The sequence below is a fragment of the Lycium barbarum genome, chromosome 11, assembly GCF_019175385.1.
Source record: "Lycium barbarum isolate Lr01 chromosome 11, ASM1917538v2, whole genome shotgun sequence".
Classification (NCBI taxonomy): Eukaryota; Viridiplantae; Streptophyta; class Magnoliopsida; order Solanales; family Solanaceae; genus Lycium; species Lycium barbarum.
In genome coordinates, this window is record NC_083347.1 from 37,577,382 (window position 1) to 37,640,770 (window position 63,389).

The following is a 63,389-nucleotide window of genomic DNA, read 5'->3' on the forward strand; positions in this document are numbered from 1 at the left end:
TAAGGCCAAGTTAAAACTAAACCTTAATTAATAGTCTGCTTAACCAATGTGATTCTAGGTAAGGGCTCTATATTATCCTAAAGGGAAGGGGTTAGGCATTCTTTAGAATCCGTTAACTTACGGTTATCCGACCAAACTTAGGTTAGTTAATTGAGATTAAATATGAGGTTTAAAATTTAGAAAATGACTTTAAGATATTGCTGGAGTTTTTTAAAAGAAAATGATGTTAGTTGAAATAATATTTACAGAAAATATATAATAATTTGTATAAAGAAACTTTAAATGCCTTTTTAGAATAAGACTTATAAAGGTTATTAAGACTTAATACGAGAGACTATTGAAAACAAGATTAATATTTGTATAAAGGGGAATCTTAGGATGCTGTTTTTGAATAAAATTTATAATCGTTAATAATAGTTTCAAAGGAAGTGGCATTAAGATGAAGTTTGCAAAATATGATGATTTACCTAAAAATAGAAGAAGATGCGAACTTACACGATAAATATTTGAACGAACTAAACAATGGAGTATTAATTGACTTTGCATTTGAAGTGTATAAATGAGATTATGTTTTATTAACTACATTCGGCTAAAGGCTAAAGGTGTGCATAATTCGAACAAAACTTAAAGACATATTTGTGAAATATCCTTTAATTTTCTATTTTTTGCGTGTTAATAGCGTTTAAAACGCCTAGTATAATAAAGTATGATTTGTTGATTCAAAATATATGGTCAGGCTATTTTGAAAAATCAATTATTCTTAAAATAAATATTATGAGTATTTAGATAGTCTTGACGTAAAGACGAATAAAACAAAAGAAACGAGCACGAAACCTACGAAATTAATAGTTAGTTTTCCTAAAGTTAACTACTCATTATATTGAACTAACCCACTAAGGTTCATCTAAGTCGACAGGATAAAAACAAAATAAAAGGTTAGTCGCATGATACATTTTAAACACATAAAAAAAAAGAGCAAATTATATCAAATGGGCCCAGCCCATTTTTTGAGACTGCTGTTGCTGTGGGCTTCGGCCCAGTTCTTTTTTTTTCTTCTTCTGCAGGCCACGGATTGGGCTGACACGGAGAGGGGATTTCGTTGGGCTTTAGCCCAACATCGAATGCGGAAGTGGACGAGTCTCTCGGACTCGTATGCGATGATCATGCAACAAATGAAAAGGAAAAGGATTAGTGCACGATCATCACACATGGGAAACTTAAAGACAAAGTATTCATGTACAAATGAAACATTCAACCCAAAAAAAAAACAGAGAGCTGGCCATCGAACTGATAACACTTGAAACGAATGAAATGGGCAGTGAAACCGAGATACCGAACAAAACAGTCAAATAAATAGATGCAATCCCAATTAAAATGACAGCAGTCCAGAATTAAGGCACACTTAGGCTAACCAATTAAGCATCAGGTCCTCAAGCACTACCAGTTTGCATAACAATACACAGGAATGTTCAATTAAACATATCGACTATTTCATAACAATGATAGAGAGAGATATTATATTCATACGGAGAACCAAATATAAGAAAGACAAACAAGAAGGGCCATGTGCAGGGGTTCACCATGTCAACACAAACAAGATGCGAAAGTGTAAAGCTTGCAATTTAAGCAGAAAAATACAACACCAGCAAGAAGGGATGCAAATGAACTTAAATATTCAGTGATAATTCATAACTGATCCTTAATCTTAGACAAGCTTTGTAGCATAAGACCAGTATACAAGAGACATGCAGGACATATTTGTATTATAATTCAGATGAATGAAGGGGAACGAAGGAAACAATTATGACATGCAGTTTCAGCCACAATTTGAGGAAGGGGGTAATACGAGGTCTTTAAACAAAGCCAGTGATTTAGATTTGGCACCTTCCTGAGATAAACTCACTATCCAGACCTCAACTTAGGCCCAATGTTAGTGTGAAACTTAATACACAGGGAATTAAATAGCACAGTTGACCAAATGTGTATTAGACTGAATCATGACTCATTCATTTTTTAACTCAGATAAGCAACCAGATAAAAAGTTGGTTGATTGCACTATCATGTTTAACCAAGCAGAATCGCATCATGTTTAAACCTTAATATTATCATGTGAAACTATTACTAACTCGTTTGACCCAACAACATGTGAATCTTCCTAACTAATCAGTTCCAACGAGACAACATATAAATCATGACTAACTAGAGCAAACCAATATATGACACGCATTTGGCATAGACAGACTGATTTCATGAAAAAAAAAAAAAAAAAACTAACAGATTGACCAACTACTTCAATAAATGGCAAATGACCAAACTAATCATGATTGAGTAGATATTGTTAGTAATTAGCGATTTCCAGGGGTTCCAAACTTATATCTATTTGCCAAAATTAGCTAGGCATACTCGTGTGAACCAACATCAACATCAAATAAACTAATTAATCCGCATATGGTCAACAACCAACGACTTAACAATAATAATTAAACCTAAATCAAACTTATTAAGACCAATTCTAGACTAATCTTGAATAAACGCAATCAAATATTAAACGTACAGATATAAACCGCAACTTGAAGGAATTATACTAAAAAGAGGGAAAGTTTACCTTCTTCGGGTGCAACGAAATGGGTGCAAAGCCTCAGATCTACACTCGAAGACTATTGAAACAAAGCCGTTTGAATTCACAACAACAGGCACAAGCAGATCGAAACAGGAAAAACAAACATCCGAATATTTGGACTCGGTGTTTTTGAATGATTTAAACCACTATAAAACTCGATATTTTGGAAATTTTAAGGGTGACTCAGAACTCTTATTTCAGAGGGGGGCGGGGGTGTCAGATTTCGTATCTTGAACGGAATAGGGTAGGGGTTTTCGACAGAACTAACTGTTCTTCGAGAATGTTTTCGATCCAAAAAATAGGGGTTCAAGAACTCATTTTTGCGAGTGGATTCTTGCCGATCCCCCCTCTAGACGACTAAAGATGGGATTATTTATAAGATGGATTAGGGTTTTGTGTTTGAGAGGAGCGGACAAAGGAACGTGGGGACAGGGTGTGGTGGAGGCGTGGTGTGTCAGAGGTATGGGTGGGAGTGACAGTAGCGAGTGGAGATGATGATGGTGGAGACAGGTGTGGTGCGGCGTGGGGTGTGTCAGAGGTGTCGGTGATGGGGATCACGTGGTGAAGATGGAGGTATGGGTGTAGGTGAGGTAACGTGGGGTATGGGGCGTCGGAGTGATGGAGGAGATGGAGGTGTGAAGGAGGCGGAGCAGAGGAGGTGATGAGGCGGAAGAAGAAAATGAGGGGAAACCTAAAAGGGTTCCCCTTATTTTGAGTAAAACGAGTCGGACCCAGTCCATTTGCGGACTGGGTCAATTTTTAGACCAGGTATTAAAAGAATAGCTAGCGAATTAAACACGGACTGGTCTACAAATTAGGGTAAAAAAAATATAGGCTGGTCAAAAAATATTTATGAATTGATTGGACTTTGATTTGAAATCCGAATAATCAAAATACGGACTGAGTGCAAAAAATAGTTTGGCTTCTAAATTTGGACAAAATTGGGTGTCAACACACGTATGCACTTCAATTTTAATTCTCCGACACATTTATTTCCTCCGTGCACTTTTACTTGTTCACTTTTGACTTTTCAAGTTCTTTAAGAATTAATAAATGAAGTACTCACTCCGTCCCATATTACTTAGCCACATTACTAAACTTTTTTTTTTATCACACGTGGACATATGTCATAGTACTGAACATTTATTCTTTTCTCATGTATAAACGTAAGTACTTCATTGTTAATTCTGCGACACATATTTATTTCCTCCGTGCATTTTTACTTGTTCACTTTTGACTTTTAACGCTCTTTAAGAATTAATAAATGGAGTACTCCCTCCGCCCACATTCTTTAAGAATTAATAAATGAAGTACTCCCTCCGTCCAATGGCGGAGCCAGGAATTTTATTAAGGGGTGTCAAAATATAAAGAAGTAAACACGCGAAAAAGCCAACAAAATAAATTATGTTAATGAAAGCAGAATGTAATTGCATTATCGCAACTGTACTCAACGAGGTTTCATCTCTTGAAATGTTTTTACAATAGCATCATTAGAAATATTAATAAATACATCTTTTTCTACATAAGGAACTAAGCAGCCGCTCAAAAGTCCGTCATTCATCTTATTCCGCAGGTCAGTCTTAATAAACTTCATTGCCGAAAACGCTCTTTCAACGGATGCAGTGGCAACTGGTAGAAGCAAAGAAAATTTCACTAAGCGGAATACAAGAGGAAAGTTTAAGTGCTTCTTCGTTTGAACTAGTTTTCTTGAGAGATCACAAAGACCATTTAGATTGGCGAACCTTTCATCAATATCACGGACATCAATAATGTATGTCGCAAGCTGATTCTCAAGAGCACCCCTACTAAATTCATCAAAATCATCAGGATATAATTCAGCCATCCTCATTATGTTCTTGATGTTAAAACTAGAAAATGAGTCAACCGGATTCAAACAAGCAACTCCATGAAGCAAATCAGTAGTCACCTCGTTAAAACGATCATTGAGTTCTTGAAGTTGCCAATCAATAATTTTATAGAACACAACATAACGATAATGATGTAAGATCGTATGATCAGCAAGTTTACGCCGTGATCTTCCAGAGTTAACATAAGGCTCATCAAAATTAGGTATCAAAATGTTATACCTAATACAAAATGTCGATACCTTATCAATAAGCTCATCCCAGGCATCCTCCCTAAACGATTGCAACCTTCTCTTTGCTACTTCAACGAGCAGCATAGCATTTGCAATATCCTGTTCTTTCTTTTGTAATGATTTATTAAGCTCATCTGTGATTCCTAAGATATCTCTCATCAAATGCAACATAAAAGCAATCTTAAATGTTTGACAAGCTTCAAGATATCTTGTTGCCTTAGCACTTTCATCTAGAGAATGCATCAACAACAAGTGCATCAATAACATCAATAATACAGCCAAACATAAGAATAAAATTACAAAAGGATTTGTAGTGAGACCCCCAACGAGTATCACCAGCTTTTATAAGACCAAGTTCTTGATGCAAGCCTCTACCTATTGTAAGTTCACCCATATCTAATGCCTCTTGAATTCTTTCTTTTTGAGATTCTCGAAATTTATCCATACGCTTAAAAGAAGCTCCCAACACATTCAAAACATTTGAAACTAATAATACAAGTTCCCCCACTTGAATACATTTTTTAGAAACCGCAACAAGAGTTAGTTGAAGTTGATGAGAAAAACAATGAATAGAATGTGCTGAGAAACTTTCTTGCCTAATCAACTTTTTAAGGCCTTTTATCTCACCTTGCATATTGTTTGCCCCATCGTAACATTGCCCGCGCACATAAGATAGACTCAATGAATGTTGAGAAAGTAAATTGACAGTTGCACTCTTTAGAGATAAAGCACTAGTATCTTGAACATGTACAATATCAATCAATCGCTCCATCACAAATCCCTTTCGATCAACATGTCGTAAAACAACAGCCATTTGCTCCTTACGTGACACATCAAAAGATTCATCAACTAATAAGGCACAGTAGTCACCATTTAATTCCTCAATGATAGCTTTGATGGTCTTTATCTTACATGCAGTCACAATATCTTTTTGAATCATCGGAGAGGTCATTCGGTCATTCTGAGGAGCATGTTCCAATACATAATCATGAATTTTATCACAGTGTTTCGCATACCATGAGAGAATTTCAAGAAAATTACCCTTATTAAGTGATGATTTAGACTCATCATAACCCCGAAATGCAAATCCTTGATTTACAGGAAGTCTTACTACATCAATTGAAGCAGTTAAGCGAAGCTAGTACTCATGCTTAAATTAATCAGATTGCCCCCTCCCAAATGCAGATATAATAGACTGTTGTTGTCGACTTAGATCTTCACATCTTTTTTTTGCCTGGTTATGAATGTTATTTGGCTTACCAACGTGTATCCACAAACTTTTCTTTTTATTCCAACTCTTAAACCCAATGGTCGAAAATACTTCACCTCCACCTTGATGAATGTTACTATCTTTAAATAAATAACAATACAAACAATATGTTGCATCGTTACTTACGCTATACTCCAACCAATCAGGATATTCCTGAAACCATTTAGGATTAAAACGGCGCATATCTCCATAAAAATTTGTTGGAGGAAAGATATGATTCTCAGGTTGACAAGGACCTTGTCGAATGTATGCTCTCCTAATTACATCACAAACGTTTGGATGATAGTCCAAGATTTGAGTTCTTTTCACCGGATCGTACTCTAAAGATTCTAAATCAATTTCTTGTCTTTGAGATGAATGCAATGGTACTTCCGATTGATTGGCATTCTCTAAATCAGTTTCTTGTCTTTGAGAAGAATGCAATGGTACTTCCGATTGATTGACATTTTCTTCCTGATTAGGTTGATTATGAGAGGCCAAATTTGATTTTGGTACTTTGGAAAAATACTTCTTCAGCGAGTTTTGAGACTGAATTATAGAATAAAAATTAGTTAGAAGTAGAAAAGTAGCAATATAGCAATAATCAGCTAAAACAGCCACACCCTTCAGGCTTCATCACTCAAAAGGTAATATCAAATAGCACCACAATACTTTCAGAGAAATAAACCAAACCAAATAGGATATTGCACAAGATTGAATAAAACCACAATGCCGATTAACACCTATGGCACAAATCAAATGCGTTCAAATCAAAATAAACTGACCACAAAACTAGTCAATGCTGGGCCTATAAATTTGGATGGCAATTGGCAAGAAAATCCAAATCTAAACCAAACAACAGTAAGAAACTAAGATTGAATGAATGTTTTTTTTTTTTTTTTTTTGGGTTTCATATTAAACAAAAGAGAAACGGAAATCCACTTTTTAGTACACTAGTACAACACATTAAATTAAGCTTTTTTAACCCATTACAACATCACTCACCATGGAAATTAATTAGTGCAAAACAAAAATAACGTCAAAAAGAAAAGGAAAATTTGAAGAGAGGAGAAATAAAAAGACAACAAGAAATAAAGGGTGAAGACTAACTTACCGTTTCCATGATGACGACGAGCGATTGACGGAAGAGAGGTATAAGCACGAGCAGAAATTGGGGATTTGTTTAATCCCTAATTCAATCCACGTTTCTTTTCTAGAATTGGGGATTTGTTTAATCCCTTACTGACTCTTAGTAGTCACGTTTTTTATTTTAAAAATATATTCTACGTCGTCGTTTCAGCTCAGTTATTTTTTTTTTTTTAAAAAAAGGCCAATGACTGAAGTCAAAAAAATTAAGCATGTCGCGAACTGGGATCGAACACGCAACCTTGTTAGCCTGAACCTTTAACACCCCTTAACCACTTGGCTAAGCTCTCAACTTATTACAAGAAGTGTCAATAGTAGTACATATATGTATAAAACCAGAATTTCACATACCTATACAACGTAATTTTTCAGCGAAGGGGTGTCGCTTGACACCCCTCGGGACCAGGTAGCTCCGCCCCTTCCTCCGTCCCATATTACTTGGCCACATTACTAAAAGTATATGTCCAAATTACTTGTTCATTTACAAAATCAAGATAAAAGTAATTAAATCTTTCCCATCTTACCCTTCGAAATAAATGTTCTTGAAAATAGTCAATTTTGATTAGAATGTATTTTCAGTGAAGAGATAGGGGTAAGTTAGTAAAATACATCTTTTATTTATGATTTCTTAAGGGGCGTGCAAAAGGAAAAGTGGCAAGTAATATGGGATGGACGGAGTATATATTTTACCATAATATCCATATTTATTGGTGTAACTCTCAAAGCCTTGGAAAATGATTTGAAAATGAGTAATTAATGTGAAGGGTAAAATTAATAATAAGAACAAAAATTTATTTCTCTCGATATGTTAACATGGACAAGTAAAAGTGAACGGAGAGAGTGCCTTTTATTCCTGTTTTCCTCCTTTGTCATCAATACTTTAAACATGAAGACAGGACGAACAATAGTAATGCAAATTTGTACCAAAAGTTATATATATTGTACACTTGAACCAACTATTTTTTTATCCCACTTGGACATATGTCATAGTGCTGAGTATTTATTCTCTTCTCACATATGCCCTTCAATTTTAATTCTCCTACACATATTTATTCCCTCTGTGCACTTTTACTGTCCACTTTTGACTTTTCACGTTCTTTAAGAATTAATAAATGAAGTATATATTTTATTATAATATCCATATTTATTAGTGTATAGTCTCAATAGCCTTAGAAAATGATTTGAAAATGAGTAATTAATGTGAAGGGTAAAATAAGAAGAAGAAAAATTTCTTTCTCCTGAATTGTCAACGTGGACAAGTAAAAGTGAAGGGAGGGGCTGACTTTCATCCCCGTTTTCCTTTTTTATCAATACTTTACTTATTTTACTCTCCTTTGCATTCTCTGATTATTGTTTCTTTACATTTATAAAATGTATTACTTTATATTTTCATTTCGGAATTAAAATTTGGTGATTTACGATATAACATATAATCTTTCTAATTTTAATTTCTTTGTAACAATTCTTTTTATCTATAATTGTTAATATAAAAAATTATAATATATTTTTAATTAATTTAATAAAAATATTTTATTAGTTTTGCTTTTAAAAAATCCAATATATACAACAATAGTTCTTATGTTTGGATTTGAACAGTTAGTTAATTGAGATGGATATCAACCTGTCGGTATACATATAAGATATTAAAGAATTTAAAAGAAAAAATCTAGAATCATAATATTAATTTTCCCCCATATTTTTACTAATTTTCTTTTTCACATCGATGAACAACTTTCATTGTCATGACAATTGAAAAAAAGTCCCGACTCTTTCCATCTCAAAGACTTAATTCCATCATATGCTTTTAATTTTTAAACTCCATTTTCTAATTATAACTAAAGTGATGGTACATAAAATACATTTTGTATATGTTGCAATATAATAACAATTAGAATGTTTTTAAAACTTATTTTCAAAATACAAACCTTAAAGACCGGCTAATTAAAGTGAATAAATATGTTCGGCTCGTGCATCGCACGGACATATATTGCTAGTATATATATATATATATATATATATATATATATATATATATATATATATATATATATATATATATATATATATATATATATATATATATAATAAGTGCCAAGGAGGGACGAACACAGCAGTCCCTTCTTGTACCCACCGCTTTTCAAATTATACCCGCAGTGAATATTTATACAAAAAGCTATATAACTTGTACACTTTATTCAACTATTTTTATATCCCACATAGACATATGTCATAATACTTAATATTTATTCCCTTCTCATGTATAGACATATGCACTTCAAATTTAATTCTCCATCATATTTATTTCCTCCGTGCACTTTTACTTGTTCACTTTTGACTTTTCGTGTTCTAGCTGGATATTTATTCTCTTCTCATATATAGACATATGCAGTTCAATTTTAATTCTCGTACACAAATTTATTTCCTCCATGCACTTTTACTTGTTCACTTTTGGCTTTTTACATTCTTATAGAAAAAGTACCAAAAGCTATATAACTTGTACACTTTATTCAATTATTTTTATATCCCACGTAGACATATTTCATAATACTTAATATTTATTCCCTCCTCATGTATAGACGTATGCACTTCAAATTTAATTCTCCGACATATTTATTTCCTCCGTGCACTTTTACTTGTTCACTTTTAACTTTTCATGTTCTAGCCGAATATTTATTCTCTTCTCATATATAGACATATGTAGTTCAATTTTAATTCACCTACACAAATTTATTTCCTCTATGCACTTTTACTTGTTCACTTTTGGCTTTTTACATTTTTCTATTATATATAAGTCCCTTAAAGGGACAAACACAACTTTAAACAGTTGTACCAAAAGCTTCACAGATTGTACCCGCAATGAATGCTTATACCATAAGCTATATAACTTGTATACTTTACCCAACTATTTTCCTATCTCACGTGGACATTTCTAATATGTCATAATACTTAATATTTATTCATTTCTCAAGTATAGAAGTATGCACTTTAATTTGAATTCTCCGACACATTTATTTCCTCCGTGTACTTTTACTTGTTCACTTTTGACTTTTCACTTTCTTGCCGAGTATTTATTCTCTTTTCATGTATAGGCATATGCAATTCAATTTTAATTCTCTTGCACAAATTTATTTCCTCCGTGCACTTTTACTTGTTCACTTTTGACTTTTCACGTTCTTTAAGAATTAGTAAATCCCACGTGGATGTATGCTATAGTACTGAATATTTATTTTCTTCTCATGTATACACGCATGCACTTCAATTTTAATTCTCCGACACATATTTATTTCCTCCGTGCACTTTTACTTGTTCACTTTTGACTTTTCACGTTCTTGCTGAATATTTATTTTCTTCTCATGTATACATATATGCACTTCAATTTTAAAGGGACGAACACAGCTTTAAACAGTTGTACCAAAAACTTCACTTGTTCCCACAATGAATGCTTATACCATAAGCTATATAACTTGTACACTTTACCCAACTATTTTCCTATCTCACGTGGACATTTCTAATATGTCATAGTACTTAATATTTATTCCATAGACGTATGCACTTCAATTTTACTTCTTTATCCCACGTGGACATATGTCATAGTACTGAATATGTATTCTCTTCTCATGTATACAAAAATTGTACCATAAGCATTACAAATTGTACACTTAAACACAACAATGAATACTTGTACCAAAAGTTACATAAATTGTACACTTTAATCAATTATTTCTTTATCCCACGTGGACATATATCATAGTACTGAATATGTATTTTCTTCTCATGTATACACGTATGCACTTAATTTTAATTCTCCGACACATTTATTTCCTCCGTGCACTTTTACTTGTTCACTCTTGACTTTTCGCGTTCTTGAAAAATATAATGTGTGTGTCCTAATTACTTGTTCATTTATAAAACCAAAATAAAATTAACCCTTTCTAATAAATATTCTTGAAAATAGTCTATTCGAGAGAGACTATGACAAAAATTATTTACAAAATACAAACCTTAAATACATGCTAATTAAAGTGAATAAACATGTTCGGCCCATGCATCGCACGAGCATATATATATATATATATATATATATATATATATATATGACATACGTACATACATTTGACATACATATGACATACAACTGACATACATTGGCATATCAGTGATATACACTTTACATACCACGTATATATCACTGTATGTATAACGACCCGTTGGTCGTTATTGAAATCCTCCACGAACACCTTACAAAAGTCAAGCTTCACGTTATAAAAGGCTAGGCTTATTAAAAAGTTCTGCATAAAATTAAAATTGGGATCAAATTCGTAGAAGTAAAATATTATGAGCCTAGGGTCAAGACCCTTCGCCGCCGCGGTCCATAGACCGCCGCAGCGGGAAGCCCACTGTTGCAGCAAAGGAGCGTGGACCAGACTGTTATAAATGCCCTATTTCGGGATTTTGTCCCACTTTTCCCCAAAACCTTATTCTAAGCCAACTTTGTGAGGTTTCTTGAATATAGCACCCGAGAACTTCGCCAAGGTAAGCCTCCAAACATTGTTCTTGTTTACAATTCGTAAAAAGAGATTCTTCCCGTTGATAAAACTTGTTCCTCAAAGTTAGTAAAAGAGAAAGACGTGATGCATGTATGATTGTTGCGTAACCCTTGTCCTCGTGTTCGTAAAATTCCTAGAGTTCTCGGTCAAAGCTTTGGTTCAACAACGCGGTAAGGAAAAGGTTGCAAGCATGTTCGTGGTAGCTGCTCCGCATCAAGGTAGGTTATGGTTTACCTAAGTTAGACTTTGATTAGTGAAACACAGAATTGACGGGAGAAGGCATGATTAGGTCTTCGATAAGAAGTTCGGTTGGACATACAATAGGTTGACATTGTTAGCATTAAAAAAAGGGCTTGTAAGTAGTGAAAAACTTAGCTAATTGTTCTGAGAGGGACATTAGTGTTGCATGTGTAATCATGGAAGGTCTAGAAGGGTTGGGCGTGATGCGGTTGTAAATTGGTCTCAGTATAGGTTGGATTACGATCTGTTAGGTGACGCGGATTTTACTATAGAATTTTTGTCGTGGGTATGCATGAATAATATCGAGTTCTAGTATGACGTGTGGTAATTCGATTGGTACATCACTGATTCTGGCATCACTTCGTGTTTATGACTTGATTATGTTCAACTAAGACATTACGGATAATAGCTCGTAATGGAAATTGATAATAATATACTGTGATGGACAGGGGCGGAGATACCTGGTTGCTTGACACCCCTTCGCTGGAAAATTACGTTGTATAGGTATGTGAAATTCTGGTTTTATAGATATATGTACTACTATTGACACCTCTTGTAATAAGTTGAGGGCTTAGCCGAGTGGTTAAGGGGTGTCAAAGGTTCAGGCTAACAAGGTTGCGTGTTCGATCCCAGTTCGCGACATGGTTATTTTTTTTTACTTCAGTCATTGGCCTTTTAAAAAATAAAAAAAACTGAGCTGAAACGACGATGTAGACTATATTTTTAAAATAAAAAATGTGACTACTAAGAGTCAGTAAGGGATTAAACAAATCCCCAATTCTAGAAAAGAAACGTGGATTGAATTAGGGATTAAACAAATCCCCAATTTCTGCTCGTGCTTATACCTCTCTTCCGTCAATCGCTCGTCGTCGTCATGGCAACGGTAAGTTAGTCTTCACCCTTTATTTCTTGTTGACTTTTTCTTTCTCCTCTCTTCAAATTTTCCTTTTCTTTTTGACGTTATTTTTGTTTTGCACTAATTAATTTCCATGGTGAGTGATGTTGTAATGGGTTAAAAAAGCTTAATTTAATGTGTTGTACTACTGTACTACAAAGTGGATTTCCGTTTCTCTTTTGTTTAATCTGAAACCCAAAAAAAAAAAACATTCATTCAATCTTAGTTTCTTACTCTTGTTTGGTTTAGATTTGGATTTTCTTGCCAATTGCCATCCAAATTTATAGGCCCAACATTGACTAGTTTTGTGGTCAGTTTATTTTGATTTGAACGCATTTGATTTGTGCCATAGGTGTTAATCGGCATTGTGGTTTTATTCAATCTTGTGCAATATCCTATTTGGTTTGGTTTATTTCTCTGAAAGTATTGTGGTGCTATTTGATATTACCTTTTGAGTGATGAAGCCTGAAGGGTGTGGCTGTTTTAGCTGATTATTGCTATATTGCTACTTTTCTACTTCTAACTAATTTTTATTCTATAATTCAGTCTCAAAACTCGCTGAAGAAGTATTTTTCCAAAGTACCAAAATCAAATTTGGCCTCTCATAATCAACCTAATCAGGAAGAAAATGTCAATCAATCGGAAGTACCATTGCATTCTTCTCAAAGACAAGAAACTGATTTAGAGAATGCCAATCAATCGGAAGTACCATTGCATTCGTCTCAAAGACAAGAAATTGATTTAGATTCTTTAGAGTACGATCCGGCGAAAAGAACTCAAATCTTGGACTATCATCCAAACGATCGTGATGTAATTAGGAGAGCATACATTCGACAAGGTCCTTGTCAACCTGAGAATCATATCTTTCCTCCAACAGATTTTTATGGAGATATGCGCCGTTTTAATCCTAAATGGTTTAAGGAATATCCTGATTTGCTAGAGTATAGCGTAAGTAACGATGCAACATATTGTTTGTATTGTTATTTATTTAAAGATAGTAACATTCATCAAGGTGGAGGTGAAGTATTTCGACCATTGGGTTTAAGAGTTGGAATAAAAAGAAAATTTTGTAGATACACGTTGGTAAGCCAAATGGCATTCATAACCAGGCAAAAAAAAGATGTGAAGATCTAAGTCGACAACAACAGTCTATTATATCTGCATTTGGGAGGGGGCAATCCGATCAATTTAAGCATGAGTACTAGCTTCGCTTAACTGCTTCAATTGATGTAGTAACACTTCTTGTGAATCAAGGATTTGCATTTCGGGGTCATGATGAGTCTAAATCATCACTTAATAGGGGTAATTTTCTTGAAATTCTCTCATGGTATGCGAAACACTGTGATAAAATTCATGATTATGTATTGGAACATGCTCCTCAGAATGCCGAATGACCTCTCCAATGATTCAAAAAGATATTGTGACTGCATGTAAGATAGAGACCATCAAAGCTATCATTGAGGAATTAAATGGTGACTACTGTGCCTTATTAGTTGATGAATCTTTTGATGTGTCACGTAAGGAGCAAATGGCTGTTGTTTTACGACATGTTGATCGAAAGGGATTTGTGATGGAGCGATTGATTGATATTGTACATGTTCAAGATACTAGTGCTTTATCTCTAAAGAGTGCAATTGTCAATTTACTTTCTCAACATTCATTGAGTCTATCTTATGTGCGCGAGCAATGTTACGATGGGGAAAGCAATATGCAAGGTGAGATAAAAGGCCTTAAAAAGTTGATTAGGCAACAAAGTTTCTCAGCACATTCTATTCATTGTTTTGCTCATCAACTTCAACTAACTCTTGTTGCGGCTTCTAAAAATGTATTCAAGTGGGGGAACTTGTATTATTAGTTTCAAATGTTTTGAATGTGTTGGGAGCTTCTTTTAAGCGTATGGATGAATTTTGAGAATCTCAAAAAGAAAGAATTCAAGAGGCATTAGATATGGGTGAACTTACAACAGGTAGAGGCTTACATTAAGAACTTGGTCTTATAAGAGCTGGTGATACTCGTTGGGGGTCTCACTACAAATCCTTTTGTAATTTTATTCTTATGTTTGGCTCTATTATTGATGTTCTTGATGCACTTGTTGTTGATGCATATTCTCCAGATGAAAGTGCTAAGGCAATAGGATATCTTGAAGCTTGTCAAACATTTAAGATTGCTTTTATGTTGCATTTGATGAGAGATATCTTAGGAATCATAGATGATCTTAATAAATCATTACAAAAGAAAGAACAGGATATTGCAAATACTATGCTGCTCGTTGAAGTAGCAAAGAGAAGGTTGCAATCGTTGAGGGAGGATGCCTGGGATGAGCATATTGATAAGGTATCGACATTTTGTATCAGGTATAACATTTTGATACCTAATTTTGATGTACCTTATGTTAACTCTGGAAGATCACGGCGTAAACCTACTGATCATACGGTCTTACATCATTATCGTTAAGATGTGTTCTATAAAATTATTGATTGGCAACTTCAAGAACTCATGATCATTTTAACGAGGTGACTACTGATTTGCTTCATGGAGTTGCTTGTTTGAATCCAGTTGACTCATTTTCTAGTTTTAACATCAAGAAGATAATGAGGATGGCTGAATTATATCCTGACGATTTTGATGAATTTAGTAGGGGTGCTCTTGAGAATCAGCTTGCGACATACATTATTGATGTCCGTGATATTGATGAAAGGTTCGCCAATCTGAATGGTCTTTGTGATCTCTCAAGAAAACTAGTTCAAACGAAGAAGAACTTAAACTTTCCTCTTGTATTCCGCTTAGTGAAATTTTCTTTGCTTCTACCAGTTGCCACTGCATCCGTTGAAAGAGCGTTTTCGGCAATGAAGTTTATTAAGAATGACCTGCGGAATCAGATGAATGACGGACTTTTGAGCGACTGCGTAGTTCCTTATGTAGAAAAAGATGTATTTATTAATATTTCTAATGATGCTATTGTAAAAACATTTCAAGAGATGAAACCTCGTCGAGTACAGTTGCGATAATGCAATTACATTCTGCTTTCATTAACATAATTTATTTTGTTGGCTTTTTCGCGTGTTAATTTCTTTATATTTTGACACCCCTTAATAAAATTCCTAGCTCCGCCATTGGTGATGGATGATACTGATAATAATTGAAGATGGAACATATACATCTACGTAAGGCACATTTGACGGGGGGTGACGATGTAGCCTTGTTGTGAACTCGTGGTCTGAGGTTCATTCCGGAACAAGTGGTACATGGACACCATGGGTCCCCTGCAGGTCATGGCTAATTGGGGAAAACATTACCATTTAGCATGTGTGTACATGATTGGTGAGAGGTTACATTTATTTCATTGCACTTCCGTAATTATTTCCTTTTTGTGTGTATATATATATATATATATATATATATATATATATATATATATATATATATTCTGTTGATGGTGTTCGTGGGTTTGTAGCATTGTATTGAGGTATGACTCACGTCCGAGATTTCAAGAGTTGGATCCTTTCGCAATAAAGTAATTGTGGCTTCTCTTGCATTTAATGTTTACGTCAGGAAGCGCTATGAATGGAATACTTAAATTGGGTGTTCTGTTGTTCATGGATTGTTGTTAATTGTTAGAAGGAATAATCTATAAGTAGATAGCATCTAAGGGCGGTCTAGAATCGTATTACTATTGCGTCTGCCGTTTAATTAATACGTGGCCGTGTTGTGGGAATAAAGGGGAAATGTAACCTGTTACGATAGGACAAAGTGGTATGAAGAGTAGTCCTAATTTCTTATTTTCAAGTTATGAATGTCTGAGAGTCTAAGATATACCTTAGGCCGTTGGGTTATTTTATTCCTTATCATGCGATTAAATAAGTGACAGTAATAGAGGGGCTCTGAGTAATTTCATGATGCACTGTTATTTAATGGGGATAGCTAATAAGAGTAATCGCTAATTAACATAAATGTTTATTCTATTTAATTTTTTATTGTGTTGCGTGAACTAATCTTCATCGGCCTATAATGCTTAACAGTACGTTTGGTGTACTGATACTTCTCTTGCTACATTCCTTTCCGAGTGTAGGTGTGTTTTCAGGTAATTGCTTGGAGGTTTCATTATGTTGCAGCGGTAGATATCCTCCAGCAGCTTTTGTGTATCTGCTTCCAGACAGAAGCTGTGCCATCTCTTTATTTTCGGTCTATTCCTTATATTATTATAGAAGCTCTTGTACATGTCTAGACTAGATCCCGGCGAATAGGAAGTTTTCTCTTGATTTTATGAAAACTATTATGATGTTTTCCACCTATTACTTATGTTAGTAGTTACATGTTTGTAAAGACGAGTTTTGAATAATGGGTTGGTTGATAAGGGTTCGCCTACTAGGTGATAATGCCGTAGGTGCCCGCGCGATTCGTAATTTGGATCGTGACAGTATGTCAAGTTTATATATATATATATATATATATATATATATATATATATATAGAGAGAGAGAGAGAGAGAGAGAGAGAGAGAGAGAGAGAGAGCGCGAGAGATTGCCAAATTTTAAGCTTAATCACACTTTGTATAACGAAGGAAAATCTTTTAATGATGAAATATATATATATATATATATATATATATATATATATATATATATATATATATAATATTCTTTGTCATAAAGAGTGTATTAATGGATCAAAAATTTGGTCAAAATCTCTACACTTATTATTGGTAATCATAGATATTCTATTTTTATAAAGATGGTTAATTATTAAATTACCAAAAAAAGAAGATAGTTGTTAAATGGGGGTAATTTTACAAAAAGTGTATTATTATAAAGTTGATTGTTGTTGTTTTAGGTAAAATGTTGTTATAGAGTAGTAAAAAGATAACATAAAAAATCGATTCTTAAAAAACTTGGTTGTTATACAAAAATGTTGTTATATGCGGATGCTGTTATAGAGAGGTCTGACTGTATATGACATACAAGAGACATAAATGAGATTGTTCCTTTTTAACCTCGAAGATTAATCTGAAATTCGATTCAAAATCTCACCAAATTGATCCAATATTGATATAAGGTCCCCAGGATGCTCTCAAGCTTTTGAAACCACACTCAATCCAAAATGATTATGATTTCTCAAACTTGAATTTCAATTTCGAAGCTTCAAAGCATCATCAGCAACGGACTTTGGACTTTTGAAGGTTGTTAATGGCAAAGTTAGTTTGTGAAATAAACAGGCAATACGGGAGGATGATCCTGCATTTTTGGCGTCGAATCACGGAATATACATTTCTCCATGATTTGCGTGATTTGTTTTTATATCTTTTTTTTTTCCATGTCGTATAGGATTTGTTATGATTTTATTGCTACTTTTTAAACCTGAATTTTACACCACTTTACATAATATGAGCCTATTTTCACGCGTATACGAAATTTCCCCATCAATAAACAGACAAACAACTTAAAGAAATCAATTTAAAGTGATTTAAAGCAAATAAAATTTGAGGTCAATCACAGGAGAGAAAAATCTAGGATATGATGATTACTAATTAGTTGAGTCTTTTAATTGTTCTGTCTATTGATTTCCCTCTATTACTAATTGAGGGTTGACACTACTTATAAGCATCTTCTTTCTGATTAATATTAGCTTATTCAAACAATTCAACACCTATATCTTTATGGTCCCCAGAAAATAACAGAATGCATTCAAATTTCTGTATTCAACTAAATGAGGCTAAAGAATGTATTTCTATCCAAAGTATTTTTTTTCTTCAAAAATTGAGCTGCTCCTATTAATTAAAAAAATAGGTTTAAAATACTCAGTGATATAATGCACCTCAAATTTAAAGAAAATGAGTTTGAATTGTAATCGCCTAAAACACGATTTCTTCTTTTTCATGCAAGAGCCAGTGCTTTTCTAATTATTATAAGCACCAATTTGATCAAAATTCAACCGCAACAACATCCCACCAAATTTAGGATTCAATGAAATCTATCAAAGTTTTTGTTTTCAACCTGAATACAAAATCGTATGTGCTATAGTTAGGAAGATATAAATACACAATTTAAGTTGATGTCAAAGTTTCAAATATTAGAAGAAGTAATATACCCCAATTTAAATTTGACTTAATTTGGTTTGGAAATAAATTTTTAAAAATTGACTTAATTTGGTTTGGTGATAAGTTTTTAAAAACCGATAATTTTTTATGTGGTTTGATATCAAACAAAAACAAAAAAAATTGAACCAAGCTGAACTAAACCAGCAAATATACCCGAATTCATAATTGTATATATTAAGACAGAATACTTAGAGTACAAGTCAAGTGACATGATTCATGTAGCGGACGAGGACGTGAGGCTTGATATTCAAGTCATCTCCAAGAAAGGAAGTTTCAAGTATCTGAGGTCAATTATCCAAGGCAATGGAGAGATTGACGATGATGTCACACATAGTATTGGAGCGGGATGAATGAAGTGGAGGCTCGCACTCAGTGTTTTTGTGGAATAAGAATAAACTGTTTAGACTTAAGGGCAAGTTTTTGTCACGACTCAATCTGTCGTAATGACACCCACACTAACCTCCTGGTGGACGAACCATCCCCAAACCAATTATTCAATTCAGTTATACAAGTATAAATCCATAACAAGAATAAAACCATAAAATTGTCTAGTCATGCCATAAATAAAATAAGATGCGGAAGTCTAACTATTACAACCCCCAAAATTCGAAAGTCATCATACAAGGACTCTAAAACATAAAGCTGTCTAAGAAATAATAGATGTCTGAAATAACATAAATGTCTGAAATGAAGTAGACATCAAGATAGGAAAGATCTTCAGGCGGCATGGCATGGATAGGAGCTCACCCTCTGATCTAGACAGGAAATAGCCCCAAGCTAGATGTGAGGCCTGGAAGAAGTCTCTGACACACAATCTGCAGTCAAAAAGGGTGCAACAAGGTAGTATTAGTACAAACACTATGTACCGGTAGATATCAGAGACCGACTAAGATTAGTATCATGCACACGTTCATAAAATCAACAAAATAGGCAGATAGGCTCAACAACACAACAGGTATCAATGTCAAACATCAACAAATCAACAATGCATCACAAGATTAAGATAAGTCCAATGCAATGCAACACAACCAATGCTAGTATCTCAACCGTACACACATGCCAACGACTATTTTCGATCATTAGTCATGACCTGCAGGGGACACATGATGTCCATGTACCACTTGCTCCGGAACTGACCTCGGATTACGAGCCTATAACTAGGCCACATCCTCACCCCCGATAGATATATATATATATATATATATATGTGTGTGTGTGTGTGATCACAATATGCATCTCAACGTATTCTAGTTCAACAATCAATATGGAATATGATCAGTCAATAAATTCAATGACAATAAATTTATAGCACTATGCCACAAGTCATAACAGGACTCAGATAATCAACCCAACACAACATGAATATGCAACTATCTCAATCAACAAGAAGAGTATATATTGACTCCTTCCTTCTCATAACACAACAATTTCACCTCAGGTTTCGGTATATAAAGCAATAGTGACAAGCCTACATAATCCGGAATGATACAAACCTAAGTAATGTCTAACCAGACGTCATGTCTGAAGACCTATGCATGCTTTCTCCCATCAATTCTAATACATATACAATAAACTAATCAAATTCTAACTCAAGTAAACCATAACCTACCTCAGATGCAGAACTGGAACAATGCAAGCTACTCCCCAAGAGCTTTCCCCTTTCGTAATGCTTCAGAACGCTCAAAGTATAGCAATATAACGCTAAGTAAGAAATAGACCTTCTAATAAAATAAGAACAACAATTGGGGAAGAAGACCCAATTACTTTTACCCCTCTCAAATGGGTGAACTATCACTTATTAATGAATTTATCATAATCTCAATCCCAACAATCATAATCTTCCAATTTATGGGTTTTCTAATCAAGTTACCCCTTTCAAAATAGATTTTAGGCCAAAGTTTCCGTTTTTAATGGAACCCTATGTCTCAATATATAATTTTCACCATAAGCAATCGAATTCCCTTCCTAGAAAGTGATATCCTACACTCCTAGAAGATTAAACAACAATAAAATCCACAACCCACCAATTATTCAAGGGTTTAACAATTCTAGGGTTCTAGTCTTTTCATTCACCATTAGGAAACCCTTAACTAGTATATGAACTTAAAGATGATAATGGAATGAACAAGGAAAAAGGTTAAGACTTACCCAAGACTCTAGGAAATTCGCCTCTCACTTTCTTAGGAACAGTTTTTTGAGTTATGTGGGTAATGCCTCGAACTCAGCAATATAAAACTGGGTTTCTGTCTCCCGTCGACTGCTGCAGCGGTCACTAGTCTTGCTACAATGGTCTCGCTGTAGCGGAAAATACCACAGCTACGGCGGACCTCATTAACTAGCCCGACTCGCCATAGTGGTCAAGACCGCGCCGTAGCGGTCCTGCTATGGTAGTCCAACACCCGCTATGGCGGACTTTCCCAATTCCCAAAATCTCGGGGTGGCGATTGGCGCCCTGCTGTGGCGGACTCACTCAGCTACAGCAGTCACCTCCGAACCAGTGACCTCTAGTTTCTACTAGATTTTCACCCAAAATCCCAACATCAATCCGAGGCCCTACAGACATAACCAAACATGCACACATATGTAAAACACGCTACGGACTCACCCGTGGCCTCGGAACTCCCAACAGAGGTCTAATTTAATAAGTCTACCCCCCCCCCCCCAAATGAAAATGAACCAAGTTTTTCAAACAATCACACAAAATGAAATCAAGTGCCTCAGTTTTTAGATAACTCTTTAAGTTTTCATTCGGCTCACTCCTAGTCCCGGGAAGGAACTAACAGGAGTAAATGGTCAAAATGCCCATAACGACCTAGCGGGTCATTACAGTTTTATAGAATGGTTGTTAGACTGACTGTGTTGTATGGGCAGAGTGTTAGTCAGTTAGGAAATCTCATATCCAAAAGGTGAAGGTAGCATAAATAAGAATGTTGATATGGCTAGACAGGCATATCAGGAGAGATAAGATTAGGAATGAAGTGATTCGACACAAGGTGAGAGTGGCTCTGTGGTGTACAAGCTGCAAGAAAGTAGGTTGAGATGGTTCGGTCATGTGCAGAGGAAATGGGAAGATGTTTCGGTGAGAAGGTATAAGAAGTTGGCAGTGGTTAGTCTGAAGAGAGGGAAGGGTAGGCCTAAGAAGTCTTGGAGAGAGGTGTTTAGGCAGGATATGACGCAGATTCATCTTACCGAGGACATTATCCGTGATAGGGGTGTGGAGGACGAGTATCAGGGTAGAGGGATAGTAGGTTGCCGCGTGGATTTCTTTTCCTTATCAGCAGTATTAATATCTTTTTACTTTTGCCTATTCTTTGATATTTAGTATAACCTGATTTTTTCTTTCACTCCATTTATCTTATTATCTTATCGTTGTTACTGCATTTTATTACTGCTACCTTTTCATTTCTTCTTGAGCTGAGGGCATATCAGAAACAACCTCCTTACCTTCACAAGGTAGGGGTAAGATCTCGGTACATTCTACCCTACCCAGACTCCACCTGGTGGGGTTATACTGATATATTGTTGTTGTTGTTATAATTTTTTTATATATATTTTTGTTATTTGTAGATATCAATTTAATATTTTTTTTTCTACACAACTCATATTTATAAGAATAAAAAATTTGGCTCATTTTCTCTTTAGCCCAATTTAATGTAAACTTGTGTCTATCTCCTTGGGTTGTGTGTTGCTTCTTGTTATTCATACTTCTTTTGGGGTGGTCTTTAATTTTTGGCCCTCAAATTGGTGGTCTTTAATTTTTGCACTTTGCCTAATACTCCGAGGTTATGATTTCGAACCCAACTCAAAAAAAAAAAAAATCGCAAGGTAGAATTTTACCTTCGAAACTCTGCCTTAAGGTAGAATTTTGCCTTCAAAATTTTCGAGGAAGAATTTTGCCTTCAAAACTCTGCCTTGTGAATCCAATCCTTTGCCTTGCGATTTTTTTTTTAATTTTTGACTGAGCGGGGGTTCGAACCCGAAACCAAGGAATTCTAACGAAGGGCAAAAATAAAGACCACCAATTTAATGGGAAAAAATTAAAGACCACCACAAAATAAGGGCATTCGTGCGAATTGCCCCATTTTATGTATGACACTAGATGAGCACGGGCCCAACAAGATCCACGGTTTTCTAGTAATTTCTTAGTTTAGATATTTTTTCGTAGTAAATTAAAACCTTTTGGAACGTATAGTTATCACTATCTAACTATAATAGCATTATATAAAAAAGGTATCTTGTGTATCATGACCTTAGTTATAAATTATAGTATTACATGGGCCTGGAGATATTGAAAACTAAATGCAGCTTCTGTAGTTTGATGCAAGTTTGTTTCTGTCCAACTGAAACCATTCATTTTGAGATCTCAACTACTTGTCATGGAATCCTTTGGAGGATCAAAAAGTTGCACTTCTCCTCCCGTGACGGGGTAACCTGCAGACATAAACTATAAGGTTGAAAATCAATATTTCAAATACCAAAGATTTACGAAAGTGAAATTTACTCTAGGTTGGAAAAATGTGGAAGGCAAAGTAGAAACACAAGAATCCAATTTGAGCCATAGCTTACCTTAAATAAATATAAAAATAAACGCATGTAACAGTTAAATCACGTTCTCTCAAAGTACCGACAAAAAACAGATGTTTAGATGCCTCGTATTATAAGATTCTTATATGTATCTCAATACATATTTATCGCAGATCATATTGCAATAAGAATTGCAGAGAATGCTAAAGTTACAGAGTTTCTAGTTCCATTGTATGTTCTTTGATTTACAAAAAACTACCTATGCTATCACAAATTCTTAACAAATATGCAGTCAACGTTATTACAACAACTCTGAAACATGAACTGGACCAACTTACTGGAAGTTGCGCATTCATAACACTAGAAATTGCCAACACACTATTTAGGATAATTTCTTGGATTTATAGTAGCCTCGCAAAGCATCCATTGTGTTTCTCACAACTAATTTCTTGAAGAGAATCATAAATAATGCACATATTGTTCATTAATGCGGGCCAGCAAAATAAGTAACGTACCTTTTGAGATTGTTGACCAAAAGAGGAGTATGCTGTAGAAAATTTGTGGAAATTAAAAGAATATTCAGTTACTTCGACATACTATCAAACACTTTAGGTGAATCGCTTTCCATAGAGCCATGTATTTTATAGAACCAAAATACCTATGAATTCTAGAAATATATAAATTAGCTTTTGTACTAATAATCACCTAATATGGACATGGAAGTTTCTTAAATGATTTAGTAGCTAGTGAACTTTTCATTTTTTTGTTCGGGTGCTCAAGCATTGCCTGCACATTCCATGTATATAAAATTATCATTAGGCTGAACTCCTTGACAGAAGGTAAATCACATCATTGAATTAAACATGAAATGTTGTTGAAATTTTAGTGCCGAACTCAAATCCATCAAATTAATTAAAAGGTATAAAATCTCTCAGTTTATATCGTCATATATACTATTTTCAAAGCCACATGTTAGTAGTATAAATCTGACATGTAAAGAGATCATAAAGACGGTTTGAAGCTTTTGCGGTTCATCTACAGGAACCGATGATTAAACAATCAAAATAAACCCCTACACTTCTTTCGTTGTTCTCTTCCTCTCGCTCTTAAAATTTCTAAACTTCCACGTTTACTTCTTCGCATATCTCCGTTTCTTTCTTGATCTGCTTAAGAATTTGCCATCCTTTTGAGCAAATTGGAAATTTTTTATTTAAGTGCATGCAGAACTTTCAGCAAAAGAAAGAAACAACCCAGAAGAACCCTCGATTACAAACAAAGTGAGTGCATGAAAATGCCATAGAGATGTACAGTCTCAACCATAGAGATGTACAGTCTCAAAACAAACATCAATTTGAAAAAAAGAGAAATATCATTGCAGAATTCTCGACTTGGCAAATAATCAAAAGTGCAGATGATCAAAAGAGCTTGCATTTATTGTGTAAGACACTTAACCAAGCTTCTTACAATTCTTATGTTTTTTTTTTTTTTTTTTGGTAATGTAAGCTTCCTATCATTCTCCTTTTGTACTTTTACACGTTAAATCAATTCAGATGCCAAAATCACTTTTATCTAATAGCATTGAAGCCATGACCAATGTTATAGCCAAGCTATTCCTCTATAAGTATTATATCATGGCTTATAGCATCATCAACATCAAATTCAAAAATTCGGATCTTAAAATGCTAACTTTTACATTAAAGATAACTATATCGACTATGAAAAGAAACTATTCGAGAAAGAACTGTCACTTAAAAGTCAGTGGCGGAGCCAAGATTTGCGATAAGGGGATTCAAAATTTGAAGAAGCAAACACACGAAAAGTCTAAGGGGGTTCAACATTTATTATTTATACATAAAAAAATAATTTTAATCATGTATAAGCAGTGTAATTCTCCGCCGAAGGGGGTTCAGATGAACTTATTGGCTTATTGGTATTGAGTTATCGGATTTAAAGGTTGGTGAACTGATTAAATTTTTATAGTTAACGGCTTATCGGTGCTGCCGCGGATTACTCAATTTCCTTAATGGATAGATCTTTAACCCGTTAAGAATTATCATATTTACATTTTTACCTCTTAAGGATATAAAATGTATTGTAAACCCCAAAGCTAAAGCGCCATCTAGTATTCCATTCTATTCACTTCTTAGCTTATTTCTTGAGTTGGTTGTGACGATATCGTAAGGGATTCGTTAAAGCTTTGAAATTTTACTTCGTCGTCATCTAAACATTGTAGCTTTAATGTATTCATTTCTTGGTTTTTCTCATCACAGTAACTTAAACTTTTAAACGCCTAGCATAACTGAAAATATACAAAATGAGTGGTGCAAAAGAATTGGAAGCTGTGATTTTAGTTTCATCGGTGGAAGCTGGATTACATGTTATGAGTTTTTTTTTTAATTGTGTCTTAGATTTACTCGATACACGGCCCAATAGCCATCCAATAATAGCTAACTCGATACTGAACCAACTCGGTTAGCTAACGAATTAGTACATTTCAAAATAGATAAGTCAAACTGTTAAACGTAATTATGTGTCCAATCTGACGGATAAGCAACCCTACTCATCGGGCTAAATTTCACAAAAACATAAGTAGTAATTTATACCGAACAAATGTATCAAAGAATGTGGTCTCAAATATTGGATATACATTACCCATAGAGTGAAAGTGAAGCGGTCGAAGTTAAAGACAAAAGAAAAGCTTACCCTAGCCTCCAAAGTAAAAATTCTTTTGAAAATCGTGACATTGTGGGCATGGTGGTGAGATTGAGGTTGTCGCGGTTTGGATGCAAAAACAAACCATTCTACAGAGTAATGGCTGCTGATAGCAGATCTCCCAGAGATGGCAAACACTTGGAAGTCCTTGGTTACTACAATCCTCTCCCTGGTAACCCCCATTTTCCCTATCTTTATCTATCATTTAATTACCCTAATTTAACCAGTTAGGGGTTTATCAGCGAAAAAATCACCTACTTTTCTTGATAAAAAATATACAAGGTTAAAATTTTCTAACAAGTAGTAAATCCTGGCTCGGCCACTTACTGTAACTTATTCTTGAATAGAATTTTTTTTCTTATATCAGTTCTCTGTGAAGATTTAAAATAATTTATTTCATTTTGCTTATTTAATTTGTTATGACGAATTAAGCATTAGTCATTTCACTTACTTTGGATTAACCCTTTTGAAAATTGTCATCTTTCACCTTGATTTTCTCTTCTTTTAACTGATCGATTTTGGGTTCATATCCTTATTTAGTAATAGTATAAAACTTTTGTTGACAGAAACATCACTTGATGAATCATGAATTCAAAATAACTGTGTTCAATTTAGGCTGGTAGGGAACATGTAGTACTTAATTAGCATTTTTGTTGAGGCGCTGATGAATATCTTGTACAATTTTCATTTGTACAGGTCAAGATGGTGGCAAACGGATGGGTCTTAATTTTGATAGGTTGAAGTAAGTAAATTCCCAATTTTTTTTTTCATGAGTTCCATTTATAATTTAGAGATTCTTGAATTGCATTTTCACTCTCTTGTTAAAGTTCAGATAAGGAGGAAGGTTAATGGTTAGATACTAGTTGATCATAGATTAATCAATATTCAGTTTACGTATTATCACGCTTTTACACAAAATTTCTTATTTAAAATTTTCTGTTCATCTGGTCCATAATCCTTCAAAAAGAATATAATTGTCGTACGAATTTGCTGAATGCGCTGGTCAAAGCAGATTGCTGTCAGATGCACGAAGCAGAAATACAACACTTTGATCAGAAAGAAAACATGAACACAATTTTCTTATGAGCTGCCTCTAAAGAATGAGTGAGTGTGGAACAGGGAGCTGATGGACTGCAGCAATTTAAAGTGTTTGGGGGAACTTCTTGGGTGACTATTTAGATATATATAAGGAAGCAATTTTTAGGGTGAGTATTGCAGATATGTACGAGGGAGCAACCAAGCTATTTGAATTGAGTTATTGAGGAAATTGTTTGGAAATGATACAACTGGAGCTAAGGAGGTTATGGACAAATGTAAATTATGATGGTGAAAAGACAAAGAAAACAGTGCAATTGAGATTATTTAGCATATTTAGTTTTAGGGACCAGAAGCATTACACCATTGTAGAACGGCCACTTTTTTTTCGGGGCGGGGCTTATGTTTTGGGAGTTCATGTATTCCTTTGGGTTATGTATTATTAGTTGTATATATGTTACATTCCGTTAGATTCTTCATCTTAGAAGTTATATAAGAAAATTATAATTATGAGTACTTGGGCTATAAATTTCTTATGAGAAATGTTACCAGTTAAAAAAAAAGTCTTATGAGATTCTTTTGTGTCTACCTTTTGTTGAGAGTGTGACAAGTTGAATGCTGGCTCACTTGATGCAGATGCATCTTTGTAAACCAAAATTCATCTGGATGAACTGCTGAACACTATTCTAACTCATCTGGGAAGTCGTTAACAGTCTCCTGTTTTAGACCTCCTTGAAATTTTTGCTTCCAAGAGAGAGGGTTTTTTTTCCTTCCAGAAAGTGACTATCCATTTGAAGCAAAAAGGATCATGTACATATGTTTTAGCTTCTAGTGACAACTGATTACAGAACCAGCAAGGATTACAGATAACACTGGATTAGACTAGACTATGAAATCCACCATATCACAGTTTCAACCACTTTGGCTTAATTTTCTTCTTATCAGCAGGCTTTTGATCTGGTACTGAAGCAGGGGGTTGGTTTTTGGAGGTTCATCTCTGCTAGGTTCACCAGGTTCCATCTTCTCTATCATAGAATTCAATCCTTCCAAAGAAATGACCTCTTCTTGAGGGTAGGGCCCAGATGCTGCAGCACCATCAGCACCTCTTGGTAGATCGTTAGAGAAATAGACAATAGCAGCAGGAATAAATCCAGCAGAATAGAATCCTGAGATGTGTCTTTTATTTGCTTCTTAGGAGGAGCAGTATAGATATAGAAAGGCAGTTCAGAGTGAGCAACCACTTTCACAAGAAGGTCAAGTAAGCTCTGTATTGTCTCTGATGGATGAAATGTGGCCTCCAATTTATAATTATCCAGCAAGCGTACCCCGATTACAGCCTTAGTTATCCTTGCTCTGCGTGCAGCTTCTTCTGCCTCACGAATTTTCTGTCTTCAAGTACTTATCTTCCTTTTTTGTTTCTAAAAGTCGATAGTAATCCTCTGGTGTGAACTTATAGAAGTCTTCTGGCTCCTCTGACACATTGCTGGAAACATCAGAAGGTGGTTGGAAGAATCTGTTGTTGTTTCAAATAAACGGATTTCATGTCCAAACATTATTATTCTTTTTTTTTTTTTTGCAGCTGCAAGCTTCGCCCTAGCTGATTCTAACTCCATTAACAGATAGGCTTTGTTGTCTTTAAGTTGTAGGAATGGTATTCTGATATTCTCTATTCACAAATAATGACAATATTAAATGGTTCTCTGCTGCACTGTTTACTTCGAGTGGCAATGATCATTTAGAACTTGCTTGGTTGCAAATGGAGTGACACATTCACGAGCATCGTGTTTGATATAATCAAAGATCTTATCATGTTTATTCTCTTGTTATTCTGTTACTGTGGACACGGACCATAAACATGATAAAATGGTCCATTTGTCGAGTGTGCTGGATGCAACTCATAATTTAATAGGAGTTTGTGTTTGTGGACTTGGTTTAGAGAATTAGGAGTGTGGCTGTGATTTTGAAAGGTTAACTACCATGCAACACTTACAAGGCAGATTAATAAATGGCATTTGTTTGTTAGTATCTCTTTTTAACCTTTTATTTTGCTCCTGTGACTCAATTTGGGTGGGTTGGGCAGGCAGTTCAATTGTAGTTTATATTCTAAGACCTTTTCTAGCACTGTGTTGCTGCATAAACTTTATTGTTTTTGCTACTGTTTCTCGTGAGTCCTTCAAAGGATTAGTTTTTTAGTGTTTTAGGACATGCTTTTACATAAAGCAATTTCATGTAAAAAGCTCAACATATTTCCAAATAAAGGTGCAATCCCATAGCTATTGGCAAAGGTGACCTTTTGAAGAGACTGAAGCTCCTTTCTACTTCAAGTGTATATTAGATGACTTTTATGACCTATTAGCCAGTCAGAAAAAGTCCCTAGTACTGTAGGGAAGATCACTCAAAGTGCTTGATTACTGTCGCGTGCTGATTCATATAAGTCCGGAGCATAACTAATAGTATGATAAATTCTGAAGCTGGTATTACCAGTTTCCTTTTTTATGAGATTGTGGTCACTCAAGTTTTAATCTTGCAAAGGTCCAAAAGGACTTTATCCAAAAAAAAACTTGCAAAGGTCCAAAGGGAAAATAGTGCTCAGTTGGTTGTACTGTGATTTTGCTGTAGTTGCTGCAAGAACTGAAGCTTGTAGGTTCTTATACTGTTAATCATCAAATAGCTGTCAGGATCACACAATCATGTATTCTTTATCTGATATTTGCGATTCTGTAGGTATTGGTTATCCGTTGGTGCACAACCGTCAGATCCAGTTCAACGTCTTCTTTTCCGAGCAGGCGTATTACCTCCTCCACCTATGTTGGCTATGGGACAAAAAGGCGGTCCACGGGACACTCGACCAGTTGATCCTATGACTGGACGCATCATGACACCCGAAAGTGCCAAAAAAGCCGATCCAAAAGCTGGTTCTGAAGTTGACGAAGACAGAGACTAGAATCTGACTAGTTGTATGTTAATACAACTTTAGTTCCAAGGTCTAACTTTTAGTATGTGATAATTGCAGCGCTGATGTTTGTTGCTATGTATCGCTGTTTGAAACTTGCAATCTTTAGAATGTGTCATCTTCACAAAGATGCTCTGATATGTCTCAAAAGGAGTTAAAGGAACAATGTATCATCCTCTGCTTTTCCTTCTTGTTATCTGATGGTAATAGGTATAACTAGATGACCTAGAATTGTTAGTAAAAGTTTAGTAAAAGTTGAAGGATAGTCTGATGATGCATATCCTCCATTGGCAGTAGGAATAATATCTAGGTTAAAATCATATACACGACTCCTCCTCCCCCGTGTGCTTTCTCCTTTGAGCGGGTTTTCGGAGTTGGTTTTTAGTATATGGATGAATGTTCTCAACTCAGCTTTGTTACATAATTTTCTCAGTATGATACAGCTTTAAAAGCCTCGCACTAGTATGATTGCAAGTATATTAAATTGTTGCTTTGGTCGAAAGCTGTACGAATTGCATAAGTAGTCTTTCAACTAGGTATTTATGTTGCTGGATAAAGGAATTAGAATATGATGTTTAACAGTTATATTATGCATAATTATGGTTGTTCAAAAGGGAGCAAAACTGCACATATATGGTTGTCGACTCTGAACAAGTAGAAGAAGACAGAACAAAAGAAGATGAGAATGCTAGTCTTTTACCGGTGTATGTTGTACAATGGAATAATTTTTCAACAAATGACTTATTTTTTGAAAACTACTTAATACAAGGGGAAATGACATAGAGGAGAAGTGGTTTTATTGTTCTTTACAAATTTGTTTTCACTTTCATGTCTTTTTTACAAGAGATTTTTATTTTTATACATAAAAGATCTGAAAAAGGTTATTTTCTTCTATTCAATTGGTAAATAGACATAAGAGATCATTTCCTCGAGGAGATGACAGGCTAAGGTGGGAAGGGAAGATTGGGTTTAGGTCTCGAACAGTTGGCTACGTTCCATCTGTTGCGTGTAAACACATTTGTCAAATGTCAATGAAGATAGTCAAATGCAAGTGCAATTTTAATTTAATCATTGATATAGATGTGCAGAAGCATACTAAATTGAATATTAGTATATGTCAATTCTCATTTTCTACTGGCGGAGATAACGCTCTAAATTGAAGCTTAGGAAGCCGCTGAAATTTAGTTGGTGTTTGGTTTAAACATTTGAGAAAAAAGTGATTCAGCCAAAATTATTTCAAAATTTATTTTCACAAAAATATTTCAAAATTTTGAAACAAATGCCACCTTACCGACTTCTATTTTTTTTGTTAATCTCGCAAACCAAATATTGAATGTTTGGGTATTTAGAATGATTGTCGTAAAACAGTCAAAGCTAAGGAGGAGACTTTACTAGATGAACTAAAACCATCGATAATAAACAATCTTGAGCGGTAATACATTTACTGTTATAAATATTATTTAATTATGAATGTCTATCTTTAGGAGAAACTTTAGGGTTTATGACTTTGACACCAAGTTAATTTTCTCTTATAAATAGAGATGTTCTCTTCATTGTATATAATTCCTAATAAGAGAAATAAGAATTCCCCTCTCTTCTCTCTTTCTCTACAATATTCTTCTTGCTTGTTTTATTATTTTATAACACGTTATCAGACTCTAATCAATTGAGAAATTGAACAATGTTATAAAGTTGCCGAGTGTTTCCCATAAGAAGGATGACCCAGTACAAGGGTTATAGCAACAACATATATGCGGCCATCAATGGGATTTGTTATCAATCAAATCCTATTAACATATTGCTCCAGATGAGTTAAGGTAAGTAATGACTTGGATTAATATCCTTTTGGACTATTTGATTGGATAAATTTCTTTCGTTATTAATCCATTACCTGGTATCATCATTTAAATACATGTATATCATACTTTGTATATTATATTAAAAGAAGTACTGGAAGTACTCTTGTAGAATATGCAAGAAATATTTGACCACTCGCAGTGGTAAATACTTTCATAGGCTTATCGTGATTATAAAGGAAGTTATGTTAGAGAAAAAAAATCTATATTTATACCTCGATTTGCTCCTGAAGTAGCAATATCCTAAAAGAGGTTCTAAGCGATTATAATTTTATATGGTTAAGGTACGTTCAGATGACTATGTTCCATTCTTGAAGAATGAGAACTTTTGATAAATGTTATAAATACAGATCCATTCCTAGAAGTGAATGTGATGATATTTAGTAAAGATTATAAATACATACGTGTTTTTGGCTATGAAAATATCACAACTCACCGCTTGAAGAAACAGAATAATATTCTAAATATTTTATGTTTTACTCCTGAAGTAGTAAAACTTTAACGAATCTTAAAGTAGCAAAATTTGAAATTTACTCCTGAAGCAGTAAGACATCGAACTTTACTCTTGAAGTAGTAAATCTGAAATTTACTCCCGAAGTAGTAAGACTATAAAATTTACTCCTGAAGAAGCTTAACTTGGAAATTTACTCCTGAAGTAGTAAGACATCGAAAATGTCTAAGAAATATTCTGAAGCGATGTTTTCTTGCGTTTAAGAAAAATAATGAGCTATTGAAAATTATGTATAAAGCGCATCTAAATGACCAAGTTTCATTCCCTGAAGTGAATGAAGAAACACCACAACGCGCCTCCTGAAGAGACAGATCTTGTTGAATGCTTTCTATTGTATGTTATTAATTTCCCCGAAGGAAATAACAATTTATATATTATTCCCTGAAGGAATAATAGCTATATAGTTGACTCTTTGATACAAAATATTCAGATATTAATTAGCCTGACGAGATGTTTGAAATACTGAAGTTTAGAAATTAAGGTTTATTTTTCATCATTGATAAATCTAATTGTCTTTAAATTTTCATTTAATTATTGTTTATTTCATGACACCAACAGTGTTTAACTAAAATTTCTTATGATACCAAGAGTATCTAAACAATATTTAATAGTACAAAATCAATTAAGGGCTCCAGAAGAGCTAACTAGTTATCTAGAAGATTATGACACTAGAGTGTCCAAACAATATGTGACAATGAAGAATAAACTAAAGGCTCCTGAAGAGCTTATATACTATTATGTAATCGTCCTAGATTGTAATATGCAAAGTTGTTATGATCGAAACACAAGTTGTAGTAAACCTGAAGTTTACTAAAGTAAATGACTATCATATTGAAGATATAAATGATTGGAGGATTAAGCATCTTCAAAATCATAGTGGGTAAGAAATATGTCTGTGAAAGGTTACCCTCTTTATTCTCCAAATTGTACTAACAAATATAAGCATAATGAAATCACATGTCACGGTAAACCAGAAGTTTATTGATACAAAAAACAATTCATGTCATAGTAAACTAGAAGTTTACGAAAACAAATAGCACATGGCATGGTAAACTTGAAGTTTACAAGTATAGATAATTTTATCCGTTGGCATGAATTTAGCCATCCCGATTCAAATATGATATGAAGATTGAGCATTGAACATATATCGAAGAACTAGAAGATTCTTCAAGAATTTATTTATGTTGCTTGTTCTCATGATAAGTTGATTATACTTAGCTAATGCTGGGATTGAATTCCCTAAATTCTGAAAATATATGAAAGGTGAATACGAGCCCGTTCACCTGTTATGTAATATCTTAAATAGATGCATCAATGAGATGATCACATGTGTGTTTATTATCAACCTGCAGTTTGACATTTGCATAATTGCTTGCTCCAAATAATTGAGTTAAGAGCACAATTTTCAGATTATGTAATCAAAACAATCCATCTTGATAATACTAGTTTATATCCAGGCTAGTTTGGTGTTGAATGCCTCCCATAAATAGCAAAATCATTGCTTATGAGAACAAAACTTCATGTGCTAGTCTGAGATATGATATATTGTATACAACATCACTTGTATGCTTCAGACTAATAAATTATGATAAATTCTCCCTTCACAATTGGTTCAGGGTTAGGAACAAGATATTTTCATCTAATGATTTTTTATATGTGGTGTATGATTAATTAATCTACCATGATGCACAAAGATGGATTCTCCCAAAAAAATATAGGATATATGTTAGTTTTTCTAACATAAGGGGGAGAGAGTAAGCAGCTGAGGAATATGTTATGAATTATCATTAGTATGATCCTCATTCAAAAGATAATTCAACTCAAATGCTAGAAGCATTTGCTGAATCAAAATTAATTTCTAATTTCAGCTGCAAAATGCTCCTATTAAATTCATGTCCCTGAAGGATAGAGGCTACAGTATGCATGATGCGCGGTAGACTAATCGGTTCCAAACGCAATAATCATTGAAAAGAAAGAGGGGCAAATGATAAATGATCATTATAAGGAGGCAATGAGGCAATATGCTCTTGAAGAGCCTACGACATAACACTTGATGAAACCTTATGAGAGGTTAGGTACCTAAAAATGATGGAAGTGATGAGATCTCAATCAGTTATGTTCTATTGCGAACCGATACAAGATAATATATCGTCGACGATATATTTGGTACAATATAGCGCAATATTGTAAAAGATTGTGAGAGTCTGAATTTTATGTCTATAGAGCATGCTAACATAGACATTATTACTAAGTGAAATGATACATTTTAGTAAGCTTCAAGGTTATTGGACCTACAGTCCAGACAACAGAAAATGTCACGCATTTAAATAATAATGGTACTGTCACTGGACAAAATTATATGAAAATTCCTGAAGAATTTTAAATGCCTGAAGCATATACAAGTCATAGAAATTTGTTCATATTTCTTATATGAATTAAATCAAGCAAGGTGAATGCAATTTAATTACCTTAATGAATATTCATTGACTAAGGGTCTATTTATCCTTATGTCATTGTGGAAATCAAAATCTGTCATATTGTTGATGCAAGTTGATGACTTGAATATTATTGAAACTCCTGAAGAGTTCTCAAAAGCAAAATATATCTATTAAAAGTAGTTGAAATGAGAAACTTCCAGAATTCTTTGGTCCTGAAGTGCCATATCTTTATGCCATTGATGCATTTATATATTTTGCTATGACTATGAAGGAGTACAGTCATACGATGTTATTCTACATGATAGATAACATCTGCTTATAATGCAAGTTAGGAATGCACTTGGAGTGATTTCAACAATATTATATGCCGATGTAACTATATTCAAAGACTGAAGATGCAGCAACATGCATAACCCAACTAAAGAGAAGATTTAGAAAAGGACAAATCATAATTCACCAAAGTTTTCTTCACACATGATCTCTAAAAGAATGGTGATATCAACATGCAACAGATTCGTTCAAGTGATAATATGATTGATTTGTTCACCAAGTCTCTACCAAGTGCAACTTTCGAGAAGATGGTCCACAAGATTGAAATGTGAAGATTCAAGTTTTAGATTGATGTTCTCATCAGGGGGAATTAATACGCGCTGTACTCTTTTTCCCTTAGTCAAGGTTTTGTTCCAATTGAGTTTTCCTGGTAAGGTTTTTAATGAGGGAGCCAAAATGCGTATTATTAGAAATGTATACTCTTTTTCCTTCACTAGAATTTTTTTCACTGAGTTTTTTCTAGTAAGGTTTTAATGAGGCACATTATCTATCAAATAGACATCCAAGGGGGAGTGTTATAAATATTATTTAATTATGGATGTCTATCTTTAGGAGAAACTTTAGGGTTTATGACTTTGACACCAAGTTAATTTTCTCCTATAAATAAAGATGTTCTCTTTATTGTATTTAATCCCTAACAAGAGAAATAAGAATTCCCCTCACTTCTCTCTTTCTCTACAATATTCTTCTTGCTTGTTTTATTATTTTATAACATTTACGAAATAATTCGGGTTTAAACTTCAAACCAAATGACATATGCCAAAATTTAGATACATAAACCTTTTCTAAAGAATATAGTTTTTTGCAATTTTCGACTCAACTTAGTATTTGTCCAACTAAATTTCTCCTGGTCTTTTTGTATTTTAAATTTTTAATACATTATGTTCATACTTAAATTATGCTGATTATTAAATGACGATAGTTTATCTTATTACCAAAGGCAAATTAATGAACTACGAGTATTTTGTCCATCAACTAATGAATATATGTCTAAGCAAGGTTATATAATTAAAATACCCCATTTTAAACATAACTGAAACAGTAAATTAGGAGAAAATCTAGGAGCAAGAAAGAAAGAAGAGGAAGAAAATTAAAGAGAGCAGAATGGGAGAGAAATAATTGGACTAAATTCACAAATAGCCGTCGTAAGGGGTGATCTTCTTTGTTTTTATTTTTTATTTTTTTATCCGGCTTAATTTTATTTTTATTTTTTAAATAGCATCTGATTCAGCAAATTAGCTGGGAAAGCTTTTGTTATACGGAAATAAATTGTGGAAATTAACTAGTTTTGTGTATAAGACAGAAGTTCCTGTACATTTCATGACAGCGAACCTACTCAATTAATCACAAGTTCTGTTTTAAAGACAAGATCTAGAACTTATGCCGGATGGTCAATCAAAGTTCTTCCTAGCTGATATTTTTAAATTAATGTCATTTTTAAAGATCTTGTCAAGTTCTGTTTTAAAGACAAGATCTAGAACTTATGCCGGATGGTCAATCAAAGTTCTTCCTAGCTGATATTTTTAAATTAATGTCATTTTTAAAGATCTTGTTAAGCGGGGATAAAAATTAAAGACTGGACACTTTTCGGGACACAACGCGTCATTTCCCGGAAACAGTTGGCATTAATTTTTTTGTAAGCATACCAAACAGGGCCTTAGGGAGAGTGAATATAATGGTGAGCTTAAATTTAGGCGCCTTAGCCATTTCTCTCTCTCTCTCTCTCTCTCTCTTTCTCCAATTATCTCCTCTGTTTTAGGGTTTTTGTTTTGGTTAATTTCTTTCTTTACTAATTCCATAATGACCAACCCCAAAGATAACTTCAACGTCTCCGATCTCACTGCTGGTAAAACTTATCCACTTTAACCCCTCTACTTTTAAAGTTGTCAAATTAGCACTTCTTTGTTATGTTCTTTTGTTTCTTTCAATTTCTCTTAACTGAAAATCTTTTTTTTTTTTTTTTAGCTTTGAATGTGGAGAACAGTGAAGAGCTCGTTAATGTTCTCAAAGTTAGTTGTCTTCTCTTTTTTTTTTTTTTTTTTTTCTTGTTTTGTTTTCCTGTATGGAGATTACTAGTGTGATTTGAATTGGGTATGAACTTTGCAGAATAAACTTGAAGACCTTAAGCACTCAGACGTGCTAGAGAATTTATCCCCTAATGTGAGAAAACGTGTTGAGGTTCTCCAGAATATTCAGGCAAGTGCACTTCTTACCAAATGCTATTTAAATATGTGTCCATGATGTTTTTAGATAACCTGCAAACCTCGACTGATTCCACGGGAGCAACAGGTACCAGGTAACTTTGTCTTGGGGCGTATGTAGCATTTTAGGTGGAGGTTCAATTGAACCATAACTTTCGACGCAGATCATAAATTTATGTGTAAATTTTTTATTAAAATTGCAATAAATAGTAGACATCAACTCATAACTTTTAAAATACAATGGGTTAGACGCTAAGAATCTTAAAAGGTTAAACCCATAAAGTTTAAATCCTGGATCCGCCTTTGAGTCTGTCCACAAGGGCTAGGATAGATAGGAAGATATCACCTAGTATTATTGTTAAATATGTGTCCATGATACCATGCTGGTTTTAGCAAATCAGTTTATATTCGTTGCTTGTAAAAAGTTCTCTAGTTTTGTCTCCATTTTGTGTCGCTTGCCAAACATGATTCTTGTTGATGATTGTGATAACTGTTGGACTGAAAGGAAAGGTCTGCACTTGGATTGACATAAGTTATTTTCTTAATTGACATTTCGTTATCAAAAAAATGCATGTTATTGTTAGTCATTAGATTCATTTGTGTGGTTCATAAAGCAGATTCAAGACTTGCTTCTTCTTTTTTTCCAACGCATTAACTAAAGTTGTATCAGGTCAACACATCTAACAGTATGAACTTTTAGGTTGGTATGTAAGAAATGTTGATGCTCAAATGATGGAAAGTTTCTTGTACGAAATAAATGCATAAATTATAGATAGATGCTAAATTACAGCAGGTTCCTTGTTCTTAAGTTTCCCATTTTCGACGGATGTACTAGAAAAGGCAGGGGATGGATGGGTTGAATTGTGGGATTTCAAGTGGTGTTGAGTATAGAACTATTTAAAGATTTACTGATTCAGTTGATGTTATTGGTTCGGTTTTTCGTGAGAGGTGAGTCAAGGTTTCCTTTGTTCGAGTTAATGTAATGCGATCTGATGTTGCAGTTTCCGTTGTTATTAGGATGTGGAGTTTTCAAGCAAAAGTTAATTCGTTCAATATCAAGATTGGGTCGATCAGACTAGATGATGATTGATTAGCAGATCCAACATGGAAAATATATGTAGATGCTGGGAATATTTCTACCACCTTTACTAGGAATAGCCTTATTAGTGATTGTTGAACACACTATATCTGAATGCATAAAAGCTTCTAGCCTTTCGGAATAGTTCCTCTCTCTGTACTGGATGCAGTTATTTCAGGGCAAACAATAAGAGGAGCCTGGCATCCAGAATCACTGCAACTCTTGGGTGGTCAGCAATGTTGCAACTTGCATGTTATTCAGTGCAATACCTCCTTGGTTCACAGGGTACCATGTACATTATTTGCCTATTATGTTTTTTTTCCTGGATCAAACTTTAGTATATTGATAGTAACCTATGTGTTTTTTGTTAGGTCCTTGTGTATCATATTGTCTATTTTGGTGTTTCTCGATGTTGAATCCTTGTCATCTTTTTTAATGCAGACTCAGCATGATCAACTGGAGGCAAGTTTTTTAGAGGAGAGAGCTGCCCTTGAAGCCAAGTACCAGAAGCTGTATCTTCCACTATATACAAAGGTCTGCCTTATCGCACCAGTTAACTTTTTCCTCCAGTGATATTGTGTTTCCATGACCGAAAGCTGAACTTAACTAAAACATTTGCAGAGATTTGAAATTGTTAATGGAGTTGAAGTTGATGGGCCGGCAACTCAGGCTGCTTCAGCAAACCAGGAGGAGGATAAAGACGCAGTGGGTATGTTAAAATATCATTTTTCCTTGATAGTTGCTTTATGATGATCAGCGTTGTTGACAATAGCTTTTTCATTCCCCTTTTATAATAGAGAAAGGAGTCCCTGATTTCTGGCTCACTGCGATGAAGAATAATGAAGTGCTAGCTGAGGAGGTTAGTTGATGATAAGTGCTATTCTTGTTGCTTAATTTTTCTTTTATAACTAGCCAGAACAGTTGTAGTAATCTGGTCTATTCTGAGTTCAGATTACTGAGCGAGATGAGGGGGCTCTCAAATTTCTCAAGGATATAAAGTGGTCTAGGATTGAAAACCCAAAGGGTTTTAAACTTGAATTTCTCTTTGAAACTAATCCCTACTTCAAGAATGCTGTGCTGACCAAGACCTATCACATGATTGATGAAGATGAACCTATTTTGGAGAAGGCAATTGGGTATGTCACCACTTCATAATCAGCAAGCAATGGTTTTCATCTGATCTTTGTGATTATTTTCTTGCCATGTCTTCTCATCTCTCGCTGATTCTGTAGGACCGAGATTGAATGGTATCCAGGTAAGTGCTTGACACAAAAGAGCCTGCAGAAGAAGCCAAAAAAGGGGTCAAAGAATGCTAAACCTATCACTAAAACAGAGCAATGTGAAAGTTTCTTCAACTTCTTTAGTCCACCTCAAGTACCAGAGGATGAAGAAGATATCGATGAAGATGATGTATGTTCTAGTAGTTCAATTTGTTATATGTGTCTGTGTAGAGTTTAAGTTGGTTTGTAACACATTTTCTTCTACTTGTATAGGCAGAAGAACTTCAAAGTTTGATGGAACAAGACTATGATATTGGGTAAGCCAAGCTGAACTTTGCACAAGCACAAATGTTATTTTCTTGGATGTGGATGTTGCTCTTTCATAATATGAACGAATGGAGATGTGAAGGACATGCCCATTTTAGTTGTTAAGGATCCATAAGCTTATGATCTTTTGCAGGTCAACTATTCGAGATAAGATTATTCCACATGCAGTTTCATGGTTTACTGGGGAAGCTGCTGAAGATGAGTATGTCGACTTAGAAGATGATGATGATGAAGAAGATGATGACGATGAGGAAGAGTTAGATGACTATGACGATGACGATGACGATGACGAGGATGAAAATGATACCAAGACCAAGAAGAAGGTAAATTGCACAATTACATTGAGTAACATATCATTTGGAGTCGAGATGTCCGTTGATGCTAACCTTTTGCTCATTGTTTCAACAATCGTTTGCAGTCATCTGCTGTGCGCAAGGTATAATCCACGGCTCATTTTTGTTTGCCAAAGTTTACTTCATCTTTTTTGTAAAAATTTGACGTGCTTCATTGTTCCTTTTCTACAGAGGAGTGGAAGAACAGCTGCAGTTGATGGTCAGCATGGCGAAAGGCCACCTGAGTGCAAGCAACAGTAGCAACCATATTTTTGCAAGCTGTTTCATGATGATAGTACATTGAAATGTGGGGTGTGGTATTGAAGAGTCTATGCGAGTGGTTGTTTGTGATATATATATGGAGTATGCTAGAACAATTTATTGAGTCATTTTTGTTCCTTCCCAATGTTTTCTGGTTTATACTTTCCTTGTGGCTGCCCTTTTTGTAGTGTGGGTGGGATGCAAGGTTTGATACAAATAGCGAGACGTCTTGTGATTTGTTAAACTCAGAAGTTTATATAAAATCTTGTAGGTATATTTTCCTAGAAGTAAGATGCTTTTTTTCGTTTCCTGGGGCCGCTTGGAGCTGCATAGAATTTTATCCCCATGGAAAGAAAATGTAACATGGCCTATGCCTTAAAGGTAGCAAATAGGGTTGATCTTATTTTCATGAAGCATGGTTAGAATATGAAGTTTCAAGTATGAGGTACTACAAGAATTATGAGGAAACTCAACGAACACCATTCATTTATCTTCTGGTCTTTATTAGTGAATTTTAGGGACAAAATGTGAATTAGAGCTGCAGTTTTGTCAACTTGGACGGCTTTGTTCTCTCTTCTTCAAAATCTCTATTAGCCTCTATTTATCTTAATAATAATAAAATCCCCTTTATATTGCATTCTCCTCCCCTGCAGTTAATAATACAACATGACCGGCGGGCAAGACAGCAGGCAATTAACAAGGTATGCCTCATACATCGTTGCCAAGGAACTGTTTGATCGCAATTGAAGCATAACCTTTGATCTCATTCACAAACTCTTGATCACATTTAAATCGCATAATGGGTACAGGGGTGACAAAATTAGCCAATGAAATCATGACCTGCCCAATTCACCACTTGTTTGTTAATTCAGCTCATTTTAATTCACACCTAATGTAGTTCATCTAAGATTGGGCTGATATGCATCCTAAATTGATCTAAGAGAAATCTTAGTAACATACCTTTAACTTTCTTGTTTGATTGTGTTGTTAAATATAACAACATATCCAGTGAAATTCACAAAGTGAATCTGAGGAGGGTAGATACATAGTCAACTTGATGCTAAATATAGCCTCAATAAAGTTTTTTTTTTTTTAAGTATTTAGATAAATTATAAGAAAACAAACTAAGAAATTAAAACTTTGTAAGAGTTGGCAATCATACCTATTGAAACTTCAGATCTTTAGTTCCATCAATGACAACAGTTAAACGTAATTTTAATTGTAGTAAACAATAAATTCAAAATATTAAATTGTTTAAATTTAGCATGACAATATACCTTTACAATTATTTGAAGTAATTTGATGTGCCGGATCTATACTGTTTGATCCATAGTTGAAATCCTGTTTTGATAAAAGGGAAATTGGGTATGAAGATATACGCATATCGGAATCATGGTTCCTTCGTAGTCGAGTCGTGTATGTTTTTAGTGTTAAAAATTGAAGAAGTAGATGTAGAAAGTGCATGCCCTTCTCTCAAACCCCCTGCCTTCAACCTTATATTTATACTTTTGTAATATGAAAGGTTATACATAAGAAAAGTCAGAATTGGAGTCATTTTCTTTCATTAATGTGTGACTTTTGAGCGCGTTTAACTACATTATATGTTCTAATACGAATCATTCTGTATTGGAGCTTAATGAAAGAAAATGGCTAAAGAATTACTAAATGGTAACGTAATGCAGTTAAACTGAAATAAATGTAGTTATCTGTATAGCTGAATGATTCGTATACATTTTCTATCTGAAGAATTACTCTCTCCGTTATCCGTTTCTTTGCTTTCACTTATTTTTTAAAAGTTTTTTTGTTGTTTTTCCTTTTTGTGCTCTCTTCCTTTGTGCTCGGGAGTAATAAGTACCATACTAATTACTAATCTATATATAATATAAAGCTAGGAATAGAAGAGGTGATGTGGCACCTCTCTATGGCCTCCAATGATATTTATCTTTTTTCTTCTTTTTTTGATATTTTTCTTCCATTTTATGTATTTACTTGCCCATCAAATTCTGATCACGAGACTCTATGTCTCTACATCAGTTACAAATTGACCATAATGAGTATTAAGGAATGAGTAACGCTTTTGAGGCATTTTGGTGACAAATTCCTTAATTACAATATATCATCTTTTAACTTAAATTCCTAATGCTTGTAACGTAAAAAATGAATAAATTTTTACTCCTGGAAAGTCAGCAAATTTTCATTCTATATTATATTTAGGATCATCACCTATATATATGTTTGACCATCTCATCTTCTTAATTTGATAGTGAATTTTACATTGATTGATCATCCGATTACACTGCTAGCCGTCGGTGAGTAATTTTTCCATCTGATTTGTATCATTCAATAAATTTTACTTTGTTCATTTCTCTTTCATTTTGCTCTAAACAAGCATGAACTAAAATTATGTCCGTTGAATTTTATAGAGGGACAAGTGGCAATATTATTTTGTTATGAGTTTATAGAAAGTACAGCTCTGCCTTATAATGAAAAGGTCAGATATGATATGTATATTTCTTGATAATAAAAATTGATGAACGATATTGTCTTAACATTCCTGTAAAACGTATATAATTTGATGATTTGTTGTTATCAACGATCTCTTATTATTTGTTACAACAACCAATAGGAAGACATCTAAATTGTAATTGAAAGATTTCCATCTTAGAATATTTGGGAAGTCATTAATTAATCCTTTTGGGTTTGCAGACTTATTGTAGTTGACGTCGTTTCTCCTACCAATTAAGATCTAACAAGCACATATGCAATGCAATAAAAAATTCTCGTGAAATAGACTCAAGAAATGAAGAGTTAAAGCTCATTTCTCTCTGCCGCACGCTCTCTTATCAAGTGATATTTGGTCAACTCGAGTTAGGAGCTTTTGGTACAGGTTGATGATAAGTAAGAAATTAAATTTGATTCCGCGACATGATGCATAATTGATTTTTTCTTTTTGTCTTTTCATTTTGTTTCGTGCTTCCTTTAATTTTTAGTAACTTTTGAAATTGCTATATGAGAGATATGAAAAAATATTATCCTTGTAAAACATTAGTTTCAAATTCACATATGTACAAATTGAAAAGAGTTTTTTCATATTAATGCTTCTTATTGATTCTTTGATCAATGGCCGTACAACTTCATCATCGTCCATCTTTGATCAATTAATTTGCTAACTCTATTGTTTGGATAAGAATTTACAAGGAACCTATACAACACATACATTTAGGCTCTTCAGTTTTTATAGAGTAGTAGTTTGTTTAGGTTCCCATGCATGTGATATTTTCTTAATCTTAATATGTATTAGTGTCATGGGTGCTGCAAGATGTTCTCTACCGGAGTTGTTTTTGATGTTGTTATCTAATTTAGAGATTACAGTTTCTTTTTAATTTTTCCTCCACTAATTTTTTCTTTGAGAGGTTATATCTTATATTCAACGTTAATAAAAAAAAGAGAGGTATGTCATTTTTTATGCTCACTGTTAATTTGTTTTAAAGGGCAGGAATTCATTGAGGATTATTAGCAATGGGGTATTTTGAAAAGAAAAAAAAAACAGATTTTTGGAGGTGTGGAGTTGTTTCATTTCATATGAATATCATATCAGTGATTTTTTCATGTAACAAAAGTCATTATTGATTTTCATGTACTACATATTAAATTTCTCGCATTCTTTTTCCAGTGTTTGAAGCATGTTTGACAAGGAAAGAATTCCTAAGTTTAGAGAAGGGAGACCTAGCTCTTTATTTTGGCTTTAACTTCATCGGATTGAAAATTTCAACTTTTAATTCTTTCTGATAAGGATTTACAGTTTATCGAAATATCAATTTATGTAAAAGGAAAAAAAACTGTAAATTTTAACATATATATACTAAGAAGTCAAGATAGCTGTTATGAATTAGAGAAATAAACTTGAAAGTATCCTTCCACCTCCCTCCACGAAAAGATAAGGGAAAAGAAACAAAGCCAAGTTTATTTCAAAAACAAAGTTGCGATTTTAATTGACATTTATTTTGTAGTTACTTAATTTTTTTAAATTGAATCATAAAATTCCTGATAATTGCTTATGCCATCCATACCCTTTCATATCCACCAATGAAGTTTAACGACAAGTGTTAAGGTCAAGTATTGAAAAACAGCTCTTGAGATGAAATTTCACTACTGATATAAATAAATAATATTGTAATTGTACATCTTTAAACTTGAGTTTTGTGCTTATATATATGTGTGGCACTTCAATATTATTTTAGAAAACAGAACTAATCTTGAAAAGACAATTCTAATGAAGAGATTTATATCTGTGTTTTTTAATTTATAATATTGACTTTATATTCATGTACATAAATTTATAAAGTTCTACGGCGTAAAAGGGTTTTGTTCTTATATTTACATGACATTTGAATGTTTTAGAAAGAACAATCAATCTTGTGAAGACAATTCTAACGAAAAGATTTATACTTGTGATTTTTCAATTTATAATATTAATTGTATATTCATGTACATAATTTTTTTTAATCTCTTCTATCTCGACTAAACTTAAAATAAATTATTTTTGCATATTCATTAATGTCTTTTATCACCGCGCGAAGCGCGGATACATTCACTAGTTACTAATTAAAAGTTGAAGTTGTGAAGATTGAGGGATATGAGTTATGGAGATAATTTTTTAAAATAAAATAATTAAGAAAGATGAGTGAGAAAAAAAAAGGAGAAAAAGGATAAATATGATTCTAGGCCATAGAGAGGTGCCACATCATGTCTATGCCTAGCTTTATATTGTTATAACTACATTATAAGAGGGAATAATAAAGTTTTGTAGTCCTCACATAATCTCTGGTCCTATGAGATTGTGACACGTGGCGTTGTTTTTTTTTTTTCCCTACATTTTTTACCTCATTCATTTCTTATGACTATTCCTTCCACACGGGCCTTTGTTATTTGACTACATTTAGATATAATAATTTTTTGTGGATTTTTTTTTGTCCCTTATTAGATTACTCTTTTCGTTTCTTTTTAATCTTTACTTATATTAAAAGTAAATTTTCTTTTTACCATTCTATATTAGTGAATCACGAAAAATTTATTAATTTCTTCCTATATTACTTTTATCATTAAGTAACTATATAAAGTATTGGCAGTCAAACTTAAAATTTTCAAATCAAAATTAATAAGGGTAATTTAGTATCTCCTAATAAATAATTTTTTAGGAGAGGTGCAAAGTCAACAAGATACAAATAAAAGGAATCGAGGGAGTACCTTTTATTCCATCCATTTCATTTTACTTGGCTCTTATACTAAAATTAAATTTTCCTTTTTACTTGTCAATTTTAGCAAATCAAGAGAGATTTATTATTTTCTTTCAATATTACGTTTCTCATTAAGTAACTATATACAGTAATAGTGATCAAACTTCTATTTTCAAAGCATAATTAAATAAATTAAAACCCTAATAAATAGTATCTTAAGGGAAATGTCAATATGTATACAAGGGCGAGTACAATGAAACGAAGGGAGTACATTATTTGTTATTATACATTTTGGAAATTATGCAACTTTGGAATCACAGTTTCATTCACAATCATAACATTTATTAGGTCTCACTAATTAGTATGTCATATTCTTCTATTTGGGTGTGTTTGGTATTAAAAATATTTTTCAGAAACATAAGTTTGCTTTTACCTATTTCTTGTGATGTACAAATACGTAATAAATTATCACGAGAATCATCTTTTAATTCAGTTCAAACATACTTCAGAATCCATTGATATCATCAATCAGTCACATACGTCATTACATAATCGACTAAGTATTCATCACATGGCATTGGTAAGATGAGGTGTATTGGAGGGCTGGAAGGACACAACGAATGTGGCATGCCACTTGTGGAACTTGATTTTCCTATTCCACTAAAGAAGTCATTTTACTCATTTTAAGAAATTTATTCTTCTAGAAAAAATTGTTTTTAAAAAACTTTGACCAACCAAACATAAGAAAATTGAAAAATATTTTTCAAAAGATGTTTTTCTCAGTATTGAACAAACCCTTTATTTGTTTTCAACCTCCAAAGTTTTGCTTCTTATGAATATCGGATCTTGTGTTTCTCTATATTTGCTAATTCTCCTTCCAAACTTCCTTCCTCATAAATAATTTGTTCTCTAAAATTTATTCAATTATATGACTCAGAAACTTTAATAATTATGAAGACATACCAACAATACATGATTAATGCTTCACTAGATTAACTTAATTATGCAATAAAAAATTTGATAAATTATATTTTCTAAATGAAATTTACTACATTTGTATCATGCCCGGGCCTCATGCAACTAGTATATAGATATAGATATAGATTATTGTATATATATATATATATATTGTATATTTTATGTATTGTTAGTGTATCAACATACTGGGTATACTATGAGTCGAGCTAGTGAGTACTATGGGTCGAACTTGTGATTTGAATGCACAGTGTAATGGGAAATTCACACGATTGTCCCTATCTTGGAGTGGTCTTTAATTTTTACCCTCAATACGCTGGTCTTTAATTTTTACCCTTCAACACTTTAAGTAATATAAAAGTGGCTGCAAATACGCTTGACATTCTGGGTTCGAATCTCAGCAGAGTAAAAAAATAATAATTTTGCAATGCAAAGTTCATAGAAACTATGCCTAGTCGGGCAAAGTTACATAGAAACTATGCCTTTTCCGACATACTTATGTAGAATAACTTAACGTCTACAGAACTACGTCAAATAAGGCATAGTTCTATGTAGCTTGGCCCGAATAGGCATAGTTTCTATAAATTTATGCCGGATAAGACATAGGTTCTATGTAACTTTGCCTGAATAGGCATAATTTCTATGTAACATTGCCTTGCGATTTTTTTTAGGGTTCGAAGCCAAAATCTCTGATTTCGTAGACCAACGAATAAGAATACTTTGACCCACATATTTTCATTAAATGAGAAGTAGGGACAAAAATTAAAGACCAATGATTTGAGGGACAAAAGTTAGAGACCAGTCCATATGAAGGCCAATCCGTGCAAAGACTTGCAGTAAGCTCAATATATTCATAACGTTACAATTTTTTTAAAATATATATATATATATATATATATATATATATATATATATATATATATATATATATAACACATACATACAATTCAAGCAAACACCATATTTCGTTCAACATTATCGTGGTAGAGAAAACATAGTTATCTTGCTGGATAACAATGTTTTGTGGGTTAAGAACAATAGAAGATGAATCTCCCATTTTTTTTGGGGTTGAAAAGAACATATGTGAATACCGACTTCAGATATAGGATTCATAGTACGATATTAGATGTTGAGTTCATTAGTCCTTCTCATAATCAGAATTGCTCTGATGTCAAATCAAACAACAACAACAACAACATATACTTAGTGTGGACCCATAAATGGGTCTGGAGAGGATAGGATATATAGGATATACGTAGACCTTACCCCTACTTTTGTAAGATAGTCCCTACCTGAATAGTAATTAGTTCCTTATCTGTTTCTTTGTTTTTTTTATGCTCTTTCCTTCTTTGTTGAATTGCTCTGATGTCAAATCAAACAACAACAACAACAACAACAACATATACTTAGTGTGGACCCATAAATGGGTCTGGAGAGGATAGGATATATAGGATATACGTAGACCTTACCCCTACTTTTGTAAGATAGAGATGCAGCTATTATGTCATGTCAACCAATGATATTCAAGAAATAATTTGGTTGATATATTTTTCCTCCGATTTAAAGTCAATAAATAAATATGGAGTTTGGCCTAAACTAGAAAACCACAACTAAGAAGGAAACAAAACAAAAATATCTTCATATGCAAAGTCAACTAGAAAACTTAAATATTGAATAAATAAAGAAGTACAATAAATATAAGATCATACATTACAAGGAAATAAACTAATTACAAGGAAATCAATAATTCTACATATACCATATAATCTTAAATCCTCATTTTATCTTTAATGGATTATCAGAACCCAATTGATATAAAAGTCCGTATATAACTAGTTTAAATGTCAGAAGCATTTTTAGTTTTATTTTGTCATTAATTAAACATATTAACACAAAATAGGATGGAAGGATTACAATTTTTATCACTCTTCACAATCTTTCAATCAAAGTTATGTTTGTAAGTGTGTCTTCATATCGCATCATTTCAGTTCAGGTTTCCTTTTTCCACTAACGACTTTCTCATCTTTTATAATTCTCTTTCACACTACTCACGAGTTTACTCATTTAAAAGAATTAAAACAAAAGGAAAAGAAAAAAAGGCTACTGTCTTTAATGGAGCTAATCCTAATCAGAATGATATATACTACTCTACTACTCCCTCCGTCCATTTTTACTTGTCAACTATATTTAAAATAGATATCTTGTCATGACTCAATTTACAAAGCCATGAAGGCACTAACTACCCAGAGTCAGTAAGTCATCCACAACCCAAATTACAGAAATTGAAATACGATAGTAATGCGGAAGTAAATCATACAAGTAAATTTTAAGTCTTAAAGCTTTATAATCATAGAAATACGAAATGTAGAATTATAAACATTCCCAGATCTGATGCCACTAGTACAAAAACTGCTAAACACGAATACAAGTATGAATAGTACTCAAATACAGTCTGAAGTGGAAGGACATAAATTAAGGCTAGATGAGAGTCCACGGTAATAATAATCACAATAATCTCGAGTTATAAGCCTAGGTGAAGCTTCTAATCCACAAGTCCGTCAAGTATCAATGGCATTTAAAATAACCCAAACCACAAATTAAATAAGACACACACACAAGGGAATTGATAATATGAAATGATATGCAAATGCAAGGCCTTTTCCATCTCTCGGTACACACACGTTCGAACATTAACGAATCGTGACCTATGGGGGACTCACGAGGTCCATATACCAGCCCGATATTCTTAGATCTCCCAGATCACATAGGGTCTCACCCATTTTAGGCTTCCAATCACAATCCTCGGCCCTTGGCCCACATCACCTGTCATATAGCTAATCTGGAGCACAATACCATCATCACTCCATTAGGAATCATTTCCCACTGGACCTTTCACAAGTATCCTCAAATGCACATGAGATACTATAATAATCATGAATATGACATGCAACACGATAAGCAATCAAACTAAGCAATAAAGAATCTTTAGCTTTTTTCCACTTTTAAACGAGTATTTAAGAGTGATGAGAACACGTAATCCCAATGAGACATGTAATAAGCATAGAAGCAGTAAATAAGGGACCTCATATCCGAATCACCGACACAATCAATCTACGCTATCAGCAAATGCCCAAAGCATGACATTCAGACCGGACTATACAATGGAAATTATGCAAATACCCTTACCATGACACCAGTATCCGATACAAGTGGTCGTCACCTCACAAGTATCGGAACCCGCTTTCATTACCCCGTTATCCCCACTTATTAGTCCAATTTTAACCAGCCAAGGCGCTTAAGCTAAGGTTCATAGTCTCAACATGCCTGGAATAAGAGTCCGATAATTACAATGATGCCTTGCCCTTTCATAGAGCCTCCGAACGTTCCCAATCTGTTCAATCACAAATTAAACGTAAAAATACAAGTCAATTGATACCCATATTGCCCTATAAAAGATTTGGGTATAGAAAGTCAACCCAAATCTCGTTCTAAACCTCGAAAGTCAAAAACGTAATTTCCTTGTAAAATCGGATTCAATAAGGTCAAATTATTATTCTAGAAAGTCATACGAATCCAATGATACCCATATTACTATACTTTAAATTCGAACCCAAAAGTCACCTAAGATAGGATTTCGAGCTACAAAGGGCAAATGAGAAATTCCTTCCATAAAGAGTTTACCCATGATTTATAGAGTCTTCATACAAAAAATGAATCAAATCCAACCTCAATTTGATACTCAATTAAAGAAATTACCAATTTCAACCTAGGGTTCATAAGCCCCAATTTACCCCAACCTAATTCATGATTTTTATGATGAATTTCCTTAATAATCAAGGGTATAATGGTAAAAGAAGGGTTAGAAACTTACCCACTTTATGAACCTTGCAAATCCCTTCAAAATCTCCTTAAACCGAGGTCTAGAGCTCAAAATATCTGAATGGGGTGATAATGTTCGAAATGGGGTTTTTAAATTTTGTCCAGTTATCTCTCTCTCGCGATCGTGAACCTACTATTGCGATCGTGGAACCACGAAGGATCAACATTCGCGATTGTGTCCCTTGGCATCGCGATCACGATGACCAAGAGATCAGCATCACGCAATTGCGTCACGTGTCTGCACGACCGCGAAGAGCAAAACCAACAGTTGCACACACCAAATGTTCCAAACCAGGATTCGACCCTCGAAATTCATTCGAAATCCCCAGACACAAACCAAATATGCAAATCAGTCATAAAACATGCTACGAACTCGCTCGCGCACTCAAAATCGCGAAAAGAGGTCATTTTGACCCAGTCAACACCAAACGCCTTAAACTAGATATCTAATCAAATGACCAAAATACCCCCGATTCTCTCGGGAATCGAACCAACTACTCTAACAAGTCATAATCGACATTACGAACCTAATGGAATCTACAAAATTACCAAAAAGACCCATTTACCCTCGATGTTGACTTTGTTCAACCAAACACTTATGAATTTCCAAAAATTCCATTTTCTCACTCAAATCACATCTGAATGCCCCTGGAATTGCGCCACCCATCCCCACAAGTCAAATATATTCTAATGAAGTTACAGAAAGGGTCAACAGGGGTAAAATAGTTTAAATAGCCAAAACGACCTAACGGGTCATTACATATCTACTTTTACTATCGGAAAAGGATCAAATATACCCTTCGGTATACTTTGGGTTTAAATATACTCTTGTCGTTATACTTTGGGTCTAAATATACCCTTCTTCCGTTAAACTTGTCCAAGATGGACACGAAATCTGACGTGACATTGACAACTCGGTAAGGTGGACACCACGTGGCATGCCACCTCACCACCTCAACCCATTTGCCGTCAGTCAGTTGAGCAGTTTAGCTGTTTGATTACCGTTTGAATGAAGGGGGCATGTAAATTGGGGATAGTTAAATAATATCATATCTCTCTCCCTCCTTATCTTATTGTCTTTTAGTTTTCTCTGCAACTGTTGTTCAGGAGTCATTCCTTTTGTTGGTTCCCTGGAGATTTGCGACTGGTTTATGCGATTCAATTTTGGTAGTAACTGAATAAGTACAGAAATTGGATTTTCCAACGGCTCAATATTTATAAACAATTTCAATTCTCTTCTTCGCTGTTCGATATTATCGGAGACGGTATGAATATGCTGAAGATATGGCTGGTGAATCTTGGATTAACGGCAAATGGGTTGAGGTGGTGAGGTGGCATACCACGTGGTGTCCACCTTATCGAGTTGTCAATGCCACGTTAGATTTCATGTCCACCTTAGACAAGTTTAATGGATGAGGGGTATATTTGGACCCAAAGTATAACAGTAGGGGTATATTTAAACCCAAAGTATAACGAGGGGTATATTTAGCCCCTTTTTGATAGTACATGAGAATATTTGGCCTTTTTCCGTAGAATTTATCCTTAGTTCCCAGTTTACCCTTATTATTAATATAATCATTTGCTGATGCATTTTACAACACGATGAATATATTATATTCAAAGAGTGATATAGTAAGAAATTGCTAGTATTTTTATTACTCGTTAAAGCGTGTGCTAAATCAATACTGGACTAGAAACAATGGAGAGTCCGGAACCAAAATGACCCCAAAAAAGTGCTTTTGAACCAAAATACCCCGACAAAAAAAAAGGTGACAAAACTGCCTTTAGCGCAGTAATTTACTGCGCTAAAGGAGTTAACTGTAACGGCGATGTTAACTCCTTTAGCGCAGTAAATTAATGCGCTAACGGGCCCCCTTTTTTTCCTTTTAGTTAACCCCTCTTTCTTTACACTTTTTAACGTACTTTGACCATAGATTAATCATGCTTCGGGACCCCGAAACTTCAATATTTTATATAGAACCCTCCTTATTTTTTTGCGATTAATAAGGTAGGCTCAATACATCAAGGATAAGCAAAACTTCGGATTGCCGTTTTAGTGGTTGAAAAGTGCTTGAACTCCATTTTTGTTTGAAGGCTTGCTGTCATTAGCTTTAAGTTCTTTATGATTTAGGATTTAGATTTAAGTGTACTATTTTTTAGTCAAAATTGCAGCATTCATACCAATCTCAAAATAATTAAATTGCATTATTCATAACAATATGAAAATACTTAAACTTGTTCATTAATAACAAACCCAAACTTTTTAAAATACAATCATCAAAGAAAGAAAAAAACTTAAAAACATTCATCAATTAATGCCCTTGAGTTGATCTTCCGCCACCACCGCGAGATGTGCCACCACCACTAGATCTGCCACCACCACGAAAGTTTGCTCCATCACGAGAGTTACTTTCACCGTGAGATGTAGTTTGACCACCATGCCGTAAGGGACACTTGCGCTTATCATGACCAACATAATTGCAAAATGAGCATTTTCGAGTGTATCTCCCTGGTGGAACATCCATTTCATTATGAATACGGGAGTATGCTTTCTTTTTGAATTTACAGATAAATGCTTTATTTGCAACCATTGAAAATGGATCCGGTGGCCAATAACTCTCACTACTAAGTGGGTAGAACCTTCCAGCATATGTTTTTGCATACTTTTGAACTGTATATTCCTCAGCCAAGTACGGGGAGGTGTTCTTTCCTATTGCAATAAAACACTTGAAGGCATGAGAATATGGCATGTGATATGATTGCCACTTGCCACATGTGAATGTTCTTGACATCTCACAAATTGTGTGGACGTTACCTCCTTTACCTTGGTGCACACTTGTTGTGAGTTTAAATATGCGCGCTGCATAGTTGTACTCCATCCGGTCGTGTTGCTGAGCCTTAAATTTGTGGTACTCGAACACTTTTGACGGTTTTGGCATCCATCTTAGACCTTATGCCACAAGTGCTTTGTCCTCTTTTGATCTACTGACGAACCACTCCACAACTTGCTTAAAAGTTATTCTCACCATTACGGTGACGGGTAGTCCCCGTGCAGATTTCAACAAGCTATTGAATGACTCAGAGCTGTTTGTTGTCAGCATACCCCATCTTCTACCTTCATCCTGGTGTAATGTCCATTTGTCTTTATCAATTGCATTCAACTAGTGGAAGGCTTCCTTATCCGCCCGCCTAATAATCTCCATCTGTAGGTGAAACTTCTTCTCTTGATACTCTGTTGCAGCCGCCCATATCCAATTGCAAAGTGCTGGGCTTCGATATGCCTTTTGGAAGTTTGCCTTCAAATGACTTAAACAATAACGATGGTAGGCAAAGGGCGACTGCCACCCCTGCAAATTAAACATATTGTGCAATATGCCAGCATTTCTGTCTGATATAACACATATTCCTATGCGATCCTTAATAACGTGTTGCCTCACGTAGTCCAAAAACATACCCCACATACTAATGCTCTCATTAGCTGCAATTGCAGAAGCTAGAGGGAATATAGATCCATTTGCATCCATTCCAACTGCAATTAGCAGCTTTATGTCGTATACCTCGTACACATGTGTTCCATATTACAGGCCGACAATGAGCAAAACCATCAATGCATGGTTTGAATGCCCAAAACACAAACTCAAAAATATTACCGGGCACACCAGACTTTGATTTGAGATTTCATTCAACAACAGTACCAAGATTGAAGTGTTGTAGAGCCGCCATGTATCTCGGCAACTTCTTGAAAGAGCCCTCCCAATTGCCGTAGACTATCTCATGTGCACGCCTACGCCTAAGATGTGCCTTCCGCCTACTAACAGTTTTGCGATATACTTTCAGGATGATTGTAATACAATCTTTAATAGGGAGCCTGAATAAGTTGAAATATCAGCATATAGCAACGAGAAATATCGTATTAATATCAAAAATAAAATAAACTTAGGTGAAGGGGATACCTTGGGATTTTTCCAATGTCGCCAACTAACACACGAGCAATCATATTGGTATCTAGATTGCAATGATCATCTTCGAGGTCGCCCATATCACAAGTGTGCTTTGTGTAGAACTTGGAAATAGTCCATATCTTTTCAGCAGTCTCCTTACCACGGAGCATCCATTCGCAACCTTGATATTTTCGCTTGCAGACCAATCGCCAAAGTTTTCGTGTGGAATCGTCAACTTTGAACTCCTTCATCCCCTGGATGCAATAAATCTTAACAGCCCTTTGCAATGATTTTTTCGAGTTGAAAATCATGCCTTTTTCAATACGAGCCTTTTGTTTTACAAGATCCACTGGCTCTTTCCATAAACTTCATCGAATATGATCATCATCCCTAGTAAAGACAAAGGCATCTTACCGATCTTGAAGATGATAAAGATAGGGGATCTCATCGGAATGCCACTGAACCGAGGTCGACTCTTGCTGTTGAAATTGGCTTTGCGGCTGAACCGGGGTCGACTCTTGCTGTTAAAATTGGCTTTGCGGCTGAACCGGGGTCGACTCTTGCTGTTCAAATGGGTGTTGTGCATTCAGTTCTTCCTGGTGTGCCGGACTGTTCATCATGTCTTGCAACAGTTCTAGTTGATATTGGATTAGTTCCAACCTGAACCTCATCCTCACTTTCTTCATCTTCACTTTCCTCCGCATTAGGTATTTCCTCACTATCACTCGATGATGTCACTATATAATTCGGATAATCCGGACCATCCATATCAGGTCTTTGCCTATAATTTGGTGCAACCACTACATTCTCCCTACATAAGAAAGTAGAGTATTTTAACTACTACACATCAAATAATTCTATTGATGTTAAAAAAAATAGACGTATCGATAGTAATCAACAGCACTGAAACTTGAGGAAGGACTATCGTTTTGAGTAGTTGGATAGGCTGAGAATGCTCTAACCTGATTTATCCATCTCGATTGAGAAGACTATCCGATATGATCCATATCAGGTGTATAACCCCTAAAAAATATAATCAACATCATTAGTAGCATTCAAGTGCCACTACACATAATAATAATAATAATAATAATAATAATAATAATAATAATAATAATAATGTAAATAATGAATATTTACCACTACCCATCAAATTGATGACTTAAATTATCTAGAGGCATTTGGCTCGACAAAATGCCTTCATAAGTACTCATGTCAGGGTAATTATGTTCATAAGTAGGTTCTGCTTGAGTGATTTCGGCCTGAATTCTAGACGGAGCTTCCCGATAAGGTCTATTTCGGGCTTCCCGAGGAGCCCTAGCCATGAATTCAAGTCGATTAATGGGAACTTTCTCTACGTACATTTCAAGGACGTTTAAAGTTATGCAGTCCCTACAATCATAAGGGGCCTTCAAATAATCCGTTAAAGAACCATCATCTTGAATGTACCATTGTCCATAACTAGTTACACCTTGCAGCGTAAATGACATTGGATATCTTCCAATTATATTTAAATCAAAATCACTCCTACTAACTTGTAGTCTATTAAACAAGGCTTGGAGTAATTTTGAGAATTTTAAGTCAAGTGAAAACTTAACATGGTATTTTGGGGGAGAATTATAGCGCAAATTATTTTCCTCGAATATAATTTCTCCATCCCAGAATAAAAAAAAAAAAACTCTAATTTTTGGAACATCTTCCATTTTTTGACTAATTTAGAAGGAGTACAAAATGAAAGTCGGATGAAACTTAGAATTTGTGTTAAAAATTGGATGAAACTTAGAATTTTTTCTTTCATACAAAATCTGTACTAATAAGGTTTGAAGTTTGAATATTCAACCAACGCATGTATGCAATTAGTGTGTCTTGCAGTGTTACGTCAAATCAAATTAAGTACGAGTGTTGTATAACGCATGAATTAACCGCATTATGTCAGTGGATGGCAGAATAGCGCAGTAAAATACTGCGTTATGTCATAATAACACAGTGATTTACTGCGTTATATATGTATCACGCAGTAAAATACTGCGTTACTACGTTATTCTGACATAACGCGGTATTTTACTGAGCTATATCACTGCACCGTGTTGTCATCCCCAGTTGTCATACAGAAAAACGTCATAATTCAAATGGAAAATTTGGGTTTCATGCAGCAAGTGTTATATAACGTAATTTGACGAATAACTACCAACCACACAAAATTGAGTTACTATTTCATTTTTTGACCAATTTAGAGATATTAGTCGTGTTATATCGTTCTCTCCAGGAGACATATTCGACGCAATGGGTAGGACATGGGAATTGGGTGAAGATTTTGAATACTCGAACAACCCGAACGAGAGATACAACCAACGTTACAACAATATGATGACAGACGAGTGGAATTGGCGTGTTAGGGAGGCTGCAGCACTGGAGCAAAAGTTAGCGTCAGTAGGGCTTAAACGCCCAAAAAAACATGCTATGTCAATGCCTCGTGGAACTCCATAAGAGTTTAATTTTGCTCTTAATCGTTTTCGTGAATAGAATAATCGGATGCAAATACGTTACCTTAGGGTAGAATATGGTGAACATGGTAGCATAAGATTTAGATTCAAGTGGGATTCGGAATGTGAGATGTCCGGTGAAGATTAATATTTTTTTATATAAAGTAAGTAGGTAGGGTCATAAAGACCACCCCCCTCCCAACTAGGGGTACATGAGGGTTTGCAACTATATAAGTAGCCTTTTCTTTTGTTCTTAGACTACAACGTATTCAATGTCGAGTAGTAGAAACGCAGCTTGGTCTTTACTCCTTCCAAAAGAACCAAATAGCAGTGATGATGAAAGTTCAAATTATAGCAGTTTTTCAAGCGATAACAGTGATTTCAAACTAGACAAGCTAAATCCCACCTTCTTCTAGAGCGTAATGATGATTTCTGCAGTGTGAAATATTCAGATCCGCTAGAATATTATTGCGGTTTACGCGGAGAATGGTCACATCGGCTTGCCGAATCAGAACGTCTTGTTCGTGACTTGGAAAATCTCAACGCTTCAATCCCAACAAGGTACTCAATAACCATGCCTCGAGTAGGTCCAGAAACTTGCGAGCTTGCTGTACAAAGGATCAGAAAAGAAAATAACAGAATGCTGGCAAGACGTTGCAGCTTTTACATGCTAAAGTTGGCCGAAGAACAAGCATCATCAACCGGTAGGGAATTAACATCTACAGAAAAAAGATATGTCTTAAGAAACCCAAAATATTGTTCTAAGGACGATATTGAGGACTTCTATTATGATAATGATTAAGAATATTGTGATTTTAGTTTTAAGTTTAATTTATGATGATGTTGTTATTTTGAATAATATTAGTATGTTTGGTTTTTCATCAACTCAAGGGCATGAATTGATGAATGTATTTTAAGTTTTTTCTTTTTTTGATGATTGTATTTTTACTACTTTCGGTTTATTATTAATGAACAAGTTTAAGTATTTTCATAAAGAACTTAAAGCTAATGACACCAAGTCTTCAAACAAAAATGGAGTTCGAGCACTTTTCAACCACTAAAATGGCAATCCGAAGTTTTGCTTATCCTTGATGTATTGAGCCTACCTTTTTAATCGCACAAAAATAAGGAGGGTTTTATATAAAATATTGAAGTTTCAGGGTCCCGAAGCATGATTAATATAAGGTTAAAGTACGTTAAAAAGTGTAAAGAAATAGGGGTTAACCGAAAGGAAAAAAGGGGGGGGGGGAGCCTTTGGGGCCCTTTAGCGCAGTAAATTACTGCGCTAAAGGTAGTTTTGTCACCTTTTTTTTTAGGATATTTTGGTTTAAAAGCACTTTTTTGGGGTCATTTTGGTTCCGGACTCTAAAAATGGACGGGGGAGTAATAAACTACTCTTACTGAGATTTAATGAGTCTTTCGTTGCAATATGGGCCCCTTTTCATTTTCTTCATTTTTCCTTTTTTAATCTATTGACTTGACTTGAAAAGGATTAGGTGCAGAAGAAATAGTCTTTGGAGGGTTTACTGTACCAAGTTACCGACCTCGTTACTTCAAGGTGTGAAGTACAATTGATTTTAAAAAAAAAAAAGGGTTATTATTTGACCCGCAAGTGTAGTAGGAGATTTGAAGTAGGAATTGGATAGCGAGCGAAAAACCTTTTTGATCGAGGGTTCCGGCAAAATTTCGAACACTAGTTTTGAGCTAAGATTGTGGCACAGAAAAATTCTGATATTTTTCTTGTTTGCACCTAATAAAACTATTAATACACATCATGACACTAATGTTATTTTTATTGGCGGAATACAACACAATTTTTTAAACTAGTTAAGAAATTTATTTAGACACTTGAACTATGACATGTTTTGATTGAGCACCTGAACTCATAATAAATTGCTCCCATCAGACACTTTCGACTCATATTTTATGTCATTAGCTTATTTAAGTAATGGGTACTTGTGGATTTTTTTCAAAATATGAGTTAGAAGTGTCTAATAGGATTATTTTATTATGTATTCAGATATTTAATTGAAACACGCTATAGTTCGAATGTGTAAATAAAAATATACTATCAAATTCAACGGGCTATCAATGCATTCAGCTTTTTTTATTGTCATCTACTAATGTATTGACAGTAATATGTTCCCCAAAGACATTAGGTTGAGTGAAGGTTACAAGATTGAGTCATTCTTAGACTTCACGGTCAAAACCGTCGTCTTATTTCTTTGGATTCCAGTAATTAAGAGAAAAATTAAAGAAATCTTCAAACCAAATATATTATCCTCGAAAAGTTTAACCAAAAATTACATACAGTTATTACTCATTAAACGTACATTCAGTCGATAACATTTATGAAATTAAGTCAAATCAATACTAGTTTATATTGTTTGAAATGTTCTCTGAGCAGGTGACTTAAACTTTTGAAAAGGAAATCAACAAGAGTAGTTGGTTTTTTCTTGAAATTAGACCATCATCAATATTTTCAAATGCAACATTAATCATTTGTTCAAGGAAAGTTAGAATTTGTTTTGCTTCTTGTTCGTTTCATGGGCTTCTTTGGGTTGTTCATCAGGATTTGCGAAATACCAATTTATTTTAGTATATGCTGTGTTTTGTTATGAATGACGACACTTTCTTTTTAAGGGGTCAATTGATTTTGTGGTTCGTTACATTCTTTTGGGTGTAGGTCAAAATTCCCAAAAGATTTTTGTACTTACATTTAAGAGTTCTGAGAATAAAATACAAGATATATTTATAGGGCCATTTTTTTTATATTCAAATTGTAAAGGTTATACTTATATATGTTAAAGTTAGACCATTTTCTCTTCTTTTTTCTTTTTTCTTTTTCAAGTGTAATAGTTTCTCTTTCTTAGACTAAACTATATTGGAATCATCAGAAAGTGAGAAGTCTACACTTTTAACCCTGAAATATTGACAAATTTTGATTTTAGTTCATAGTATATTTAGTTTAGCATATGTAACCTCAATCAATTAAAATATGTACTGTTGATTCTTTTACTTGTGGATCTTTATTAATGTAACCGATTATTACCTCCTAAACCATATAGTACTGTTATTCATGAGTTATATTAAATTTGTACTGTTAATCTATAGTAAAGGATAATATAATTCTAAAAATAATTGAAATATATCTGCATGTTTCTTATATAATGGGATAAAAACATACATTTTAACTACTCCAAGGTTTTACATATATGCAATTATGTTGAGCGAACCATCTAAAAATTAGTAAGTGCACCTACAACGAGCATGTTATTATTGGGTCATTTCTAATTTGTTTAACCCTCTTAAATTTTATAAGATCCTAAATAATTGATATCTTTTCCCTTATAATTGTTGGGTCCATCCCCTTATTTTGAGGAAGAAAACACCTCCCTTATTTTAGGGAAGAAAACACTTCCCTTGTTTTGAGAAAGAAAACATCTTCCTTCTCTTTGAAAAATTGTCAAGTGCTTGCTTGAGTCACTAATGACATCAATAGGTTCATCTCATACCTATAAATAGGGAAGCTTTCTCATTTGCTAGATACACCAAAAATTGAAGAAGACAACACATCCCATAGAGAGAAAAATCTAAGAGAAATACTCTTAGTGAAAGGCTTAAGAGAAGTCTTTGAGAGAATTTTTAGAAAAAATTCTTGAGTGTAATTGGGATTGGGGTTGTGAGGTTGAGTGTTGTAAACACTTGTAATATTTCTTCTTTAATAAGATCTGCAGCAGCAACGTGGACGTAGCTCTCACATTGAGGGTGAACCACTATAAATCTGTGTGTGCTATTTATTCTTCGCTTACATCACGGCGTAAGTAGGTTCTGTCTAAGGAGGTTGGTATTTAAGTGGTCCAACTGTGACTCTCCAATCATTCCTGAGAACCTGCTTATAAAGGTCGGATTTGGGATTCAAAAATCCTAACAATTGGTATCAGAGCAACAAGTTGTGTTGTGATTTAGAAACGATGGGAGACGAAGATGGTACGACGCACGGCATCGGTAAATTCGATGGTACAGATTTTGCGTTCTGGAGAATGCAAATTGAAGATTATTTATATGGCAGAAAGCTTCATGAACCTCTGAGTCCGAAACCAGAGGAGATGAAGCAAGCAGATTGGGATCTCCTCGACAGACAAGTTCTGGGAGTCATTCGGCTAACGCTGTCGAAGAACGTTGCTCACAACGTGGCAAAGGAGAAGACCGCCGCAAATATGATGAAGGTATTGTATGATATGTATGAGAAACCTTCGGCAAATAATAAGGTATTTCTCATGAAGAAACTATTTCATCTAAAGATGATGGAAAATGCTCATGTTGTTGCACACATAAATGAATTCAATACCATTGTAAATCAATTGTCATCGGTAAAAATTGATTTCGATGATGAAGTACAAGCTCTAATTTTGTTGGCATCCCTACAAAATAGCTGGGAGCCAATGAGAGCAGCGGTTAGTAATTCTGTCGGCAGTGACAAACTAAAGTTCAACGATGTTAGGGATCGTATCCTTGCTGAGGAGGTGCGCAGGACAGATTCTGGAGAGGCATCGACGAGTTCTGCTTTTAATGTTGAAAACAGAAGCAGAAATTATGACATAAACTACAACCGAAATAGGGGCAGATCGAAGTCAATGAATGGCAGGGGTCAATCAAGACCAGGACGAACACTTGAGTGTTGGAACTGTGGAAAACCAGGTCACTTCAAGAAGAACTGCAGGGCGCCAAAGAAGGAGGACAAAAAGGGGGCTGGAATCAACGCTGCTACGGAAGACATTGGCGATGCGTTGTTGCTATCGGTTGACAGCCCGATAGACTCTTGGGTGCTTGACTCAGGAGCGTTCTTTCATACCACCCCACATCATGATATAATGACAAACTACATGGCTGGGAATCTCGGAAAAGTTTATTTAGCCGATGGAGAGCCGCTAGACGTTGTTGGCATGGGAGACATTAATTTGAAGATGTCAAATGGATCCTCGTGGAAGATTACAAAAGTTAGACATGTTCCAAAGCTGATGCGAAACCTGATCTCAGTAGGTCAGCTTGATGATGAGGGATATGATCTCAACTTTGGTAATAGGTCTTGGAAGGTGGCGAATGGTGTTATGGTAGTTGGCCGAGGAAAGAAGATTGGCACTCTCTACATGACGACTAGCTGTCGTGATACTGTTGCTGTGGTTGACAACACAAAGAAGACAGATTTGTGGCATTGTCGGCTGGGACATATCAGCCAGAAGGGGATGAAGCTGTTGGTGACAAATGGCTTAATTCCGGAGCTGAAGACGGTGGACCTTCATACGTGTGAGAGCTGCATTCTCGGAAAACAAAAGCGAGTAAGCTTCTCAAATGCAGGCAGGGAGTTGAAGGTCGAGAAGCTGGAATTGGTGCACACAGACGTGTGGGGACCTACCACTGTCCCCTCTCTTGGAGGATCACACTACTACGTGACCTTCATTGATGATTCAACCAGGAAGGTGTGGGTTTACTTTATGAAAAATAAATCTGATGTGTTTAGTGTATTCAAAAGATGGAAAGCCATGGTTGAGAATGAAACAAACCTCAAGTTGAAGTGTTTGAGGTCCGACAACGGCGGAGAATACACTGATGGTGATTTCAAACGGTACTGTGCCGATAATGGGATCAAGATGATGAAGACTATTCCTGGAACGCCGCAACAAAATGGAATAGCCGAAAGAATGAACCGAACGTTGAACGAGCGTGCTCGGAGTATGAGAATACACTCTGGACTGCCCAAGACATTCTGGGCAGATGCAGTCAATACCGTGGCCTTCTTAATTAACCGAGGACCGTCAGTTCCCTTGGATTTCAGAATTCTAGAAGAAGTCTGGAGTGGCAAGAAGGTAAATCTTTCATTTCTGAAAGTGTTCGGCTGCTTATCATATGTTCATAATGATGATACGGCTAGAAGCAAGCTTGATCCAAAATCAAAGAAGTGTTACTTTATTGGGTATGGTGACACCGAGCTTGGTTACCGATTTTGGGATGAACAAAATCGGAATATCATCCGAAGCAGGAATGTTGTCTTCAACGAAGAGGTACTGTACAAAGACAAGTTGCAAAAAAAATTCAGAATGTCAGGACAAGAAATCGAAAATAGTCGATTTGAGGGACTTCCCGACACCTGAGCCGCAGCCAGGTACAACCGAGGCAGAGGAACAAACAATCCGAGAAGGTGCTGAT

The 63,389-nt window shown here is 34.6% G+C and overlaps 4 protein-coding genes across 6 annotated transcripts; 3 read left to right on the forward strand and 1 right to left on the reverse strand.

Moving 5' to 3' along the window:
* Positions 1–4,067: 4,067 nt before the first annotated feature.
* On the reverse strand, positions 4,068–7,090 carry LOC132619746 (uncharacterized). The gene is made up of 4 exons (XM_060334558.1): positions 7,082–7,090; positions 5,979–6,516; positions 5,055–5,828; positions 4,068–4,948 (listed from the first exon to the last, which is right to left on the reverse strand). The coding sequence occupies exons 1-4, from the start codon at positions 7,088–7,090 to the stop codon at positions 4,068–4,070; spliced, it is 2,202 nt and encodes a 733-aa protein (XP_060190541.1).
* A 7,760-nt stretch (positions 7,091–14,850) lies between these two features.
* LOC132619747 (uncharacterized) lies at positions 14,851–15,803 on the forward strand. Its single transcript, XM_060334559.1, has 2 exons — positions 14,851–15,149; positions 15,287–15,803. The coding sequence occupies exons 1-2, from the start codon at positions 14,851–14,853 to the stop codon at positions 15,801–15,803; spliced, it is 816 nt and encodes a 271-aa protein (XP_060190542.1).
* Positions 15,804–26,037: 10,234 nt separating this feature from the next.
* On the forward strand, positions 26,038–30,279 carry LOC132618352 (small ribosomal subunit protein bS16m/bS16c-like). The gene is made up of 3 exons (XM_060333415.1): positions 26,038–26,297; positions 26,822–26,867; positions 29,885–30,279. The coding sequence occupies exons 1-3, from the start codon at positions 26,165–26,167 to the stop codon at positions 30,102–30,104; spliced, it is 399 nt and encodes a 132-aa protein (XP_060189398.1). The 5' UTR covers positions 26,038–26,164; the 3' UTR covers positions 30,105–30,279.
* A 6,655-nt stretch (positions 30,280–36,934) lies between these two features.
* LOC132616869 (nucleosome assembly protein 1;3-like) lies at positions 36,935–40,954 on the forward strand. 3 transcript variants are annotated; one of them, XM_060331617.1, is made up of 12 exons: positions 36,936–37,094; positions 37,214–37,257; positions 37,355–37,444; positions 38,969–39,061; positions 39,149–39,236; positions 39,325–39,386; positions 39,479–39,663; positions 39,760–39,937; positions 40,021–40,064; positions 40,208–40,397; positions 40,493–40,510; positions 40,599–40,954. In XM_060331617.1, the coding sequence occupies exons 1-12, from the start codon at positions 37,049–37,051 to the stop codon at positions 40,665–40,667; spliced, it is 1,107 nt and encodes a 368-aa protein (XP_060187600.1). In that variant the 5' UTR covers positions 36,936–37,048; the 3' UTR covers positions 40,668–40,954. The 3 variants fall into 3 exon arrangements, with proteins under 3 accessions (XP_060187599.1, XP_060187600.1, XP_060187601.1); XM_060331616.1 differs by having other exon boundaries at positions 36,935–37,094; positions 40,208–40,510; XM_060331618.1 differs by lacking the exon at positions 36,936–37,094 and having other exon boundaries at positions 37,208–37,257; positions 37,355–38,819; positions 40,208–40,510.
* The last annotated feature ends 22,435 nt before the right edge of the window (positions 40,955–63,389 follow it).

Excerpts from the sequence above, each read along its gene's own strand:
- LOC132619747 (XM_060334559.1), top strand. The coding sequence starts at position 14,851 with ATGTTTGGCTCTATTATTGATGTTCTTGATGCACTTGTTGTTGATGCA. Across the intron at positions 15,150-15,286 it reads GTATCGACATTTTGTATCAG|AACTCATGATCATTTTAACG; the intron begins GTATAACATTTT and ends GGCAACTTCAAG.
- LOC132618352 (XM_060333415.1), top strand. The coding sequence starts at position 26,165 with ATGGTGGTGAGATTGAGGTTGTCGCGGTTTGGATGCAAAAACAAACCA. Across the intron at positions 26,298-26,821 it reads TTACTACAATCCTCTCCCTG|GTCAAGATGGTGGCAAACGG; the intron begins GTAACCCCCATT and ends TCATTTGTACAG. Across the intron at positions 26,868-29,884 it reads CTTAATTTTGATAGGTTGAA|GTATTGGTTATCCGTTGGTG; the intron begins GTAAGTAAATTC and ends GCGATTCTGTAG.
- LOC132619746 (XM_060334558.1), bottom strand. Across the intron at positions 5,829-5,978 it reads AAGTTTGTGGATACACGTTG|TAAGACTTCCTGTAAATCAA; the intron begins GTAAGCCAAATA and ends CAATTGATGTAG. Across the intron at positions 4,949-5,054 it reads ACTTGGTCTTATAAAAGCTG|ATGAAAGTGCTAAGGCAACA; the intron begins GTGATACTCGTT and ends TGCATTCTCTAG.
- LOC132616869 (XM_060331616.1), top strand. The coding sequence starts at position 37,049 with ATGACCAACCCCAAAGATAACTTCAACGTCTCCGATCTCACTGCTG. Across the intron at positions 37,445-38,968 it reads AGGTTCTCCAGAATATTCAG|ACTCAGCATGATCAACTGGA; the intron begins GCAAGTGCACTT and ends TTTTTAATGCAG. Across the intron at positions 39,664-39,759 it reads ATTTTGGAGAAGGCAATTGG|GACCGAGATTGAATGGTATC; the intron begins GTATGTCACCAC and ends CTGATTCTGTAG.